The following is a 70,575-nucleotide window of genomic DNA, read 5'->3' as shown; positions in this document are numbered from 1 at the left end:
ATGTTCTGCTGGGCATTTGTGTAAATAAGTCACGGAAACCCGCTGTGAGAAGACGGCTTCCGACCTAAATGATCGCTTTGGTCCAGAAACGAGGAAACCAAAGCTATCCTTCAGGCACCAGCTCTGAAAACTCCTGAGGCTGCCCCTTACCCTCTCAGTTCATGGGACCTAGAATACATAGCGTCTGTGATTACACACAACACTTAGCTAAGAGGACAGAAAGAATTGCTGAGCTGGTAAGAGTGCAAATGTCATGTAAGGCTTTCTTGTAAGCAGTGGGGATGCAAGTTGAGGGCAGGATAGGGAGGGGAGGCACATGATTTCTATCTGCTAGTACTTGGAAGGCTGGGTAAACAGGAGGTTATATTGGTCTTGTTTTTGTCTCGGGACATAAACTTATGGGAGCCAAATTTGAGGTCTGTTACTGAAAAAGTATAGGGTTCTGTCCAGGAATCTGGTCGAGCTAGGTGTCCACATTTCATTCAATGGAGAATGAGTGGCTAAGACTCAGTTCTCATCTTCCATACCTCACGCCTTTGTGTCTTCATAAAGCATCTATCTTGATAGATAGATAGGTAGGTAGATAGATAGATAGATAGATAGATAGATAGATGGATGGATGACCTTGCAAAAAATGATATTGCCCGGAGGGTTTCTGCGCTGATTTATCACTTTGGGTTTTTTTTTCTTTTTTTCGGAGCTGGGGACCGAACCCAGGGCCTTGCGCTTGCTAGGCAAACGCTCTACCACTGAGCTAAATCCCCAATCCCGATTTATCACTTTGGACTGGAAGCTTTTGTTGCTGCTTTAAGTCCAGGTGGAAAAGGACTGCCCTGCATTAGGAAAGGATGCCCCATCTCCACCCCACCAGGAAATGTGATCCTGACTGAGCGTTTAACAAATACAATGGAATTGTTATATCTACCGCTGTTCATTGTTTCCACTGCCCCAGTTTTCTCACCCTTCCCCTCCTCGAGGCTGATTAGATCTGAAGTACTGGGTCTGAAGGACTGACTTTGACCTGAGTACCTATTACATGGAAGATAACACCAAATCTAGTTCCCTAAAAAGTCAGGAGGGAGGTGCTGGTCTGAGTCAGCTCCGAGTTCCCTACATTGTGCTATTTTGGACTTGAAGGATATCTAGATAGGATGATATCTGTATAATCCTAGTAGGTAGTCAGGAGGTCAGGAGTTCAAGGCCAACCTTAGCTTCATAGCAAGTTAGAGACCAGCCTGGGCTACTTGAGATCTTGAAATCTTGTCTTTAAAAGATGAACACACATAAATACACAAACAGGCCTGCCCCTGGGATACCAGAGGGTACTACTATTCCTTATCTTTTTTTTTTTTTTTTTTTTTGGTTTTTTTTTTCGGAGCTGGGGACCGAACCCAGGGCCTTGCGTTTCCTAGGCAAGCGCTCTACCACTGAGCTAAATCCCCAACCCCTACTATTCCTTATCTAAGGCAGAAACAGGAAGATTGCTAGGAGTTGAGGGCCGTGTGAGCTACAAAGTATGAATTCCAGGCCAGCCTGGGCTACAACTGAAGCATGAACCTTCAGAGGTGCCAAATGTTTTAGATAAACTTTTCCTTCTGTGTTTTTCTTTTAGAGCCTGGCCTCCCGTAGCACAGACTTTTAAACAACTAAAAACTATCCAGAAAATACCAAAGTTCCGTTTGTTTGGTGGGTTTTTGTTTGTGTTTTGCTTAGAAGGATTTACCCAAGGAAGCATTCATACCTGGTCGCTTCTCTGCACTGAGTGCTGTCTTTTGGTTTTGTTTTTTGTTTTTAGAATCCCTGAAATAATGTTGGCCTGCTGGGCATTAGATGGCCCTTGGGGAGAGCACCTTTTGCATTCTTACTCTTGGGCCTGGAAGGTAATGGGTGTCTACAGTTAGAAGTAAAGCAAGATCTTAGTGAATGGAACAGCTAAAACTAAGCCACCGTGAGTCAATGGATGTGTCGAAGACTGGCGTCAGCATTGAATACAGAGTGGATCGTCTTTGCTTGAGAGACTTGATTTTAATGGGGGTGGCGTGGGGGAGACTGCTGACCAGTGCCTCGGAGTTGTGGTGAGAAGGGAAGCGAGAACTCCTGGGATCTGCAGAAAGGCTTACAGGTTACATGGAATCTCGCTAGGGATTGTAGCTCAGCTGGTAGAGCATTGCGTGCATGGATCCCTGTAGCACTACACGGCCTGGGAGTGGTGGTACATGGTTTCAATCCCAGAACTCTGGAGGATCAGGTGTTCAGATCATCCTTAACTATCTAGGGAGTTTGAGACCAGCCAGGCAGGAATGAGAAGCAAGCAGCTAGATGTGATGACACATACCTTTAATCCCAGCATTGGGAGGCAGATGCAGGTGGATCTGGGAGTTTAAGGCCAACCTGATCTACACAGTGAGTTCCAGGCCAGCCAGAGCTATACATTGAGGCCATGACTCAAAAAATAAAACAAGTCACCTAGAACACATTGGCACCTCTCAATGTTCACATTTAAGACAAAGCCCAGATGGTGATGGTGAGCTCTGTCTGCAGAACTGACCAGGAGGGTCATAGACCAGAAGAGGGACTGTCTCTGCCTGTCTCTCAAGTGTACATTTTTATAAGGTTGGATTTTTGTTGGTTTTTTTTTTTTCATTCCCCTTGCATGTGTGTTTCTTTAAGGCTTTCCCAGTCTCTTTTAGGTCCCAGTTCTAGAACGTTGGGATCGAAAGTTTTGTGGTTTTGTTTGAGACAGGATCTTGCTGTGTATCAGAAGCAATGAATCCAGGCACGCTCACCCTCTCAATGACCCTCCTACCTCAGCCTCCCGGGTGTTAGGATTATAGGAAGGTACCTTTGAACTGGGCTATCTGATTTTGCTTTTAAGCAAAAGAACCTTGTTTACCAGAGCTCCAGAAATAGATACTTTGTCTCAAGACAGGGTGTGGCATTCTCTAAACATAGCTGGTGCTCCTTTGTCACTCTATCGTGTGTGGTTCATTAGATTGCTGGGTGGTCTATTAGACAGTAGCTGACTAGCGACCATCCAAGTGCTTTCTCTCCTGTTCCTCTGGTTTCTGTTTGACAGGATAGATGTTTTTTTTCCGGAGCTGGGGACCGAACCCAGGGCCTTGCGCTTCCTAGGCAAGCGCTCTGCCACTGAGCTAAATCCCCAACCCCAGATGTTTTTTTTTGAAACAGGTCTCCTGTAGCTCAGACTGGACTGGAACTCATGTTTCCTTGATTGTCTTTAAACTTGTGTCAATGCTCCTGCCTCAGCATATATTTTTTTTTTAAAGATTTATTTATTTTTATTTTATGCGCATTGGTGTTTTGACTGCATGTGTGTCTGTGTGAGAGTAGCAGATCCCCTGGGACCAGAGTCACAGACAGTTGTGAGCGGCCGTGTGGGTGCTGGGATTTAAACCCAGGACCTCTGGAAGAGCCAGTGCTCTTAACCGCTGATCCATCTCTCTAGCCCATTATTATTATTATTATTATTATTATTATTATTATTATTATTTTAAATTTTAACTGGACATTGTGGCACATCCCTTTGGTACCTGCTATCAGGATGCAGAGGCAGGCAGATCCCCTCCAGTTTAAGGTCAGCCTGGTTTACATTTGAGTTCTAGGACATCCAGGGCTACGTAGACCCTGTTTTAAAAAATTGTGTGTGTGTGTGTGTGTGTGTGTGTGTGTGTGTGTGTGTGTGTGCGCGCGCGCCTTGGTATCTATATGTATATGGGACCTTTAGAGGCCAGAAGAGGATATCAGCTCCCCCAGAACTGTAGCTACATGAAAGTTGTCACAAGACCTTTTATTGTTTTTTTTTTCTTTTTTCTTTTTTCGGAGCTGGGGACCGAACCCAGGGCCTTGCGTTTGCTAGGCAAGCGCTCTACCACTGAGCTAAATCCCCAACCCCTTATTGTTCTTTTTGAGACAGGGTTTCTCTATGTATCCCTGGGTTTCCTGGAACTCGCTGGGTAGACCAGGCTGGCCTCAAATCTACCTGCCTTGGCATGTGCCTGCTGTTTGGTTGGTTGGTTTTGTGTGTGTGGTTTTGTTTGTTTGCTTGTTTTGTCTTTTATTTTGTTGAGACAGGGTTTCTTTATGTAGCCCTGGAGGTCTTGAAATTATATGTGTAGCCCAGGCTCTCCTAGAACTTACCTACTGCAGCCTCTGAGCTCTGATATTAGGAGAGCGTGCCAGCCTTATCCTTAACTCATCTTTCTAAGTTTGTTCTTTTTCACATGTGAGGTCTGTCATGCACACACAGTACTACACGAATGTGTAACAGCGTCTTAGTGAAGATGGTAATTTGTTATTAGCCAAGATTAGCCACCCCTACTCAAAGCAGGAACGGGATAGCAGAGAGTGAGCCAGCACTTCCTGAGCTGGGACGCGTGGAAATTGTGGAAACTATCATCGACCATTTCAATGGCAAATTCTCCTGTTATGGATCTGCCTGGAGCCCAGAGCTCTGTAGTTAGAAGGCTGACTCAGAAAGTGTGAGTTGGGCGCCTTTGCCTCTTTTGCTGTGTCTGAGTCACTGAGGAAAGCCCACAAAACACTAGGTGTCAGGGACAGATGCTGTGCTGTCTGCTGGAACACTGTGGTCCTGGACATGAGATTGCAAGGAAGTCCCTGCTTGCTCACTCAGTGAAGTCATCAGCATATTTGCTGGGACTGTTCCCTTCAAGGACATGTCATATATTTCCCAGCGTTGGTTTGCATTGTGGTCCAGATGGCTTTCGTGGCCCACTTCAGCAGAGGGGTAGGGACTGATGCAGCCAACGAGAATCAAACTTTGCTGTGGGGTGGGGAAGGAGGTAGCATGGGTTGGCTTCTTGGAGTAGAAGCAGTGCTGGGCCTTACTTTCCTTCCCTGCAGCAGGAACAACACCAAGGCCCACTACTTCTTAAGGCACCAATACTGGGAGTTTATGCAAACATTGTTTCTTCCAATCCGGGAGGCAAGGATTCTTTGTTACATTGTGTCCAATACTTAAGTGACTTATACAACAGCTGATAGTGTTGTGTGACCAGACTTTTCCTCGAGAGGCAAAACACAACATGCTCATCCACTCACCCTAGACCAAAATATGGATTCGACTATAGTCCAACCCAGTGAACCAAGAGTTGTATTGTGGTATTTATAGGAGGAGTATGGGGTGAGGGGTAATTGCTCAAAGGCAGCTGCATCAGCAAAGCCCACCCCAGCATGGGTAACAGCTCACAAAGGCTGACAGACCTGGAGCACACTGTACAGGCAGCTCAACAGATTGGAGGGTGTCCTTTTCCACTGCTTCAGTGGATCTAAATCTCCAGGTGACTGGGCTGGTTCTCCTCTGCGGCGGGGCTCTGCTTTCTCCGCATGGTGGACCCTAGTGAAGGTTTTTAGTTTGTTTACCTCTCGGCTTTAAGAGTTCAATGTTTCAATATCAGTAGCAACTGTTAGCAAACAGGCACAAACCATTTGATCACTGCTCTGTGTATTTTAACATCTCTCTCTCTCTCTCTCTCTCTCTCTCTCTCTCTCTCTCTCTCTGTGTCTCTCTCTCTGTGTGTGTGTGTGTTTCTCTGTGTCTCTGTCTCTGTGTGTGTGTGTGTTTCTCTGTGTCTCTGTCTCTGTCTCTGTCTCTGTGTGTGTGTTTGTCTGTGTATGTATGTGTAGACATGAGCACCCCAGGTACTCATGTGGAAATCAGAGGACAGCTTGGGGGAGGTGGTTATTTTCTCCCTCCAAGTGGATTCCTGGGATGGAATTCAGGTTGTCAAGAGCCTATCTCACTCTGTAGCATAGCTGATCTAGAACTCTGGCCTTGAACTCACTCTGACATCAGCCTGTCTCCATCTCCCTCCCAAATGCTAAGAGCACCGTGTCTGCATGTACACCTGCAGAAGAGGGAGTCAGATGCCATTACAGATGGTCGTGAGCCACCTTATGGTTGCTGGGAATTGAACTCAGGACCTCTGGAAGAGCAGTGCTCTTAACCTTAAGCTGAGCCGTTTCTCCAGCCCAAGTGCTAGGATTAAAGGCACAAGCTATGACACCTAGCCTGTTCTTTCTGTTAGAATAGACATCTAGCTCTTTGGGGGGATTCTGTTACAAAGCTTAACTTTTGGAGATTTAAATGTGAATTCATCAGTTACATAGAATATGTTTCATCTAGTATCATCATAAGAATTCAAATCCAGGGATAATGGAGGTAGGAGGATTTTCATGAATTCAAGACTAGCTTGGACTTCAGAGTAGGAACCTGACCCAAAGAAACCAAAACCAACAAAACAAAAGAATCTAGATTAGTGCTCACTTCGGCAGCACATATACTAAAATTGGAGCGATACAGAGATTAACATGGCCCCTGGGCATGAATGACATGCAAATTCGTGAAGCATTCCATATTTAAAAAAAAAAAGAATCTAGATTAAAGGCAAGGACCAACACTTGAGTGTTGACCTCAACATATGTACCATGGGTACACTTACCCACACACACATGCATGCACACCGAAGCCCACATACACACGTGTGTGCATGTACACACACATTTAAAAAAAAAACAAATCAACATTTAAAAATACAAATAAGAGAATTTTGAGACAAGAATTGGCACAGCGCCAATTCTTCTGGCTGAGGTGAGAAGTTTGAGAGTTCAAAGCCAACCTAGGTTAAGTAAGCCCCAGTCAGAAAAATAAAAGGAGTTCCCAGATGAGTTTGACTCAGGCCTTGGGTGTGAACTCGTGATCTATGGAGGGTGAGAGATTTGTAAATGCAAGGTTATAGGGTGCTGTTGTGGGCTAAGCTTGGAGTTTTAGGATTTCATTACCCTCAAAGAGAGGTTTAAGAAGGTTAATTGATAAGAGTGTCTAGGCATAGCCCTGTCGAATGACAAAGACTGGGAAGGTTATATTCATTAGAAAGTCCATGTAAATATCAGAAATAGCTCAACAAAACCAAAACAGAACTGATAGCACATCTGAAATTGAGTAAAGAGAATTACTGTTTGAATTGTTATGTCTTCTGAGGTTTTAGCTGTAACCTGACACAGCCTAGAGTCATCCGGAAGGGGGGGTCTCAGTCCAGAGATTGATTAGACCAATTTATGGTCATGTCTGTGAGAGGTAATTAATAAAAGAGAGTCCAGCCTACCGTGGGCAGCACCATTCCCTGGGCTAGTGATCCTGGACGGTAAGAAAGCTAGCCGTGTATGAGTTTGTGCGCAAGCCATCAAGTAGTGTTCTTCCACGGTTTCTGCTTCAAGTGCCTGCTCTGAATTCTCTCAGTGATAGACTGTCACCTGGAAGTCCACGTCAAATAATCCTTCCCTTCCCTCAGCTGCTTCTGTCTGAGTGACAGTTACGGAGTCATTTACTGTGAAGGACCCCTCTGTGAACTGGTAGATATTCTTCTGAAACATTTCTTTCTTATTTATATAGCGACTCCTTTTTCTGTTGATTAGTGTTAACATGGTTTGTTTTTTCTTCCATTGTTTTTTTTTACTTTCAAACTATCACTTCATACCTGGAGCATATTTTATATAGTTCAATTTGCTATTAAAACTATGCTTTTCTGGATTTGTTCTGAGATACTCTTTTTCACTTTGTAATTAGGCTGATTGTCTGGAACCCAGTATGTAGCACAGGCTGGCCTTGCATGCACAATTCCTTCTGCCTTAGACTCTGACTGCTAGGACCGAAGGCTTGTACCACATGTCTTGTTCAAATTATGTCTTTCAATTAGAGTGTTTAGACCATTTCTCAATACGATTATTAACTATCCTTAAACACACAAAACCCATGTCTGACTGTCCTTATTCTTCTCAGAGTGAAAACTGTGTCAGAGGAGTGGCAGACTTCAGTCTGTCCTGAGCTAGTCAAATCTGGGATTTACGGATTGCCCGCCCCCTGGAGATTTCCTTGGTGACAGGTCCCAGAGGTGATAACCTTCCGGGTGAAGGGGAATCTTCCGGTTTGGTGTCTTTGTAAATCTGTACTTTTTAAGAGGCTGGTGGGGCTGGCAGATGGCTCAGTGGGCACAAGCCTGAAGAGCCTTAGAACCCACAAAATGCCAGGAAACCTGTAACTCCAGCAAACCCGTAACTTCAGTGCTGTGGGGACTGGAGACAGAGGGCTGCTGAGGCTTGCTGGTTGCTAGTCTAGCTCCATTTTCAGTCAGAGATGTAATTTCCAGTAATAAGGTGTAGAGGGATAGAGCAGTGCGCCCAGTGTGTGGGAGCTGACACTCCCTCACGCTCCAGAGGCAGCGACAGGAGAAGTTCAAGGACAGGCTTGATTTTACATTGAACGCAAAGACAGTTTGGGTAGGACTTTATTGCCAGTGTCTGGGAGGCAGAGGCAGACGGATCTCTGTGAGGCCAGCAAGTTCCAGGCCAACCAGAGCTTCATCGTGAGACCCTGTATCACAAACTCCAGCAAAACCAAGGCTAGGGATATAGCTCCGTTGGTAGAGGAGAGAGAGAGAGAGAGAGAGAGAGAGAGAGAGAGAGAGAGAGAGAGAGAGAGAGAGAGAGAACGAGAAGCGTTGGGTTTTATTCCCAGCACATAAAGTGGGCAGAGCAGCTGAGGACCGTGTCTAAGCATCAGGTAATACCATCAAAGCTCAGGGTCAAAAAAAAAAAAAAAAAAAAAAAAGGGGGGGTTGGGGATTTAGCTTAGGGGGTAGGGGGGTTGCCAGAAAGGGCAAGGCCCGGGGTTCGGTCCCCAGCTCTGAAAAAAAAAAAAAAAAAAAAAAAGCTCAGGGTCATCTTCTTCTACATTGTGAGTTGGAGGCCAGCCTGGCTACATGAGATACTGTTCCTGTGTCTGAGGGAGGGGTGGTAGTAGCTGGGGATTAACCTTGAGAAGACCTGCCCTGCATTCATCTCTCTGACCTACCCCAGGGCCTGATCAGGCCTTTCTCCTCTCTTTCTGGCCTGGAAAAGCGCACTGACATCCCGATGACCCTTTAAGATAATGAGAAACTTGTGAAGTTCCAAGGGATTTACTGATAAAGCGTTTCCGCACAGGGCTGGAAGAATGCTGCAGTCCTGAGGAGAACCTTCCCGGCCTCCCTTTCATCCCTTGCAGAGCCCTGGCTCACTCAGCTTAGCACATACTGGATGTGAGTGACCCCCCCCTTCAGTGTTTCCATCATCCAGACGAAGGTGTTCCCCAGGGAAACAGCTGGATGTCCCGGTGGGATGCCCTGTCACCCACAGACCTGACAGAGCCTCTGCCAACAGGTTCCTCAGTCCCTCGAGACACCCAGGAATCTGTGGGAATGGGTTCCTTTGTGGTCAGGTCCTGAGAAACCCAATTTTCCAGCACGCTGAATTGGATGGAGAGTACAGGGAATCAGAGACATTACGCCATGGGCCACCTGTTCAGACATCACACCATAAGCAGCTCTTTTAAAGTCTCCCTGTAACCTGTGGGAAACAGAATGAAAACATTCACTCATCCCAAAAGCTGAGGTGGGGGCTGGAAGAGAGGTAACTGGCTTGATGTCTGTCTAGTTAGCTGAAAGCTCCATCCCGGCATTGAATAAATTCGCATATGACCTCAGCACTTGCAGAGTGGAGGCCGGAGGATCAAAGCTTAAGGTTATTGTCTTAGTTAACTGTTCTATTGTTATGAAGAGGCACTGTGTTCAAGGCAACTCTTTATTTTTTTAAAAAAGCATTTAACTAGGAGCCCTGCTTGCAGATTCGGAAGTTTAATTCATCGTCTTCGTGGCGGGGAACACGGCAAGTTCACCCCTGGTGGCACACTTCCCCCAACAAGCCACGCCTCCTAATTCTTATCAAGAAGTGCCCTTCCCAGGTAGCTAAGCATGCAAATATATGAGCCCATGGGGGCCATTGTTATTCAAACAACCACAAGCAGTCCTAGGGAGTTTGAAGGCTGGGATACTGAGGCCATGTTGTGAATAAATAAAGGGCAAACTTGTGGGAACTGGAACACTGATTGATTGACAGATCCCCGTGGGGGGACTGGGATGATAGGACTTGTGGTCTGATCGCTCCCTGAAATGGGCCATCTCTCCAAGTGTAAGGAGCTCCTGTACTTTCCCTACGTAGTCAGCCTCACTGAGACGCTCGCTGCCCACTAGTCATCATCCACTGCAGCTATTCTCACGCACCTTGACATCCCCTGGGCCACAGCTTCTTCCGCTTGCCCCATCCTTCCCAGCTCCACCTCCCAGGGTGTTTCCCAGGAAGCCTTTTCTGACCTCTGAGGCAGAGGAGAACTCTCCACTGGGACTACACAGGAGTGAGGAGAGGGTGGAGGAGAGCAGGCTCACGCTTCTCTCATGGAAACCATTCACTGGACACCGAAGCTTCCTGTCGGTCTTGGAGGCTCTAGGGAGCCAGCAGGATTTTCCAGAGGAAGGGAAGGAGGGGACAGGGCTGAAAATGGTCTTAGGAAGCTTGGACTTTGTGCACAGAGACACAATGGAGAGGCCATAGGGAAAGTGATGGGAAATCCCGGGCTAGGTTAGGCATTTAGAGTTCAGGTCTGAACGGAACGTGGGAGCATGTGCTGGAATGATTGTGAGTTCAAGTCCAGCCTGGGCTTCAAAGTGAGGCCTCCCCTCCCGCACCCTCCCCCCTTTTAAATCACTGTGGAGACAGCAGAATATAGATATTTTAAAAAATAAATTTATGGGGGTTGGGGATTTGGCTCAGTGGTAGAGCGCTTGCCTAGGAAGCGCAAGGCCCTGGGTTCGGTCCCCAGCTCCGAAAAAAAGAACCAAAAATAAATAAATAAATAAATAAAAAAAAATAAATTTATGAGCTAAGATTTGGTGACATAAAGGAAGTTACAGGAAAAGTCTCAGACTTGACCAGGTCGACCTTTCTTGAAGGCTCCCATATTTCTAGCTACTCCTGTGATCCTCATATTCTCGTTTGAAAACTGAAGGTTCATGTGGTTCATGCTGGTCTGACACTTCACAGTCAGATTCTTTTCCCGACCTAGGCCTGTTTACAAGGAGAAACTGACACTTTGCTGGCCCAACCCATCTCTCCTTAATTTGTTTCTTAATCGGGCTCCAGAGTTCTTAGAAATGTCACTGACAGTAAACAATAAACAAGTTCCATTTCCCTCTGCTGCACAATGCCGGGGGTGCACCTGGCTGAGGACATCACACCAGGCAGGCAGGGGACACTGGTATCCAGCTTAAGTTCTGCTGGGTGAGGGATTCCACAGTCTGGGCTCATCTCCCAGGTCCCTTGGCCTAGAGCTGTCACTGGTTTGCCAGCCGAGGCCCTGGCCTTGTTGGGTTTGTTTTCTAACCTAGAGTCAGGGGTGTCCCTGATCACTTGGACAAGAGCAGAAGCCTGATGCGGTTGCTCAGGCCTGTAACCCCACCACTTGGGACTCAGGCAGGAGGATTGCTGTGAGTTCAAGGCTAGTCTGTGCTACAAAGTGAGATTCTGTCTCAATTCTGTTCAAAATAAGCAAGCACAGCAAACACCAAACAAACCAAGGATAAAAACAAGAAACAACAAAGAAACGAATAGAAAGAAACAAAACAAGCATGGCGTGTCTTCCCACCATCCCGGCCCTGGGAGGTGGAAGCAGGAGGGTTAGGAATTTGAGGATAACCTTGGCTCAGCACCTCTGTGTGCTTTGTGCACACATCAGCTGCATCTCTTTTGTTCCCAAGCATAAAGGAAACGTGTGTGAGGAGAGAAATACAAGAAGAAAAATACAAGCCACTCTTCACATGGCTATAGTTCCTAGAAAATTGAGACATTTCATTCCCCAGCCATCACCACCACCAACCCTTCTGGTTTAGCACGTTTCCCTTTTTCTCATTCTTCATTGTTTCTCTGATAATTTCACACATACAATTTTGATTATAGTCACCCTTCCCTACTCCTCTCAGATCTACCCTTATCTCTCTACGCATTCAACTTCATATCCTCTCTCTCTCTCTCTCTCTCTCTCTCTCTCACTGAGTACAACTGGTGCTGCCCGTGTTCTCTTGCATACGTAGCCTTCCACTAGAACATGGTTGACCTACCAGGAGCCCCGCCCTTAAAGAAAACAGACTTTCTCTCTCCTTGTAGCTATCGTTTGTCCATTAGTTCTTAATTTGGGGGTGTGATTTCATGCCCACATTCCTGCCCCAGGTCTTATGCAAGCTGTCTCAACTACTGTAAATTTGTATCTGCAGTTTCCCTGCTGTGTCCCACAACACTTTCCTGGTAGTCGGCCACTGCCTCTGTCTCACACAGCCTTTCTAACCCCTGTTTTGCAATTGTCCCCAAACCCTGGGAGGTGGTGGATGATAAGACAGACGTCCTTTCAGGGGTGAGCAGTCTACAGTCTCCTGTTATCTGAACCGTGACAAATCGTGGGTCCGTATTAATCACCATCTACTACAGAAAGAAGCTTTTCTGATGGGATTTGAGAGAGAGATGCTAATCCATGAGCATAAGGGTACAATTGGGAGTCAGTTTACTCCGATGCCCATTTACCAGAATAATAATAGTACAGTCTCCCCGGGGGCCTGGGACCTGTCTAGCCAAAGGTTCTCTGACCCAATATCAGTGCCAGATATGGGTTTTAGATTGTAGATTGATTGGTCAAGACAGGATTTCACTCTATGGCTCAGGTTGGTCTTGAGCTCATGGCAGACCTCCTGCCTCGGCCTCCCACGTGCGAGATGACATTGGTGACCACTGTGCATGATTTTATTTCTCAGTCATGTTACATTCGTATGCTGTGTTAACCCTGACTCATCACAGTTTCAGCCCCTCCCAGATGCTATGCCAGCATCTCACGGGCCTAGAAGCGCCTACAATTGTTGCAATGGAGAGGAGGCCAAGTAATGAATTCGGGAACTCCCTCAAGTGGGGGAATTGCACTGGGGTCAGCATCGTCTTATCATAAGGATGAGGACATACCGAATAACTTAGTGATTGGGAGATGCTGGCAGAAGGATCTGAAGGAGGTCAGTGCCACCCTTGTCCTTTCTTTAAGAAAGACAACCCAGCTTTCTGATGTGCATCAGTGAGATTTGTTCCCTTCTGTGCTGAAAGACTCTCGTTTATAAGAGAAGGAACTAAGGGAAGGGAATGCTGCAGAGTCCCTAGAAAGTACCCAGAGAAGAAATGGGAGCAGCGTGGGGACAGTTAGGGAGGACCATTACAATCCACAAGAGGGAGAAGAGAAAGAACCCATCCCCAGACCTTCAGTCTGTACCCTGCAGAGGCAGACAGAGGACCAAGGCCATTGAGAGAGATTGGAAAGAGATACTGTTTTCTGAGCATGTAGAAAGCAGGCCAGCAGGCCTGGTAATGTAGCTCAGTTGGGAGAGCGCTTGCCTAGCATACAGGAAGGCTTCAGCTAGGTCCAAAAACTACAATAACTGCTCAGAGTGACATACTCTTGTCATCTCATTACTCAGCCATGTGGGATATAAACACACACACACACATACATGCACACACATACACATATACACACAGACATGTAGACACACACATACATACAAACACACATATACACGCACACACCTACACGTATACACACATTCACCTAGACACACACATACACACATACATCACACATACATACACATATACACACAGACATGCAGACACACACACCATACATACATATACACACATACACATATACACGCACACACCTACACATATACACACATTCACACAGACACACACATACACACATACATACATACATACATACACACATACACACATACACACACATACACACACATATACACATACACATACACACACAAACATACACACACACACACACACACACACACACACACACACAAACGTGCTGGCTTCAAGGGCAGAGTGCCCAAACCCGGTGTTCTAGTTTTATAAGTCCTGGAGTGACTGCTAAGGGACTGGAGTGAACCAGGCATGTGACTGTCTCTCGAGAAAATGGGGGTATGTAATGCAGCTGCTAGGAATTCTGGGAAGCACTGGGAAGCACTCTCAGGGTCCTGGGTTCCCTTCCTAGAACTGTGTGTATGCGTGTGCGTGGGGGTGGAGGTAGGGGTGGGCGGTCAGACTCTTGATATTCAAACCATTCTAGTTACTCAGCTTTTAAAAATGATTGCACTGGCAGGCTGGCGAATGATTGCCTTTGATCCCGAGGTCAACATGAATATGTAGTTTTTTTTTTTTTTTTTTTTTTGGTTCTTTTTTTTTGATCCAAACCTAGGGCCTTGCCCTTCCTAGGCAAGTGCTCTACCACTGAGCTAAATCCCCAACCCGAATATGTAGATTTTACCAGTTGCTTTTCTCATTGCTGTGAGGAGAGACAAAAGCAATATATGCAAGAAGAGGTTTATTCTTGCTCATGGTTGGAGGATTGAAGGCCATGGCTGAAACCCTGTAAGCTGTGTCATCTCTAGTCAGAGAGCAGAGAGAGGATGCTTATTGGCTAGCTTTGCTACTTCAGGACCCTAGTCCCCGGAGAGGGATCCACTCACACTCAGGACAGACTCCCTCCCCTGTTAATCCTTGGGGAAACATGCTCATGGTGTCTCCATGGTGATTTCAGAGCCAGTCAAACTGATAATGAGCCTAACTATCACAGCAGGTCTGGGCGGGGTCAGGGTGAGGGTAGTGGTGGTGGGAATTGTTGAGTTTAGGGGACACTGTTTCCTTTGAGGAATAGGAAAAGTTCGAGAGATAGGTGGTGGAGGTGGTTGCTGCCGAAAAATGTGAATGTACCCAACACCACAGGGCTGTGTGCTTAAAGAGAACCGCAACACAACGAGAATGTTAGGCCTCCCATAGCAACACAAGAGTCACGGGAAAATGAAAGACGAATGTTAGAGCCCTAGCTAAGTGACTGGCGCACCTACAATACTAGCACTTGGGCAGGGGGATTGTCATAAATTCTAGCCCAGCCTGGTCTATATAGTTTGTTCCAGAACAGCCAGGGTTTAATAGAGAGACCCTGCCTTAAGCAACAGAACAAAGCAACCAAGCAAGCAGTCTCCACTCCTTTCTCCCTCATCTCTGCGTTCCCCTACTCCCAGCACACGTGCACCCTCCCTACAGGTGGAGGCCGAGGCCTGTAAACAGGAAGACTTGAGGCTCCCAACATCTGCAGGGTAGCAGCAGGTAGGACAGGGCTGAGCCTCTGGGCGGCCAATGGTCAGGAACGCACTGCTTTTGTATCTGATGCTGGCCCAGGAGCAGAGTGGATCAGGATGGTACAGCTGGCTGCCTGTCCATCTTACGGCTTCAGCAAAGATAACTGGGAGACTCCTCAAGGCCAGACCTTACCTCCTCACAGGCTGGGATTCTGTGCCACGGCTCTTTGTCCTACTTGGAAGCACAATGGGTAGGGCAGAGCAGCAATTGCCAGACTGCAGCTCAGACTTCACTGTGTGATGCAAAACGTACTCCATCTGGGCCTGTTCCTCCTCTGTGTTTCTGTCGCAGCGGGCCAAAAGCGAGAGCCTTGGTCTGGGGGAGAGATGTCGGTCTGACTCAGCTGGATCATGCCCAAGTCCGGGCGAAGTTTGCCGTTGGGTCAGGAGTCTGGCTGAGGTCAGGGTATGAGGACAGAGGGTGGAGCTCGTGCTAGGCTTTCCCCAACTCCGCAGGAACCCTACCGTGGACTCTCCTGGACCCACTCTGTGGCCTCAGGTTCCAAGTGTGGAGTTGCAGAGACCCTGGACGCACACGCGTACATACATCGGGCATGCTTAGGAGATGCGGTCCTTCCCAGACATACCTGTTCTTCCTCTTGGGGACTTCCAATGGGTCTAGCAGTGGGGGAATTTCTCTGGAAACCCCCAAGAAGCTTTGCGCCCTAAGAATGTGTCTAGTCTTCTCACAGAAAGTCAACCCAGTTTTAGTTCTCAAAACAAACCCCACAAAAGGAACCCTTTTTTCTTCTTCAGGCAGGGTCTCTTGTGGCCTAGGGTGGCCTGGAGCTCTTGGTGTAGCTAAGGATGACTGTGACGTTCTGGTCATCCTGCATCCGCCTCCCCTGGACTGGGATTAGAGGTCTGGACCACGCTAACTCGTGTATGTGGTGCCGATTGCTTTCTGTATGCAAAGCAGGCACTTCACAAACTGATGTACAGCCCTTGCTCTTCTCGTTTGGATTCTTGAAACAGGCCCAGGCTGGCCTTCAGCTCATTCAGTCTCCCTGCCTCAGCCCACGGGTTGTTTGGATAACAGCGCGTACCACCATGCCTGGATAGATCTCAGAGACTAGAACAATACCGCCGACAACACAAATGGGATTAAACAGCCAGGAGGCCAAAGTCTTGCTTCCTGGCAGGTAGGTCTCTTGTGAGAACTCAGATGACGAGAGGGTAGGCTGTGGCTTTCCTTTGATCTGTGGACACATCGCTATCAGCAGCCTACAAGACCATTCAATTCTTCCCGTACTTCCTCTGAGTCTGCCAGTGTTTGGGGAAGGATTGTGAGGATTACCTCAGGCTCTCAGTAATCTGTTCCGGAGGCTCCAGGTAGACCGCTCCTTCTGGAGCTCAGCATGTCTGTTTTTCTAAGTGTGGGCTCTTCCCTAAGGTGTTTTTACCAGTTGTGGATAATTTAACAGGAGTGGGATCCCGGACATTTTCTAAGAGCAAGCTTTGACCAAAATTGGAGAGCAGAGGTGTGGCTCAGTGGTAAAGCACTTTGCCTAGCAGGTATAGTCGGTATAAAGCCTTGGATATGAACTCCAACATTGGAAAAACAAAACAAAACAACAAGCCAACAACAACAACAACAAAATCCAAACCAAGGGGTTTAGAATGATCGTGATGATACATACTTGTTATTTGTGTGTGTGTGTGTGTGTGTGTGTGTGTGTGTGAGAGAGAGAGAGAGAGAGAGAGAGAGAGAGAGAGAGAGAGAGAGAGAGATTGATGTCTTTGGGAGCTTGATCAATCTTCCTTTTTCCCTTGATACAGGGTCTCTCATTGAGGATCCCAGTGATCCTCCTGTCTCCACCTCCCTGGCATCACTTTGGCTTCATCCTTTCTTCATTTAAATTTTTTTTTTTTTCCGGAGCTGGGGACCGAACCCAGGGCCTTGCGCTCCCTAGGTAAGCGCTCTACCACTGAGCTAAATCCCCAGCACTTTGGCTTCATCCTGCTTTTCGTGTGGATGCTGGGATTTGAACTCACACCCCCATGCTTACTCAGCCAGTGCCTATCCACCGTTGCAGCTCCCTTGTTCCCACATTTGTAATTCTAACGGTTGGGAGGTTGAGGCAGGGTGATCAGGGGTTTGAGGCCAGCCTGAGATACATAGTGATACCTAATGGCCTCCGGACCAGCCAACTTTTTAGTGTCTTTCTGTCTATCTGTCTGTCCATCCACCTACCTAACTCTCTGCCTCTAAACACTTCTTTAAAACAAGGAAAGGGCTGAGCAGAGTAGGTCACATCTGAGATCCCGTCACTTTGGAGTTTGAGGGCAGAGACAGACTGCTGAGAGTTCAATGCCAGCCTGATGTACGTACTGAGTTCTAGGACAGCCAAGGCTACATGGTGAGATCCAGCCTCAGAAAACCAAAACCAAAACCAAACACCAAAACCAAAAGTGAACCCAAGCAAAAACAGAGCCCAGATGAAATCCCGGGAATGAGTTTGATCCAGAATGCTTATCTCACAGGTGGATGAGGTGTCCAGTTTCCCACCATTGTCCAGCGTTTATCAAAGAGAACACATTTCAGCAGATGTGGTGGAATTTTATCCAGCATCACAGGTTTCTGAGAACAGTCATGTTTTCCTGTAGGACTTTCTTTCCCTCTCTTCGGTGGTTCACACACACCCTTGATATTTTAAAAGAGTATTAGTATACATTTTCAAAAGCAATATTAGAAGGTTTATATTGTGGTGGGAGCAAGCAATGCAGAATTGTCCCCTTTGTCCCCTTTGACATTTGCAAATGTGCAGGTCAGTGGGCTTGAGTGTGTTTGCTTCCTTGTGCAGCAGAGCTCTAGAATGTCTTGTCTTGCAAAACTTAAACTCTTCCTCTCGATTTTTCTGTCTTCTCTCAGACCTTGCAGTTGTCACAGGGGTGGCATGGGGACCACTATGCTCTCTGTGCACTTCCCTATCTTCTGTCTGTCTCACTGGACCTATCAGAGTTCAGCTAAGAACCTGCATGGCAGTGACCCATTTGGTATCTCGGTATTTGGAGGTGGATGGAGGAGAAGCCAAAGTTCAAGGCTAGCTTTGGCTATGTAGTAAGTGTGAGGCCGTTGTAAGCCCTAAGCCAGCCAGGTGGATGGTGTAGTAAATGCATTGCCCTCAAGCCTGACTACTCGAGTTCAATCCCTGGAATCTACCTGGTGAAGAAGACACTGATTCTAGAGAGTTGTCCTTTGACCTCTACAGTATGAACTGTGGTATTCCTTCCCAGCTTCAACAATTCATATGTACATACTACATACCTACATACACACATGCATGCATACATACATACACACCATACACACAAGCATACATGCATACATACATATATGCATATATACAACCATCCATACATGCATTCATACACATATGCATGCATGCATACCATACATACGTAAGAAAAAGGTAACTCTCAGGGATCACTCTCACTCCCCTGGACTACATCATCAGCACCTTTCTTCTCTTCTCCAACTGTTAATTAATTATTAATTTCTAAATTAATTTCTTGAGTCTCAACATGGTAGCCCAGGCTGGCCCCAGAATCTACCATGTAGTAGAATCTGGCTCCAAGTTCACGTTGTAGCTGAGAATGACATTGAGCTTCTCATCTTCCTGATTCCACATCTCCAGTGCTGGGGTCAGACATATCCCATCACACCCAGTTTATGCCGTGCTAGAGAGCAAACCCAAGGCTTCAGTCACGCCAGGCAAACACTGCCACCGGAGCCATCTCCCAGCCCTACCCATCTCCTTCAGGTTTTGTCCTGTTTTATTTTCTGAAACGGGTTCTCACTCTGTAGTCCAGGCTGAACTCATTATGTAGTCCAAGGTGGCCTTGGACTCTTGGCAATCCTCCTGCCTCAGCCTTTCAGAATGCTGGGTTTTCAAAATGATGGAATTTCAAGTATGCATCACATGGTATCTGACTGCCCTTCTTTCCTTCTCTGTTTCTTTTGTAAGAAAACACACATAAACACACACACACACACACACACACACACAAATGCAAACAAAAATAAACAACATATCAATAAGACAAAACTTAAAAAAACAAAAAGACAAAACTTAAGGGGCTAGAGAGATGGCTCAGTGGTTAAGAGTACTGACTGTCCTTCCAGAGGTCCTGAGTTCAATTCCCAGCAACCACATGATGGCTGGCAACCATCTGTAATGGGATCTGATGTCCTCTTCTGGTTGTGTGAAGACAGCAAGAGTGTACTCATAGGCATAAAATAAATAAATCTTTTTTAAAAAACATAAAAAAGATGAAAATTTAAAATGCCCAAACAAACCAAAATAAGGAAAACCATCTACAAACATAGAGAGCTTACAAATATACAGCACTGCTGTGTTCTGTCTGTTATTTTTTTGAGACAGGGTTTCTCTGTTGTAGCCCAGGCTGTCTTGGAACTTGATCTGTAGACCAGGCTGGCCTTGACCTCAGAGATCCATCTGCCTTTGCCTCCTGAGTGCTGAGACTGGAGGCAGGAGCCACCACCGCCCATCTCCACGGAGTTTATTGTGCATTGGCCAACTACTCTTGCCCTGCCTCATATACCCAGAGAGACTCTGTCGGAGGAAAAGGATTTTCCCTTTGCTCGTGGGTATCCGTTGCATTCTTGGTTATCACATACATTCCTGGAACCCATGTCTACTTTCCCCTGTCAGTGCTGGGACCCTGTGAGTCTTGAACGTGTGCAGACGCTGTGCTGCAGCCTCTGTGAGTTCGTATGTGCACCAGTCCTCTTGTGTCTGGAAGACATTGTGTCTTTGGAGCGGAATCATCATCCTTGGCCTCTTGGTCTAATCGCGTTTTCCGTACCCAAGGCAGGACTCTGATGATGATATCCCATTTAGGATCGAGTATTCCGAACTCTCCCAGGCTCTTCACGTTTTGCACGCGTGGGTCTGTGTTACTTCTCATCAATGCAAGAGGAGGGAGGGTTCTCTGATGAGACCTGAGTGAGGCAGTGATGTCGGGGTCTAGCAATTTGTCATTAAGCGTCTTTGATTTGGGTTGGGGATTTAGCTCAGTGGTAGAGCGCTTGCCTAGCAATGGCAAGGCCCTGGGTTCGGTCCCCAGCTCCGAAAAAAAAAAAAGTGTCTTTGATTCTGTTTCTTTTTTTTTTTTTTTTGATATCTGTCGCAGTTTGTTTTTAATGTTAACAATCGAATCCAGGGCCTGGCGCCTTCTAGCCAGCCACTCTAACACTGAGGCATAGACTCAGTTGTCTTTTGTTTTCTGGTTTTGTTTTTTGTTTGTTCATGTACTTGTTTTTGAAGCAGGGTCTCATATAGCCCAGACTGTCCTGACCTCCTGCTTCTTTTTCTTACAGACACTTTGTAACCCCTGGGGCTTTGTGTATACAGTCTAGCACTCTCCCAACTGAAACACTTGCTTGGCTAGACCTAGACATGGCTAGCTCAGAACTTACTATTTAGCCCAGCCCGAACTTAAGCTCTGTTCTGCTTGCATTTCTACGGTTGCACAGAAATACCTGGACTAAAGCAATTTAACTAAGGAAGGGTTTATTTGGTTTACAGTTCTAGGTTACAGTTATCGAGGAGAAGGTAAGGTAAGAATTAAAGCATCGTATCCACAGTCAAGAGCAGAGAGAGTAAATGAATGGATCATCACTTGCTCTCAGCTGGATCGATCCTGTCTTAACATTGTTCTGGTCCCTTTGTGTAGGGGATTGGTGCCACCCACAAGGGGCTGCATCTGCCCCCATGGACGAACTTGATCTAGGTAATTCCTAAGACTTTCTTTCCAGGCGATTCTGGGTTATATCAGTTTGGCAGTTAAAAACTAAGGAGGACAAACTCATAGAAACCCTCCTGTCCCAGCCTACTGAGTACCAATATTACAGACATGTGCCTCAGATTACAGGCTTCAGAGTTGTATGAATCAGAGGTGGCTTTGTTTATTAATCATTTATGAGCCATAAGATTTCTGATCAGATTAATAGCATCCAAAGTGGAAGAAGAGCCTTCCGAAGGGATATGCAGAGCTGTTGACATTTTGTGCAGTAACTTTAGGGTCTTCAAGTTTTAACTTTCCATTTTGTAATAATGTTACTGAAATGTTGCAAAAATAGGGCAAAGCATTTACAATCCCTCTTACCCAGAGTCTGCAAGTGTTAGCCTGCTACTCTTACTTTTTAATGTTGTCAGTCTTTCTGTCTATCTGTCTGTCTGTCCACCTACCTAACTCTCTACCTCTAAACATTTCTTTAAAACAAGGAAAGGGCTGAGCAGAGTAGGTCACATCTGAAATCCCATCACTTTGGAGTTTGAGGGCAGAGACAGACTGCTGAGAGTTCAATGCCAGCCTGATGTACGTACTGAGTTCTAGGACAGCCAAGGCTACATGGTGAGATCCAGCCTCAGAAAACCAAAACCAAAACCAAACACCAAAAACCAAAACCAAAAGTGAACCCAAGCAAAAACAGAGCCCAGATGAAATCCCGGAAATGAGTTTGATCCAGAATGCTTATCTCACAGGTGGATGAGGTGTCCAGTTTCCCACCATTGTTCAGTGTTTATCAAAGAGAACACATTTCAGCAGATGTGGTGGAATTTTATCCAGCATCACAGGTTTCTGAGAAGAGTCATGTCTTCCTGTAGGACTTTCTTTCCCTCTCTTCTGTGGCTCACACACACCCTTGGTATTTTAAAAGAATATTGGTATACATTTTCAAAAGCAATATTAGAAGTTTTATATTGTGGTGGGAGCAAGCAATGCAGAATTGTCCCCTTTGTCCCCTTTGACATTTGCAAATGTGCAGGTCAGTGGGCTTAAGTGTGTTTGCTTCCTTGTGCAACAGAGCTCTAGAACGTTCTTGTCTTGCAAAACTTAAACTCTTCCCTCAATTTTTCTGTCTTCTCTCAGACCTTGGCTCCTAGCCTTCTCATCACTTTGTCCTGCATGGAAGTCGGGCTGTTTGTCTCAGAGGAGCGGCTCAGCTTACTTTGCTTTGCGTGGTGTTCTGGAGCCTTATCTGATCCTTATCCTTTTGTTGACTCCGTAGTAGGCTACCATATCCATTTACCACATCTTATTTATTTATTGATCTTTCAATGAATACTTGATGTTTCCGACTCCTTCCTATTCATGTGCATTGCGCAAAGGTGCTTTGGCTATGAGTGGACAGTAGCCAGAGTAATCGCCACTCACTTGATTGCTTCGGTCAGAGTATTTTATTTCGGCCACAGGAAAACAGTGTATCTGTAATCCCAGCACTCAGAAGGTCTCCATCATCTGGAGTTCAAGGCCAACCTAGGTTACCTGAGATCTTGACTCAAAAAAACCCTAAAAATTTAAAAGTACTTGAGGCGTGACCCCCTACGTTACCCTCTGTGAATCCCTACCAACAAGGATGGCTTCATTGCTTTCCCAGGACCTTATCAAAGGAAGGTTTAACCAGGGACTTCTATTCTGTTGACTACAAAGGTAGTCGGTCAATGGTGTTACTGTTGTGTCTGAATCTACGGTTTTTCACTAGACTTCTGTGTTAGAGGCTTTTTCTAGATGACTGGAGCTTGAGGGCTCTGACCTTAGCAATGAAACAATCTATTAATAGATTCATAATTCATTAATGGAATGTGATTGAAATTAGGAAATGGACTCTGCTCAGAGGAAGGAGATCAATAGGGAATGTCCTGGAAGGTGTATCTTGTCCCCAATCTCCACTATCTCTCTGATCTCTCTGTGTGTCTGTCTGTCTGTCTGTCTGTCTCACTTTAGCTCCTTTCTGTCTTTCCTGCTCCACCACATCCTCACACTCTTTTTTTTTTTTTTTCTTTTTTTTTTTTTTTTTTTTTTTTTTTGGTTTTTTTTTTTGGAGCTGGGGACCCGAACCCAGCGCCTTGCGCCTTCCTAGGCAAGCTCTACCACTGAGCTAAATCCCCAACCCCTCATCCTCACACTCTTGATGTTCTGTGTCCTATTATGGCCGTAGCATTAAATCTACCCTCCCACAGCCTAAAAATGCTACAACCACAAGCCAAAACCAGCCCTTCTCCCTCTGTTAGGTGTTTTGTCACAGGGATGCAAAGTGACAAGCACAGTCACTGTATCCTCAGTCGGCGGCTTCACACTCACACACACTTGAATTGCACTCAGAGACTCAAAGACAGAAAGGAATCCTTGAGAGCAGAGACTTGTCTATGCAGGTCATAGAACTGGTGAGTGGTTGCAGTGGGAAGAGGATGATAGGCCCCCCAAGGGATCATAGGTTCCCTCATTTGCAAGGCTGGTTGGAGACCAGCTGCTTTGATTTTCAGATGTTGTCCTTGGGATCTGGATGCCATGGGGATGTTAGTAGGATGCGTGCTTGACATCTTTCTAGCCTGCTGCTGCTCATCCCCAAGGCGAACCTCTCTTTAACCCTTCCAGCTAGCACCGAATGTCTGGTCATGGGCGCCACACAATGGCCTCAGCTCCCTGGGGCTGGCGATGTGGATCAACAGGTAAAAGCACTTGCCTCACAAGACCGATGGCCTCAGATCAATCCCTGAAATCTGGGGTGGAAGGAGAGAATGTCCTTCCCTCTGAAGAACGTTGCTCTCTGACCTCCATGTGCAGAAGAGAAGTCCTTGCGTCTTTGTAAGTAGCTGCTATCTTAGCTATGGTCTTATTGTTTGGGGAAGTGATATGCTGAGATAGCGTCTCTCTGTAGCCCAGGCTGACCCCAGTCTCATGGCGATCCTTCTGAGTGGTAGGATTATAGGTGTAAGTTGACCAAGCCTGATGTGGGACTAAAGATGCCACCGAGCTTTAGCCTCACCTCCCCATTGCTAGGATTGCAAACATGCCCCACTGTGCCCAGTTTCTGCAGTGCTTGGAGAGAACACCCGGGCCTTGCCTTAGCTAGGCGAGCATTTTACCAACCGAGCCAGATGTTCTGTATTTTACGTCTCGTGTTTTATCTGCTGATTTCTTTCCACTCTCTTCACAAGTCACCATGCAGAATCAAACAGGCTCGCCCTTATCTCCAGCTAGTCCAGACTGTCCCATTCTCTCATCTGAGTACTATGCATTAACACAGCCCAGCTGGAGAAGGTTTTCGAACATCTAGTTAGCATTGCTTTCCAAAACCTGCATTCATTATTTTTTTTTTTTCTTTTCACAATCCAGCTCTATTTTTAGGCTGTTTTCCACTGAGAGAAGTAAGAGGGGAAGAGAAGGGGAAGGGTGCCAGCCCGGTCGGTCTGTCAGCTGGGAGTTGCTTCACAACACGTGTTTGCACCACAGGCGCTGACAGGCAGGTCGGCCTTGCGACACAGCGCCCTCCCCTACTTTCTCAACGCTGATCCCTGTGAGCGGCAGTGGGGCTCACTTTTCCACACTCAGCAGAAGATGGGCTGTTTTGCAGTCTGTGTTCTCCTCAGGCCTGGGTTCAGTCTAGGGTAGGGAGGCTCTGACTGCCCCCATCAGTGAGTCTGTGTACTCAGACACGAGGAGTGAGTGTGTGTGTGTGTGTGTGTGCGAGTGTGCGTGTGCGTGCGCACGTGCGTACATGGGTGTGGAGGCCTGAAGGTAACTTTCCCGAATTGGTTCTCTTCTTCCAGCATAGATTCAGGGCCATTTCTTTAACCTGCTGGCTGAGCCATCTTACCAGCCTGGTACCATAGTTTCTTCTCCGCCCTTCCACTCCTGCTGGGCGAGCTTCGGCAATGGGCTATGACTGGATCGTAACAGCAAACTATATCTCAGCTTGCAAGATTTAGAGGGTCTGTGAAATTGCTTACCCTTCCCTTCCTCCTCCCCACTCCTTCCCCCTCCTCTCCTTCCTCCTCTTCCCCCTCCTTTTCCCTTTCTTCCTCCTCTTCCTCCTCCCTCTCCTTTTCCTCCTTCCCCTCCCCCTCTTCCTCCTCCTCTTCTTCCTTCCCTTCCTCCTCCTCCTCCACCTCCTCCTCCTCCTTTTCCCTTCCCTTTTCCTCTTCTTTTAGAAGTCAAAGTCCCATTGTAGCTTAGGATGGCCAGAGACTTATAGTGATCCTCCTGCCTCTGCCTCTCAAACTCTGGGGTTACAAGCATAAGCCACCACATCTGCCTTAAATCAGCTTCCCTTGTAACCGAATTTTTCTTGTCGTTGTTGTTGTTTTGAGACAGTGCGGCCTCAAATTCGCTCTGTAGTCACTGCCTTGCTTACGTCTCTGTTGCCGTGAAGAGACGTCGGGACCACGGCAGCTCTTATAAAGGAAAACGTTTAATTCAGGCTGGCTCACACTTGAGAGGTTTAGTCCGTCATGAACACGGTGGGAAGCCAGGAGGCAAGCAGGCAGACATGGCGCTGGAGAAGTAGATGAGTACATCTGGGTCTGAAGGCTGCTGGGAGAGAGAGACACTGGGCTGGACTTAGTCTTTGAGAATCTTTAAGTCTACCCTCAGGGGCACACTTCCTCCAACAAGGCCACACCTCCTGACCCTTCTCTAGTAGTGCCATTCCCCATGACTGAAAAGTCAAAGGCATGCATTGATGGTGGCTATTCTTGTTTTTTTTTTTTTTTTTTTTTTTTTCTTTTCTTTTTTTTTTTTTTTCCCGGAGCTGGGGACAGAACCCAGGGGCTTGCGCTTGCTAGGCAAGTGCTCTACCACTGAGCTAAATCCCCAACCCCAATGGTGGCTATTCTTATTTAAACCACCAGTCCTTGGCCTCCTGACCCTGTACTTCCCAAGTAAGGGAATTACAGCTGTGTGCCCGCAGCTGGATGTTTTCTTTAACCTAGAGTCAGCTTGGCCTCGAACTCACCATTCTTCCGATGCAGTGACGTGCTGGGATCCCAGGCTAGTTTCAAACTTACTGTGTAGGTAAGGATGGCTCTGGACTCCCGATCTTTCTTCTCTCACCTCCCCGTGCTGAGATTACAAGTAAGCGCACAGTTTCTGCTTTATAAGGTGCTGGGGATTACTTTGTGCACTGAGCCACCCCTCCAGCCTTGTGAGCCACCATGTTCCAGCGTGCATCCCCTAGAGTCTTCTGCAGCTGTGTCTTTTTTAAAGTTTGCTCTCGAAGAGCAAAGACTATAGAGACACTAATCATCTCCAAAGATCTACCTCAAACTTAGACTCAACCATCACCCCCTCCCCCATCCCTGCCACCACCAAGGATACCCAGCCTCTGCTCTGTCCCAGTGTTGAGTGTCAAAACCTTTACTGTGGAGGTGCAACACATGCATGCTCACCCCAGACACGGAATGTCCCCATGATAGATCAAAGTACGGATACTGCTTACCAAAGTCCAGCTTGGCGAACAAATGAACTCTATTGGGTTACAGGAATATGGGTGAGGGTTACCTACAGAAACAGAAACAACTCAAAGACCGTTGTACCACCGAAGCCTACCCCGGCTTTGGTGACAACTCCCAAAGCTGGGAACCTGGAGCGCACTGCACAGCCTGCAGGCCGCTCCACAGGCCGGAGGACGTCTTTCCAGGTGCCTCAGGTGACCTAAATCACTTCCAGGAAGTTCGGCTGGTTTCTGCTTCTTCCAGGAAGCTGGTCTGGTTCTGGAGTCTTCTTTTGCCCCGTTTCTCCTCTCAGAGTCTTTTTTTGCCACTCAGCCTGACCGTCTGAGGGTGGTCTTAGCAGCTAGGCTTTGCTTACTGAGGGTAAGGGGTGGGGTGGTGGGCAATGGGGGTTGCGCTAGGCATCTGATTCAGGGAGTTCTTGAAGCTCCTTTTTTGTTGCTTATCTCCCAGCTTATGCTTATGCAAAGCATAAGCTTATGCTTATGTTTCAGCTTGCTCCCCTGAAAGATTGAAGGTTTTGATCTTGTTGGATCAAACTGTTACACAACACCTGGTTTTCCCCAGTGTAGCATCAACATCATTGCAAATTTCATCCATCCATGTACATACACTGCACATCCATGCATGTACATACATGAACATCCATCCATGTACATACACTGCACATCCATGCATGTACATCCATACATGCACATATATTGTACATCTATACATGTACATACATGTCATTTGCAAAAGGCAATGCTGAGTTCAACACATGCAGTCACCATCCCATGAGTTCTGTGTTGTTTGTTTGTTTGTTTGTTTGAGGCAGGATCTAGGTAGCCCCGGCTGAATAACCTTGAACTCCTGATGGCCCTGTTTTCGTTCTGGAGTGCCCACAATACAGATGTGTGCCACCAGCCCTTGCACCATGGAATTCTTTACTGTCACTCTATCAACTCCAACCTCTTGGCCATCAGGATCTGCGCAAGCTAAGTACTTTCTCCCTAGGATTTAAACAAAAGGACTTATCACTCATTAACATGAACATTTTTTAGCTATTAGCCAGACGTGGCAGTGTGTGCCTTTGATCTTAGAATAAAACATCAAAATGAAAGCTATTGGGACCTGTAGAATATTGTGTTTTGGAGAAGCATGACTACTCTGCGTCGTGTGTGTGTGTTTTGTGTGTGTGTGTGTGTGTGTGTGTAGTCATGTAGTATAACACTTCTTGGTTGTTTGTTTTTAAAGACAGGCTTTCTCCATGTCATCTGGGCTATTGTGGAGCTCACTTTGTAGACCTGGCTCTGAAACTCAGAGATCTGCCTGCCTCTGCCTCCTGAGTGCTTAGCCAACCTTTATTAACACAATTACTCTGTGTCTTGATGGGGTTAAGACACTGACAGAGAGAGGATCTTAAAACCTTCCCAGAGTAATGTGAAGTGTTGCACACAAGACGCCGACAGAAAGCTTTCGCTGCATGGGCAAGGCCTGCCTGTTATGATAGAACATGTATGTAATCCCAACAAGTCAGGAAGCTGGGGCAGTGTCTTGAATTCAATGCCAGTCCGTGTTGTATCTCATGAAAGCTAATTTCAAAACGTAAATCAATACCCAGGGCTTGGGGGGTATAGCTCAGTTGGTAGAGTGTTTATTTATTGTGCGTGAAGTCTTGGGGTTCAGTGCCAATAAGCTAGATATGAAGGCATGTGCCCGTAATCCTCATACTTAGGAGGTAGAGGCAGTAGAACCAGGACTCCTGTGTCAGGGCTGGAGAGATGGCTCAGTGGTTAAGAGCACTGGCTGCTCTTTCTGAGGGCCTGGGTTCAATTCCTAGTACCTCCACATGTGAATAATTTTTTTTTTTTTGAGAGAGAGAGAGAGAGAGAGAGAGAGAGAGAGAGAGAGAGAGAGAGAGAGAGTTCAGTGTCATCTTCAGGGAATATAAAAAGTTCCAGGCCAACTCCGTCTATGTGAGGTCTTCTCTAAAAACATCAACTAAGTAAATTAATAACGGTACAGCCGAGAGTGGCAGGAGGAAGTGTAGACCTGTGACCCAGCGCTTGGGAAGCCAAAATGGGAGAACTGAGAGTTTCATGTTTGCTTGGGCTATGGAGGCTATAGTCTCACAAAACAAAACAAAACAAAAAAAAATGTAGGCTGGAGTGTTGGCTCAATGGTTAAGAGCACTTGTTCTTGCAGAAGAAGACTTGGGCTTAATTTCCCGAGACCACAGGGTGGCTCACACCCATCCGCAACTTTAATTCATATATATATATATATATATATATATATATATATATATATATATATGATTATATATAAGAGCACACATAAATACCCACATATATATTCTTTACTATTTAAACCATATAATTTAAATTTTTCTTTTCTCGGTTTGCTACACTTATTTAAGATGCTCTTCATGAGATTTAACCAGGGAACAAAGTCTGTGATGGGTGTTTCTGAGACTTCCTTTGTCAATGCAATTAATCTGAGTCTCTTCACTCTCTTCAGGCAGATTCTTCAGACAAGGGCAAAAAGTAGCCTCCTTCTTTACCTAAACACCACAGAAACAGTCCTCTAGGCCACATATTGAAATTCTTCACTGAAACCTCTCGGGCCAGGTCCACACAATTCAAATTACTCTCAGTAACAAAGTCTTCCATGTTCCTACCAGGATAGCCCCATTTAAAGCATTCCACTGCTTTCCAAATCCAAAGTCCCCAAGTCTATATTCTTCCAAGCAAAAGCATGGTCAGACCTTCATAACAATAACCCCAGTTCCTGGTACCAACTTCTGTCTTAGTTAGGGGTTCACTGCTGTGAACAGACACCATGACCAAGGCAAATCTTATAAAGGACAACATTTAATTGGGGCTGGCTTCCAGGTTCAGAGGTTCAGTCCGTTATCATCAAGGCGGGAGCATGGCAGCATCCAGGCAGGCATGGTGCAGGAGGATATGAGAGTTCTACATCTTCAACTGAAGGCTACTAGCAGAAGACTGGCTTCCAGGCAGCCAGGGTGAGGGTCTTAAGACCATGCCCACAGTGGCGCATCTACTCCAACAGGGCCACACCTTCTAATAGTGCTACTCCCTGGGCCAAGCATATACAAAGCATCACAATAGTCCTGGGCTTTCCTAGAACTGGTTGTATGGACCAGGCTGGCCTAGAACTCAGAGATCTACTTGCCTCTGCCTCCCAAGGGCTAGGATGACAGACCTGCGCCCCCAGGTGCTGCTAGAAAATCTGATGCTCCTAGTTCCTGCCTCTTCCAGTGCTGGCCTACAGCAGTGGTTCCAAATGCCTGGCTGCGTCCACGTTTTGAAAGAAAATACAATCTATGAGCTGGTTTTGGGAACCTCCCACGTCATCTGGACAGCTTCTCTCAAATCTCTATTTCCATTTTTATACAGGTCACAAATGTTTTGTGACTAAAAGCCACCTTTGGATGGGGGTGCCGACATAGAGGTTTGTTTTTGCCAATTATTTGAGGTCTTGCTTCTCTCTCTCATGCGTGGAATCTTTCAAGAAAGCGACTAATGACACTTTGGGTCTAATTAGCAACGTGAGACTACTCACAGCCTGTCACAGCTTGTTCCCTCCATCCCTCGTTCCCCGGGGAGCAGGCGTAGGCACCAGCATGGTTTAAGTGTTTAAGTCTTAGTAGCTGTTGTAAGAGTAAGGCAATGGAGTCACATGCTGCTGTTGTTGATAACCACGTCTTGGCAGCACTGGGGTTTGGGTGACCCTGACCAGAGAATGGGTACAAAGGTTATGGCAAAAAAAAAAAAAAAAAAAAAAAAAAAAAAAAGAAGAAGAAGAAAACCACTTCCATATCCTTTTTGCTAAGGTTAGACCAGGCTCGCTGAATTCACCCATAGAACCAGTGGGTGTTTGGTGGGGCATTTCACCTAGGGCAGCTTAACTGTCCCAGGTGACATTGAGTAAGAGTCCAGTCTTCCTCAGCACTCTTGGTAGGGGTAGATGTATAATGTGACCACGTGGGAGGGGACAGCGATCTGCTGCTGTGTCAAATACATGATCACCTTTACACACAACCATACTCACACACACACACACACACACACACACACACACACACATGCACACATGCACACATGGGTGGGGATCTCCCTCCATTGGTAGAGTGCTTGCCTAGTGTGCGTGAAACTGTGTGTTCCACCCTCAGCATCAAATAAACCAGGGATGAGGACTCACGCTTGTAACCTCTTGGTGAGATATGGGTTACGTGAGACCCTGTTTTCTAAAACAAAACCAATCACCCACACACAAACCTTCTTCCTAACTGCCTTCCTTCCTCCTTGGTCTTTGACTTGATTCCTTGACCTTTCTAATCTCCAATCTTCCCTTCGCCCCTTCCTGTAGACAAGGGGTCGAGGGCTGTGGAATGCGGACTAGATTGTTCAGTACTCTCTTTTTGGCTTCAGCAGGGTCTAGATTGTGACTCAGAATCTAAGGGAAGTTGTCAATCAGTCCTACTGATTGGAGTCACCTGGCTCTAAGTCACCCGACTTGAAGAATGTTCAAATTCTTGGCAGTGTCCTTTAAAAGGTTGAGTCCATAATATCCACCGTGGGGACCCGGGAGTTCGTGAAGCCCTAGGGGGCCACATCTGAGATAAAGATAAGGGTATTTTAGCAGAACTAGGGGAGGAATCGGAAGGATGTCTAAACAGCAAACCTAAGGAGGCGATTTTTGGATGTAGTTGTAGCAAGGCTGTTCCTAAGGATCGTCGTGTTGGAGCAATTTTACCTTCCACAAGAACTTCATTTACCTGTGTTTGCATGCTGACAGCTTCAAAAGACCCAGTAAAGCAGTGTGAATTCAGCTGTGCGTCTCACATTCTATCTGTACCTAGATATTTGGAACCCTAAGCAGGGTCACGGTGACTTCCTTTTGCCTGTCTGGTGGCAGAAGTGACTGGAGGACTTAGTCCTTGTGGATTCCAGGGAAGGGAAAATGCCCCACCTGAGAATGCTTAACTACCTCCTGCCTTGAGGGCTGACCTTAAATCAAGAGATTTAAACATATGATATAAGATAAATAAAGATCGGTCTCCACTGGTGCCACTCCCACCGTGTACCCCCTGAATGGCTCCCAGCAATCTGTTCCTAAGCTTTGAGGTGAAGGAATGATATCTGGCCGTTTGCCTGGCTTGTAGGTGCGTGCAAACTCAAGTGGACACCCGGGAGCATGGCGCAGGCCTGTAATACCAGGCTGAGAAAAGGGAGCAAGTTTGAGGCCGGCCTGGGCTACATAAGAAAACTGCAAGCAAAGCAAACATAAACAGAAAACCTAGGGGAAACTTGACAGGTGCACTATGGTTACTGGGGGAGCGGTGAAAAGTGGGAGTGTCCTGGCAGGGATGCACACTCGCCCTCTAACCTCCCCGTACACCCCCAAACCCCACCTGTCAGCCTGCAAACACCAATGAGGGAAACCCTTCTGGGGACACAACTACTAGATGTTTTCCTTGTCGAGTCAGTCCACTCTAATTTCAGGAGTGGAGCGGGACTATCGCTTGGGCTTTCTAGGGTGTCACCTCTGGCATTTGCTCTCACTGCAGAAAAACAAGTTTAAATGCAATGCACCGGGTTTCTGAACAGCTGCTCTTGCGTAGAAATCGGAAGGTCAGCAAAGCTGTCCTGGGGTTGGGGGCAGGTAATGGGGAGGGTGGTACGGGAGAGTAGGGTGCGGGAATGTCGGTTAGAGCTGGGAGGTTCCCAAGGGCTACTAGCCAGGTGAGCTCCGGGTCTCCTAGGCTCGCCAGGCTTCTGGGGAAGGCAAGGCGGAGGCCCCAGGCGGGGCAGGCTGGGTTGGGAGCAGAGCAGCTGCGCCCGCCGCCAGGGAGCCGGCGCCCTCCCAGCAGAGCATGCAGGACGTGCGCGACGTGTGGCAGCCTCTGCGCAGACTTTTCCACTGCAGTGTGGGGTTCCGCGAGCGCCTCCAATCACAGCCCAGCTTCATCGCGACGTGTGCAGCTCGCCGCTAGGCAGGGCAGCGCTTCTGAGCGGAGGCTTCTGTCGCTAAAGCCACATTGAAAGTGTCCGGTCTCCACGGCCTCCCGTGCAGCGGTCCCCACCGAAAGATCCCTAGATCGTCGCTGAATTAAATGACCTCTGGCAGCTCACCGACTGCCTCTTAGGCAGATATCTCCAGCCTATGCCAAGTGCAAAAATCGGGAAAGGAAGCGAGGGCATGTGCACATCAAACAAAATAGAGCCGGGTGTGCTGGGGGCAGGCGCGTGGGGGCCGAGTGGGTGACAGGAATTTAGGATCTACTGTCCCTTGATACGTTGGAGCTCATAGTCCAGTAACGGAGGCGGGAATGGGCTCTACTTTTTATTACTACTTGAAGGGTCTGTGGAATCCCCTCTTTCCCTTTCTGCTGCACCTCATTCATTCACTCATTTATTTATATATTCATTTATTTATTGCCCTCTTGGAGCACCTAGCACTGTGAGGGGTTGCAACGTTGCCCAAGCGTGATTCCAGGGGATTCAAGAAAAATATGTGCCTGTGCCCGGAGATGGCAGTGCCAGCAGGGGACAGACATAGTTGGAGATAATGCACCGGCATCACCAGGAAGCTGCTCTGACCAGGGTCTTGGCCTGTGCCAGCCCCCAAATCATGTAACTCTGGTGCACGGTGCCGGGGGCCCCACTGCTTGAAGAACTGAATCGGGAAGATGCTTTTGCATAGCACCGGCTGTGTGTGAGTGTGTGTGAAGGGGTGGCGGACCACATTGTGTCAACGGACCACATGGGACACTTATCAGATCGCTGCTCCCTCCCAAGCACCAATGTGAAAAGTGGCTGGAATTATTGGGGAACTCCGTGCCTTGCTGGCGCCAGTAGGGACCAGGCGTAGGTAGGGAAGGAAAAGGAGGATGAGAGAGCCTGGCTGAGACGCAGGAGTAGAGCGCGCTGCCCTCATCTACCCGCAGGGGGCGGCAGCAGGCTGTCTCTCGGCCTTGCCCACCCTTCTCTCCACGTGAAAGGGGGCTGGGACGCAAAGAATGCGGCCCGCCCCGAGGCTGACGCGCCGCGCTACCGGTCAGATCTTAAAAGGCCGGGCAGTGCGTGTGGCATCCCGACAGAACAGGAGAGGAGCAAGTGGCAGCGCCGGGTGTTGGGAGCGTGGCTGTCACTGCGCTGGAGCATCCCTGAGCTTCTGAACAGAGCCGGGTAGTCAGCAGTGCAGCAGCCGCAAGTCCACGCCGAGCCGAGCTCAATCTGTCTCGTGTCTCCGCTCCGGCGATCCTCCGAGACTCCGCACAAAGCACATTTTCCAAAGCAGCGCAAGGGAGCGCCCAGCCGCGTGCAGGCGGACGCACCCTTCCTGTCCTTTGTTCCGGGGGGATCTGCAGCTGCTCTTCTCCCCCAACTCGGAGTCTTCCCTCCAGGGGTGGCAGGGGTCGCCGAATACAGCAACGAAGATGCCTTTGGAACTGACCCAGAGCCGGGTGCAGAAGATCTGGGTGCCTGTCGATCACCGACCCTCGTTGCCCAGATGTGAGTGCAAGTAGCTCCATGGGGGGCCTGGGTTGTAGACCGCGCCGCGTGCCGAGCCCGGCCATTGTGTGTGCAGCGGCTTTGTGCCGGTTCCCCTTTGCGGGAAGAGCACTCGTGCCGGTCGGCCGGGCGAGGCGGGGGTGGCGGCGGGCTTGTGTCTCCCAGGCTGGGCTGAAGGGGCGCTGTGGCTCCGGAAACCTCCTGTGTGCCCGGCCGGCCTGAGCTCGCGGGGCCAGCGCCTCCCAGAGGCTGGAGAGACCTGGCTGCTCCGGAGTCATCCCCGGCCGACTGCAGCAGGGGCGCGGCCGCCAACACCAACGCCCCTTTTTTTCCTTTGGGTCTCCTCAGGTTCACGGTCTCTTCTCTCTCTCCCTCGGATCTCTCTGCACCTCTGTATATTTTCATCTTTGCCCTCCCTCCGGTGACTGCAGGTTCTTGGTTGCAGGGATGGTTTATGGGTTGGTGACTGCACACTTGGTGTTGTTTCAGAGACGCACTCGTTTGCCCGGAGCACCGAATTTACTGGCAGTTTCTCTTAGTGCCCCACCTGTTGCTGTCTGTGAATGATTTGGGAAGGTTTCATTCACTTCCATCCCTAGCTAGGAAGAGGTGCCACTGGGAAGAGCGGATGGAATTGCTCTAAGGCAACGCTTCCCTTCCAGGCAGCACGCCCAGGACCCGTGGAGGCAGACAGGCGTGAGCTGCCCAGTGGACACGTCGCTCACACCACGTTTGTAGCTTGAGAATCCACTGGCAAAACTGGGAGGTGGTTTCCTATCACCCTGGGAAACTGGAGCACCAGGCTGCAGGGTAGGCTTCTCCGCTGTCGTGTTCCTCAGGATGGCCATCAAAGGACATGACAACTCTTTTGGAGCTTTGTGGGTCTGAGTCACTGGTTTCCCTGCCAACCTGACCCCAGCCTCCCTGTATAGTGCAATCTGAGAGACCTCTAGCCGGTCTTTGCTTTGGTGGAACTCGTCCCCAAGACGTCTCCTTTTTTAAAATTAAGAATTTTTTTTTTCTTTGCCCAAGTAAGTCAGGGGCAAGGCTTCTTCCCCAAGCCCTGTCAGACACATTTACACACTGGGGCCATCTTTATGAAAATGTCCCAGGGAAAAAAACCAAGCCTGTGGCACATCTATAATCTCACTACACATTAGCTGGGACACTGAGGTAAAAGAATCATGAACCTTAAAAAAAAAAAAATCATGAACCTGGACTACACAATGAGACCCTGTCCAAAATAAGTAAGAAAATAAATAATAATTAGTAAACAAACCAGGGAAAGTTGGTCATGGCCAAATTTAGACAGCCTGCCACTTCTGGACTTTTTAATCAGGCAGATTATAGCATTTTCTAATTTTTAAAGTGAAATTGTAAGGGCTGTTTTTTTTTCTATGTATGTGTAAAGCCGGGTGGTTGGGAGTATACATTCTTCCCTTGTTCAGGTCTGGCAGCCTTTGCCAGAACCCAAAATACTAAAGGGCACCACAGTGTAGCCGGTCCTCCTGCAGGCCTCAGAGCCCGGTCATTAGATCCCATGAGCTTGCACGTCTGTCACGGAGTTGAGATTTGCAAAGATTGCTGCCGGAACCATTTAGTTTGAAGCCTACGTACCTAAAGGTGACAGATTAAGGTGACCAACTCACTCACTCCTGGAATTCTTGTGTGTGGTACTGATGTATAGCCTCCGACATTCCTTAACATACAGATATCTGCAGCCAGGGTTTCAAAAGCATATCCGTATTTTAAACGGTATTTTCCCTAATTAAATTGTTTCTTACTGCAACAGAGAAAATAGGTTACTCCTTTTCTAATGACACTGGGAATCTTGTGGATGGACTGACTTTCTTTCTTTCTTTCTTTCTCTCTTTCTTTCTTTCTTTCTCTCTTTCTTTCTCTCTTTCTCTCTCTCTCTCTTTCTTTCTTTCTCTCTTTCTCTTTCTCTTTCTCTCTTTCTCTCTCTCTCTTTCTTTCTTTCTTTCTTTCTTTCTTTGTTCCCTTCTTCCTTTCTTTCTTCCTTTCTTTCTGAGACATGGTCTCCTGTGGCCCTGACTGGCCTGGGCTCAACTCAGATGGGATTAAAGAAAGGTGTATGCTCCCACACACACCCATTTTGGAGATTTTCATTCACTTAAATCTTTTAACTGTTTTTCCAGAGCTGATTTGACGTGAACTCACTATGATGTGTAGATGACAGTGAACTTCTGGTCCTCCTGCCGTCTCTCCCCAAACGCTGGAATTATAAGCGTGCATCCACATGCCTGGATTACTTGGTGATGGGCATTGAACCCAGAACTTTGTGAATGCTGGCCAAGAATGCTCCCAGCTGCAGCGGTTCCAGCCCCATTACCGTTTTACATATGGTCTCCCACGTCAGAGGCTGACAGCCAGCTCCTGTGGCTTGTTACTAGAGGGCGTAGGTAGAGAAGATTGTCCAGATAAAGCTAAAAAAATAATCATAACAACAAACAAATCCCAAAGGCCAGGCATAGTGGTGCACACTTTAACCCTAGCACTCAAGAGCGAGGGGTGGGCAGGTAGATCGGAGTTCAAGGCTAGCCTGGTCTCCATAGCCTGTCTTGAAATAATAGTAATAATAATAGTAGTAGTAGTAATAATAATGATAATGATGATGATAATAATGACTGTGCTAGATGATATGTTTGTCTGGAGAGCATACAAATTGAGTGTCCAGTTTCTTTAGCAACATTGTGATAAATGTGTCTTGCAAAACTGGGAAGTTTAAGCCACAATTTAGAGAGATGCTACTGTATTTGCAAATGAGCTTCACAGAACTGGCTCTCCTGTTGCCTGCGTTGAAAATCTATAGCCTGCTTCTTAGTTGGGTGTTGTTACCAGTTTCCTCAGAGTTCCAGGTGGATTATGTTTTTGTATATTTAATATATCTGAGCTGTGAGCCATCCCAGCCCTGGCCAGTGTGATGGGTGGCTTGGGGTACAGTAGACTGTAGGTCCAAAGGTCCTATCCTTTACAGAGCAAGGGGGATATTCAAACTGCCTGGTGCGGAGTTGCCTTAAAGAGCAGCTACGAAAAGAAAATCATCTTAAAAAGTATTTACTTGTTATTAGGGGTAGGGGAGGGTGGCGCACACCATGGAGTATCTGTGGAGGTTAGAGGACAGCTCTGTGGGGATGGCTCTATATTATCCTTTAAGTGGGCTCTAGCGTTTGAACTTAAATCCTCTGGCTTGTGAGGCAAGCACTGTTACCCACAAAGCCATCTTACCAGCTTTTGCCTTTTTCCTATTTCCTCGGTAACATGGGAACGAGATGCAAATCTGTGATTAGGACTGAGCAATAGAATGTACGTGAAGGTGGGCATGGTATCCTTGTCTAACTTGTCCAATACCCAGCCAGGCATATCTAGAGCAGTCATCCATGAGAGCCCTGGGGCGGTTCATTGTCAACCGTCAGTGTCTTAAACACAGGAAAAGGAGAGGAAGACAGGAAGAGATGAAGGTGTCCCAGATCCAAGGGGGTGGTGAGGCCTGGCTTTGAACTTTGTCTTAGGCTCTTGGCCTTGTGTGCTGAGCACCTCCGTTACCTCCCACAGTTGTCATGGAGTCAATAAGATACCCCGTCACAGTGTGCGGCAGGGATAAGGGGTCATGAAGGTCAGGGCCATTCATTGGGCATCAGATTCGTCAGGTATTAGGAGACAAAAAGTTCATGTGTATGTACACTAACCACGAAGGAGAGGGCCTTTAAAAGATGGATCTGTTAGCTGTCTTCTTCCTGCCCCACACATCCCAAGCCCACCCTACCGAGGCAAGCATCATCCTTAGAGGGAACCGCAGGCGGACCTAATGATGCTTTCATCGAGCGAACAACCACGTGGCGTGCGTTGCCTTCTGTTGCTGGCTGGTATTTATTGTGTTCCGAGGGCCAGGTTCCTGAGGAAAGGCCCAATCTCAGTTCTCAGCAGGGATGACGGACCTCCTTCAGGGTCCACAGCTGTCTGACGTAAACGTGTTCCTCCATGTTTCTTCCTTGAACTTGTAGCTTAGCTGAAGTGTAACCCATATGCTTGCACAAAAGGATGAAGATGACTTAGCACCCTTTTCTAATGTTGACGTTTTGCAAAGCATGCAAAGAACCAAGCATGGGTGAGGTGTGGGGATCTTCCACAGCAGAGCACATTTTCAAGAAAAGAAGCTGCGGGCATCAGGTGGTGGGATGATTGGAGTCAGCGGTCTCCATGCCTCCACTTGGCCACATGTCGTTGATCATTTAATCTAGGAAGAAGGGTTGAAGTTAGAACCCAGGTGTGTGTCTGCCTCGTAGATTAGCTTCAGTAGACAAGCACTGTTGAAGTTGGGGGTTTAACCGTAATTCTTCTTCACTCCTCAGCCATGCTCTCCTAGCTCACCAGCTGGTCTGGTGTCCTTTGTGTATGTTTGCCTGAGGGTGCTGGCACGGGCAGCAAGACTGCATTAAGAACTAAGACTGCGGGGTTGGGGATTTAGCTCAGTGGTAGAGCGCTTGCCTAGCAAGTGCAAGGCCCTGGGTTCGGGCCCCAGCTCCAAAAAAAAAAAAAAGAACTAAGACTGCGGGGTTGGGGATTTAGCTCAGTGGTAGAGCGCTTGCCTAGGAAGCGCAAGGCCCTGGGTTTGGCTAAGACGGCAGGACCAGTCTGTGGGCAAGCAGGTCTGAGTTCAGTGGTTCAATAACGCTGACCTCAAGTTTGTCCAAGTCTTTCCCGTCTCACCAGTGTGTGATCAGATAAGCCTAGTGACATGTAGGGTGCTGCTGGCTCAGCTCTTGGGACCTGGTGGCCTTCTGTAACTCTTAAGGAACCAAGCTATGGAAACAGTACTTTCAGCTTGAATCTCCCAAGGGCCTGGCGGTCTTTAGACAATGGCTTCTTCCCCCACATATTGGCTGTTTTTCTCAATATGTGATAAAACCTACTTCTGGGAGGAGGTGTTTATTTTCACTAGTTTGAGGGTCTAGCCTGGTGTGGCAGAAACGTTGGGCTGCTGATGTTTGCATCTGCAGTTGGGAAGGAAGCAGAGACACTTGAAGGTTGGTGCTCAACTCCCTTGCTTTTTATCCGGCTTCCCACACGTGTGGAGTGGAGCCACCCACAGTGTGGGTCTTCCCACTCCAGCTAACGCCATGTGGAAACATTCTCGTAGATACCCCCCACCCTCAGTGATTCTAAGTTGACAAGTGGAGCTTAATAGTCCTTACACACATCACGGCAACATCCAGTGTGTTCCTTATGTTAATTTAAGTTGATACCTAAATGTTGCTGCTAAAAAAAGAAAGAAAGAAAGAAAGAAAATACCTGGTTAAAAAAACAAACAAACAAGGGGTTGGGTATTTAGCTCAGTGGTAGAGCACTTGCCTAGCAAGCACAAGGCCCTGGGTTCGGTCCCCAGCTCCGGGGGGGGGGGGGACGGACGACCAAATATTTATGTAAAAGGGAAAGAGGGGTTATGTTTGTCTCTGAAAATTCTGTGTTGTTTGAACTCAGTATACTGAGTTGGTTGGGGGAAAGTTGGAATTCCTAGGAAGGTTAGGGATGGGATCCAGGGAGAGGTCGGAGGTGAGGGTGAGGGGTCATGGTTGGTGTCCCTTTGTCAGTGGTAAAAAAATGTCTATGAAGATAAGAACCTGAGGGCAGGTGGCAGCAGGTTGTGAGCTCAGGGAGACCCCTTGAGCAAGGTCGTGAGTTTTAAAAGGGTCTGTGATAGGGATGCTAGGTTATCTGCAAGGGTTTGCTCATCTTACCGTGCTGGGATGTCTGGGTGAGGGGAAGCTCCACTTGGCTTGGCCACTGCTCTGAGCTCCTCGGCTTTGAGCACAGGGGGAGAATGAATGGCTTCTGCTTTGTCAACTAAGGGAGTGATCCAGGTTTATTGGCGCCTGAAATCCAGCAGAACTCTGCTGAGTCTACGGTATTGTCCCCCCCCCCTTCCAAAGTGTCTACCACCAGGGGGATTATCCCTATGACTACTAGATAGACATAATCCCCGATCTGTTGGTCGACTTCTGCCTCTGCATCCCTGACACAATTCCAACAGAAACAGTCCATGCACACAAGCATAATATGGGTGCCTGTCTGGGGGCTTCCAGTAGAAATGGCTCAGTGTGGTTGTTAGGGAGGAAGAAGGGACCATTGGCTAGAGGGGCAGGAGCTCTAGGAACCTGTCCTTTCTAGGGCCTCTAGAATGCATCCGTGGGCAATGTCCCGAAGGGCTGGTTTGTCATCTGCATTCTCTTGTCTAGAAAGCCTCGCACTCCTCCCACCCAGGTCCCCATTATCAGAGAGAACACATACATACCTCTGCTTATCAGACATGCTTCTACTCAGATCCTAGGCTGCAGATCTAAAGCAAAGGATCCGTGTTGGGTACCCCCCCTTCGGACCAGGCTTCCCGTGAACCTCTATCTAAATCTGATATCTGTACGGCTGGTACGACTGACTCTCGTCTCTTTCCCTGCAGGCTGTGAAGCCTGTCTGAGACAAGGGAAGGCCAGCTGGGCTCGAGTTGGCAGGCGGCCTCTTTGGCCTGTGAGCTCCCTTGTCACCAGGATGCAGGAGTCGCCTGAGAGTCTCGGGGGCAAAGAGACGGCCAAGGGAATGTTGGAATGCTGGTTTGTCTAGCGGGGTTCCTCTGGCTGCTCTCTAAAAACCTACGTCCCTGGTGTTTTGTCTCATTGTGATTCTAAGGCTATATGGGGCACTCATTCATCACAGGCAACAGCATCTCTGGGAGCCTGCCTGGGACTTAGTGACCAGCTTACTTAGGACCCTCTGACTGGCTATTACCTTGGCAGACTCATGTGTCCCTCTGAACTTGGCATCCATCAAATCCTGGCAGCAGAATAGAGGGGTGGTGGGCAGGAAGGTCGTGAGAGGCAGAGGCATGGTGCCCAGCCAGGGGGCCCAGCATTCGGGTCCATGACCTACTTTTACTCGATAAGCCCTATTTAATTTTTTTTTTTTTTTAAAGAAAGTCTCAGCGTAGCTTAGAAAATGTCTTCCCTCTTGGTTTTCTGGGTCTCACTCATATCTGTTTCCTACCTGTTTGGGAAACCATCTCTCCTCCATGCTGATTTATCCTTCCTGGCATTAGGGTCCCATCTTTGTACCCCCATGAGTTGCTCTTCCACCATTTTGCTAGCGATTGGAATCCCTGTCTGGAGCTCAGCCCCTCCCTATCTGATTTCACCTTTGCCTTCGGAACTACCGTTAACCTGTTGCCAATATTGCCTGAAAAGTGAGACTGAAATACGAGGCCAAGGGTCGTTAGGTGAGGATGGGGTGAGGTAGTCTCGTTGGGTCATCAGATAGCAGGGGCTTTGGGATGTGCAATGACGTCATAACTTTAGAGCGATTCTTTTGTGCTGCTTTGAGATGGTTGTCCATTGCTGCCCAGGCTGGCCTGGACCTAACTCTGTGTAGCCCAAGCTGGTTTGGAACTCAACTAAGTAGCAGAGGATTGCCTCGAACACTGAGTGATCCTCCCGTGTCTGTCTCCTAAGGACCGGGATTACCGACATGTGCCACCATACCCAATTTTGGTCCTATACTTCAAAATAATGCCTTTGGGCATAGGACTCACGCCATCAGTTTTGCTGTTTGATTGATGGATGGCCCCTTTCTTAATTTTTTCCAGCCTGTGGGCCGAAGCTGACCAACTCCCCAACGGTGATTGTGATGGTGGGGCTCCCAGCCCGGGGTAAGACTTACATCTCCAAGAAGCTGACTCGCTACCTCAACTGGATAGGCGTTCCAACGAAAGGTAAGCCAGGTCTGAAGGCTAGGAGTTGGTACCCTGAGGCAGGGCCACTCCCAGCAATTGTCCTGGGTTATGGAGTCCGATCCTGCTTCCCAGTTATCTTAGTTCACCTTCCCTTTCATTAGGCTCCCTGTGGTGACCTCATTCTCCGTGGAGCTTTTTCTTTGAGAGTCCCTTGGTGTGTAACTACAGCCTTCCTTTAGTAGCTATCCTCAGTAGGAATTAGCATTGCCCGCTGTGCTGAGAAACTTTGATGTTTTTAAATACTGGTGCTGACTCCAGATCTACATATGATAAACAGTAACTATTAAATGGGGCCTTATCACCATGGTGGTACCAGCAGGAACACAGCTAATTTAGACATGGTAGGATAACTTAGAATCGCTAGATCAACAAGTAGCCAAGGCTGGCTGATCTTGTCAGTGAGACCCAGTTATGTGTGGATACCATAGGCACCAGTCATCTTTATTTATTCTATCATTTATTTCTTTTGTTTATATATGTAATATATATATATATATATATAAATATATATATAAATATATTATGTTTTCCCTGCAAATACGTACGTGTACTACACGTGTGTGTGTCATGCCCCAGATGGCCAGAAGAGGGAGTCAGATCCCTTGAAACCAGAGTTACCGATGTGCTGGGAACTAAACCCTGGTTCTGTGCAGGAGCAGCAAGTGCTCCTAACTGCTGAGCTAACTCTCCAGCCCATTTATTTATATTTATGATTTTGAGACAGTTATTTCATAGCTTGAATGAAGTATACAGCTAGCGAACTTCTGATCCCCCTGTCTACGTCTCTGTGCTGGGATTGCAGGGATGCGTTACCATGCCCGACTTTGGGTGCTGGGATCCAGCCCAGTGTTCCATTCATGCTAGACAATCACTTTTAACAACTGAGCTACATTGTAATTTATTTCGCACTATTCCTACATTGTAACGTTTTTGTTTTTTTTTTGCTAGACTGGCTGTCTTCACAGCTTGTTTCTAATTGATGACTTTGGGAGGCTTGGGCTGGTATCTGGTTCCCGAAAGACAGCTTCTGGTATAGCAAACAGGATGGGTGCTGTCCTTGGTCTTGTCCTGTTTCCCAGACAGTGACCCAGGGGTGACAAGCCTGGACTAGGGATTCCACACTGTCTCCATATGAAATTCCTTATCCAGATAGCTATTAGCTGGTTTTCTCTTGGTTGGGAAGCTTCTTGTTCCTGATGGTCCTTGTCTCTCCTGTCCAGTGTTCAATGTGGGAGAATATCGACGGGAGGCTGTGAAGCAATACAGCTCCTACAACTTCTTCCGCCCTGACAATGAGGAGGCCATGAGAGTCCGAAAGTAAGTGAGGTGCCTTGGGTGTGTGTGTGTGTATGAATCTGTACCTGAGGAGAACCTTGCATTTTCCTTTAAAAAGTTATCTTATGTGTATGGGTCTTTTGCCTCTGTGTATGTTAGTGCCTGGTGCCTGGGGTAGCCAGGTTGTGATCTAGGTGCATGCTGGGAATCAGACCAAGTCCTGGAAGAGCAATAAGTGCTCTTTTTTTTTTTTTTTTGATTTATTTACTTTATATATGAGTACACTGTTGCTATCTTTAGACCCACCAGAAGAGGGGATCAGGACCCATTAAAGATGGTTGTGAGCCACCATGTGGTTGCTAGGATTTGAACTCAGGACCTCTGGAAGAGCATTAACCACTGAGCCGTCTCTCCAGCCCAACAAGTGCTCTTAAACTGCTCAGCCATCTCTCCGGTCCTTAAAGAGGGTCTGTTGATGAATCTGGAACTAGTTTGGCTGCTCAGTGAGCCCTGGGGACCTGCCTTTCTCTAGACCCCCAGTGCCTGGCATTTAGGCGAGTGCTAGAGGTGCAAACTCATGCCCTCATGTATTTGTGGCCAGGTGCACTACGAAAACAGGACCAACTCTGAAGGCCTTTTCTTAGAGGTAGGGTCTATCACTCATCTAGAACTAAATAAGTCAGTTAAATTGGCCTGCTGCCAGTAAAGCCCAGGCTTCTGCCTGTCTGTCTCCCTGGCACTAGAATTAGAATTATATACATGCTGCTGCTGCTGCTGCTTCCTCCTCCTCCTCCTCCTCCTCCTCCTCCTCCTCCTCCTACTCTTCCTCCTCCTCTTCCCCCTCTTCTTCCTCCTCTTCCTCTTCCCCTGCTTTCTTTTCCTCTTCTTCCTCCTTTTTCCTTCTTTTCCTCTTCTGCTTTTCTTCCTCTATGTAGGTTCTGAGGATCCAACTCAGGTTGTCGTACTTGAAAGGCAAACAGTTTCACTATGGACTGAACTATCTTCCCACCCTGTGGCTTCCTTTGTTTTGAAGCTGGGTCTGTCACTCATCTAGAACTAGGGATTCTCTTTGTAAAAGAAGAGAAGGCCAGCCTGTATGCTGGTGGCCATCAGACCGAGCTAGTTTTAGGACAAGTCTCTTGGCCTCTCTGCGACTGGCTGCTTTGATCTCCCAGAAGTACAAACCGAGACACCCTGAGATACTTCAGCAGCTGATACAGGCCAGGAGTGAACAAAGTCCTTTTCATTGGAAGTCATCAGTTTGCATTTGCAAAAGAGTTCCTAAACTGCAGGTGACAGGGCAGGGCGTGCTCCCCAGCTCTGCGTGGGAAGAGGTCCTGATGCCAGGCACAGCCCCAGCCCAGTCCAATGTGACTCTCTGGGTCTGCTTTGGCATTTATTTTTATTTTATTTTACCAGCACTACTATTAGTTTGGTTTAGTTTTAAGTGCTATTTATTGAATAACCTCCCTGGCTGACAGACGCTACCATACATAGCAAGATTGGCCTCATCCTCAGATCTACCTGCCTTAGCCTCCTATATGGTGTTTGCCATCCTGCTGCCTAGTCCCAGGTCGTGTAGCTGAGGCCGGCCTTGAGCTTTCTGTGTAGCTGAGGTAGAACCTCTGATCCTCTGTCTCTCCCCACAACCCACAGCCCGGGACCCCAGTACGATAATGATATATGGTACCACAAAGCTTAAGTTTTGTACAGTGCTGAGGACTGAGCCTGTGGCTTTATGCATACTGGGCAAGCAGTCAGTCAAGTGAGCTGTATCCCTTCCCTCGGTTGGTACCAGTTCTTAAAAAAAGCTCCGGGGGTTGGGGATTTAGCTCAGTGGTAGAGCGCTTGCCTAGCAAGCGCAAGGCCCTGGGTTCGGTCCCCAGCTCCGAAAAAAAGAAAAAATAAATAAACTCCCTGGTTTAACTTTTGAGCCAAGCACGGTGCACAGTTTCTATAATCCAAGAATTCTGAAGGCGAAGGCAGGAAGGCTGCAAGTTCTAGACCAACCTCAGCCTCAGAGTCGGTTCAAGGCCAGCCTGGATGACTTATACTCAAACTAAAATGGGAAAGGGGGGGCTGCTGTTTAGCGGTAGAGCACTCACTCGATCAGCGTGTTCGAGGCCTTGGTTTTAATTCTCAATACCACAAAGGAAAGACAGAACAAAATAAATAAATATATATATATATATATATATATATATATATATATATATATTTGAAAGGGAAGGGGGAACATGGTAACTCACCCCTGCAATCTCAACCAAGGAGAGACTAAGGTGAGAGGCCTGATGGGAATTTGAGGCCAGGTCAGGCTAGAGTCCAAAGCCAATCTGGATGGCATAGCTGGATCCTGTGTGGGGGAAAAAAAAAGATTCAGAAAAGCAAATAGGAGTGTTTCTCTGGGAAATTGATTCCATTGTATAGCCAGGGATGCTGGCTGCCTCCCTCAGCTGTGTGGAAGTAGGTGTCTATACTGGTCCTTGGGTTGGAGGCTCCTGGACGCAGTGAGGCCTGGCCAGCACTGAGCGTCTTGGAACTGGAACCCTCAGTGTGTGTCATGGGTTTGGGGGTAGGGGTGGGAATGTGGCTGCTTAGCTGGGCCTGCTCTGACCAGCCCCTTCCTTCTCGTGTGTTTACAGACAGTGTGCCTTAGCTGCCCTGAGAGACGTCAAAAGCTACCTGACAAAGGAAGGAGGACAGATTGCAGTAAGTCTGGGGGTGCGGGTGTGGGGGGCGTCACAGCCATCTCTGTCCTCATTGGCCCAAGCAACTGAGAGTAAATTAGAGTGAGGACGGGGACAAATGCCTCTCTTCGCTTAAGTCCTGAGGGGACAAGTGGCCCAAAGCAGCTTAGTGTACGTATCTTGGGATGGATGTTGGGACATAACTGTCACTCACTTGTACGGTGGGCATCTGGGCACCACTTCTGTGTTGCTGCCAGCCACTGTAGCCAGTGGCCATTCCTCAGTCCCCCACTGTATTTCACTGCTTGCTAGTTCCTCCCCTCCCCTGCTGTGCCTAAAAACTGTAGGCAGAAGGAGAGAAGGGGAGTCTGGGATCACCCTGGAGAGAGGTTAGGGGACAGGGCACACTCAGTTTGGAAGGAGGGAATATAGGAGTTATTTCTAGAAACAACAGACTGAATTTCTTGTGGTTTGGGTAACTGTCATTACCAGGTTTGATTGATTGATTGATTGACAGATCCTTCTTCCTCTTTATCAGGTTTTTGATGCCACCAATACGACTAGAGAAAGAAGGCACATGATCCTTCATTTTGCCAAAGAAAATGACTTCAAGGTGAGCCAACCCCCCCCCAGCAAGATGACAGAGGACAAAACCTTGGGAGTAACTGATTGCTGCCTGGCTCTGGGGTCAGCTTCTGGGCTGCCCTGAGTTGTTGTTACCCGGGTCTCACTCTGTAGCGCAGGTTTGAGTGGAACTCACTGTGTGGCCCAGGTTGACTTCAGACTTGAGGCAATCCCTTTGCTAAGTGTTGGGATCTCGGGTGTGAGCCCCGACTAGTTGCCTGTTTTGCCGTCTTAAAACAAGGTCTCCCTTTGGGGTGGGATCCCTAGGAACTATGGAGCCCTCCTTCCCTGGGGGGAGGGGGAGGGCTGCGGCCATTGCAAAGTTGGTGTTTAATGAAGTAATACTTTCCCCAGTCAGCACCTTTTCTTGTTCTTTCCTTATTAATGTTTTGGTTAGCAAACAGACAAGTGCTTCTAGCTCTAAAGCACAAAAAGTGTGCATGGGGATATTTTCATACATGTGAACCATTATACTTTCTTTGTTTCTGTTTGCTCTTCCCATTTTCTCTTGACCCCCACTCCCACCCTCCACTTACTGGTCCTCATCGGCTCCCAAGAAGTCCCTCTGCTTTTGAAACAGGCAAGACTCCTGGTACATGTATTCCATTAACCTGTTCCCCACTATTGCCTTTAGTCTTCCTGATCTGTCATCACACAAACACAGACACACACACACACACACACACACACACACACACACACACACACATATTTAAATTTAGATTTTGCATATAAGAGGAAGCATGCAGTGTCTGTCTGATTCTAGCTTGCTTTCCATGCCCTAGTCATATCCTCTTCCTGCTGGTTTCCTTACTTGTATCACGGTGAACTCAAAGCTGGCCTCTGGACTGTGTTTACCTTCCTGTCTTGCTTCCTTCCCCCCCAGGCATTTTTCATTGAGTCCGTCTGTGACGACCCTACAGTTGTGGCCTCCAATATCATGGTAAGACAATTAGGAAACCCTGTTTGTATATGACCCCTTATACTATGAGGTCATTTGCAGTCCTGATGGGAGCTCAGGTCAGGGACCAGACAGTAACTAAAACCATAGAAGCAGGTGACCTGCCCTGTGTGTGGTTGAGTGTAGATACTGGGGCAGCAGAAGTACATGGGGATATTAATTTAGCACAGTCTGTGACCTGGACCCGCTCTTAAGTGACATCCAGGCCCTTTGCAAGGTCATAGAGGGCAAGTAGCAGTACACAGTCTTGGCTGGGATGTGGTAGATAACGGAGACAGGCAGGGAGTAGCAGTTTAACCTGGCGTCCGAAGCTTGAACACAGTGAGGCTGGAGTAGCCAGGGATGATTGGCAGCTCTTCAGTTTTGCCTCCCTAGTCCTTGGTAAGTAAGAATGCTTTGTGTAAACCAAGTCCTTCAAGGCTCAGCATGCCAAGGCAAAGGTCCCAAATTTGGGAAGAACGGGTGTAATACGTGCCCCCGACCACTCAACTACAATGTGCCAAGGGAAACTTGTCCAGATAAGGTCAGTGGCAACGCAGTTTGATTAAACCTCCATTTTATTACTTGATAGCAGTTGATCACAAACAGAAACGAGAATTATAGACAGGTTGGTTTTTGTTTTGCTTTGTTTTAATTTTTTTGTGTGTATACATGGTAGGGTGGGCACCACAGTGTGGAGTCAGTCCTACCACATGAGTTCTGAATATCAACTCAGGTCATCGGGAGTGGCAAACCTCGACCTTCCAAGCCTTCCTCACCATCCCATTCAGACTCTTTTTTTTTTTTTTTTTTTTGAGCTGGGGACGAACCCAGGCCTTTGCGCTTCCCCTAGGCAAGCGCTCTACCACTGAGCTAAATCCCAACCCACCGTTCAGACTCTTAAGGCAACCATGTGGCTCTGGGATGGAGTGCTTGTCCACTGTGTACGAAGCCGTGGGTTCAATCCCCTGCACTACATAAAGTGGGTGTGGGAGTAAAGACTTGGAATCTCAGTTCTTGGGAGGCGGAGGCAGGGAGACCGGAAGTTCCAGACCATCCGTGGCTGTGTACTGAGATGTATGAGAGCCTGTCTCAAAACAAAACAGAACAAGAAAAAAAAAAGTGGGAACCTCTACCATCCATCTCTAGGCGTTCCCATCTTCCTGTCTGCCTTATAGTTGTGGGAGAAAAGGATTAACAAAATCCTCAGGGCAGACATGATGGCGTCTGCCAAATAATTTCAGCGTGTGTTGGTCAGAGAGATGTAGGAAGTTTTAACATTTAAGGTTACCTTGCTCCACATGGCAGCCTCTAGCCCAGCCAAGACTAGATAGCAAGACTTGGCCTCAAAGACCCAAGTCAGTTTCCCTAACATCTACCTGGGTTTTTTTTTTTTTTTTTCCCATTATTGTCCAATTGTAGGAGGGAGACGCCTTGTCCCAGAAGTGCGGCTCTGAAAGGTGTAGTCACCAGGTCTAGTTAGATGTCATCATACAGACGAGCACAGGCGGATACTGCTTCTGTTTGGAGCAGATAAAGAAGTCCTACCCAAGACCAGGGGCCATTACTAAGCAACACTTAGTGTGCCTTTCCAAGTGCCAGCATTCGTGTGCTTCTGTAGGGCTCTGCTGAAGTGAGGGTCAGGCTCACTCAGTTATTGGACTGACCCCCGCTTGGTGTATGGTCCAGATGGGGTCCTTGTGGGTCCTAATGTCTGTCCTTCATGAGCATCCTCCCGGTGTCATGAACGAGGCCAAAAGGCCATGAGTCAAACTTCCCGACACCCGTTCTCATCTTCCTCTTCTACGCTCGGTGGGATGATCTTTTTTTCCAAGCCTTTTTGGACTTTTCCCCCCTTTGAGAGCTCCAATCCTGCTTAATGTAAGCAGAAAGCCTCCCAGGGTGGTTCATTCGCTGCTCTTTGTGGTGCTACAGGAAGTGAAAATCTCCAGCCCGGATTACAAAGACTGCAACTCCGCAGAAGCCATGGACGACTTCATGAAGAGGATCAACTGCTATGAAGCCAGCTACCAGCCTCTTGACCCTGATAAATGTGACAGGTGAGTCCCAGAAGATGCCACCCTGGATCGTCCAAGCGAGGCCTCAAAACGCCCTCTAAAACAGCTCCCAAATATATTTGTCTACGAACTCTTCAGATTGGCTCTCGATGGCTGCCAAGGGAGAGACCCTCTCCTTTGGCAACATGGTGGCCGCTGGCCCCAGGGTCGGTCTCACACCCATACATAAAGGGCTGCACTAATTAGACTCAAGGGGTTATTAAGTGTAAGACTCATGAAATGAGGGAGATTAGGGAGCAGTTAGAGGGAGATGGTGGTGGATGGGTAGGTTATTTTGAGGGGTGGCTTAGCAGTTTTAAGGGCTCATACTTCTCTTCCGGATGATTGCAGTTCAGTTCCCAGCAATCATAGCCGGCAGCTCACAGCTAATCAATCATAATTCCGAGCTACTGCTGGATGTGTGTCTGCGCACTTACGTGCACATATCCACACAGGCACACGCACGCACACACACACACACACACACACACACACACACACACACAAAATTAAAAATTATAAGCATGTCTTTAAGAAGTATAAATGTGTCAGAGTGTCTTTCTCAGTTAATGTCTGCCTTGAAAAAAGTTTACTAGGATTTTTCTTTTGTTTGTTTGATTGACGGGTCTCCCTATAGCCCTGGCTGGGCTGGAACTAGTCATACTAGAGTCACAGATCTGATGGCCTCTGCCTGTATGGGGATTAAAGGTGCGAGCCACCATGCCTAGCTAACCGCCCCTCCTCAATTTATACATTTATTCACTTGTTTGGGTTTGGGTTTTTTGTCCGTCTGTGTGTGTGCATGCATACTTAAGCACCACGGCAAACATGGGGAAGCCAGAGGAGAACTTTTGGGAGCCCCTTTTTTCTCTGTCTACGTTGTGAGCCCAGGGGATCTAACCCAGGTCGTCGGAGTTGGTGGCAAACACCCACTCTTGAGCCATCTCGCTCCCTGTAGCTCACTTTTTCAGACAGTGTTCACTGAACCCGGAGCTCGCTGAGTTGGCTGGGCTGACTGGCCAGTGAGCCCCAGTTGTCTCCCCTTCCCCGCCTACACTGCACCCTGCCTAAAGGAGATATATTTGAATTTTATGTTTGTATTACTGAGTGAGCCATCTCTCCAGCCGTCCTATCTGGTTACAGCCTGGTTGAGGGAATTGTTGTCTTGGGTTTATTCTCTGACTCCTACAGAAGATCCACAACAGTTACTGCTAGGGGCCCCCAGGAAGCAAATACATTCTAGAAGCTGGCCGGGCCCGGGGTGTGAGGTATGCCGTCTGCAGGGCTACGGAGGGCTGAATGGTGGTTTCTTTGCAGGGACCTGTCCTTCATCAAAGTGATTGACGTTGGCCGGAGGTTCTTGGTGAACAGAGTGCAGGACCACATCCAGAGCCGAATCGTGTATTACCTGATGAACATCCACGTGCAGCCCCGGACCATCTACCTGTGTCGGCACGGCGAGAATGAGTACAACGTGCAGGGCAAGATTGGGGGCGACTCAGGCCTGTCCAGCAGAGGCAAGAAGGTAGAGGAGGGGAGACTGGACTAGGGACTGACCGGAGGGAAGGGGTGATTGGTTCCCACCTTGTTGTAGAGTTGAGCGTCCTTGTGTGTTGTGCGGTTTTTTGTTTTTTTGGTTTTTTTTTTTTTGTTTTTTTTTTGCTGTTTTTGACTTACCTATGCTGTGTGCATTTGCACGTGGGGTTGGTCTGCGTACCTGTGTGTGAGTGTGGACTAGAAGTGGGAAGATGGGAGTCAGGCCTCTTGGACTCTGATAAGGTTTGAGTGGCCTTGGCTGTTGCCAAGCAGTGACGTAATGAAAGGAACTGGAGTTTATTTATGTGACCTCTGCCTCCTGCGTTCCCTCAGTTCGCCAATGCCCTGAGCAAGTTCGTTGAAGAGCAGAATCTGAAGGACCTCCGCGTGTGGACCAGTCAGCTGAAAAGCACCATCCAGACCGCGGAGGCCCTGAGGCTCCCCTACGAGCAGTGGAAGGCGCTCAACGAGATTGATGCTGTGAGTCCGTGTGGCTGAGGGGAGGCCTGGTAGGGAGTAGAGAGTTCTCTCCTGGGTCCTCTGGAGCCCTGGTGGCATCTTGAGACCCCCTTTATGTGAGGCGGACCTGCAGGGAAGTTTACTGGAGTGAATGTCGGTCTTCCTGACAGGGTGTGTGTGAGGAACTAACCTATGAGGAGATCAGAGACACCTACCCTGAGGAGTATGCACTGCGTGAGCAAGACAAATACTACTACCGCTATCCCACGGGCGAGGTGAGCATGGGTCCCGACCTCCTGTCTGCTGGTCTTTTCTTTATAATGGTCAGGATCTGGGGCATGTGTGTATGGAGTTGGCTGAGAGAAGGCTTTGGGGGGTCCCAGTGGGATCAGGTAAATCCCTACAAGATCTACACCCCATCCTGTCTTCCACCAGTTCTGCAAACTCATCTCTACTACTTCTGTGGTCTCTAAATCTCACTAAAGAGAACCTTGTAAAAACCCTGAGGGAAGTGCGCTGCATTTCCCACACTTGAGAACAATGTATCTATCTGTCTCTTTGACATGGATGTAGGGGAGAGGATAGCTGGTGATTCATTCCAGACCGAAGCTTTTCCCTGCCCAGCAGGTGACACGGTAGACAGGCTGGCCTTGATGTCAGAGGGCTTGCACCAGGGCTAGGCTGATGTTGGTAGAGGGAATGGCTGAGAGGGCAGCTACTCTTGTTGGAATGGTGTATATTGAGCCATGTCGTACTCTGGGAGTTCAGCCAGGTGACTGTGTTGACACCTAGTGGGTGTCCTTTGTCATAGTTCCCATTCCTGGTGAGCCACCATGATGTCTTGTGGTCTCACTCTGGCCTTCCTTGCTTTTGATTGATCCCACCTCAACCTCCCCAGTGTGGTTATAACACATGAGCACCGCCATACCTGGCTACACGCTTGTTGCTTGAAATGGGATCTTAACGTGCAATACAGGGTTGTAATAGGGGCTGCCTTGAGTTGATAGCAATCCTCTTGGGATTACAGACACGCCCCACGTGTATGTCAAAAAAGGAGACTGTAGATTCGTTGTCAGCCGGTCCAACGTTTCCTCTCGCTCCTAACCCTGGTGACCACCATTCACCGTCTCTAGGTTTGCCTGTTCTGGGCGATGCACAAAAGGAATCTTTCAGTGTAAAAATGGTGATACTCAGTGTCTTCCCCTTGACAGACAAACGTTTGAGGTTCTCTCACGCTGTGACATGTGCCAGGACTTTGTTCCTTTTAAGGGTTGCCTGAGTAATAGTCTGTGGTAGCGTTTGATCCTTCTCTAGCACTCGAAGAGAAAGAATTCAGGGAGATAGGATTGCAGCTTTCCTCTTGTTCCTAGGAGTATTTCATCCAACTCAGAGCTGAATGCTCACAAGGATGGATGTGTGTGTGTGTGTGTGTGTGTGTGTGTGTGTGTGTGTGGGGTGTATGGGTGTGGGATAGGGGGGTGTGGGGTGCTGTGAGCCGGTCTGTGAGGCTGCAGGTGATTGCCTGGCTCTTCTTTGTCTGTCCTCTCCTAACTGTTTCATTCCTGTGTTGCCCAGTCCTACCAGGATCTTGTCCAGCGCCTGGAGCCTGTGATCATGGAATTAGAGCGCCAAGAGAACGTATTGGTCATCTGTCACCAGGCTGTCCTGCGCTGCCTACTAGCCTACTTCCTTGACAAGAGTGCAGGTATTGATGGCAGCTGAGCCAGGAAGGAGGGAAGGAAGAAGGAAGTGGGCCCTTGAGTTTAAGTGGCAGGGGACCCATCGTTTCTCACTTCGCGTTGCTTCTGAGTATGGGTCCACCTCACAGCCTGCTGAGGGCTCTGTACCTGCTCCCTGCAAACAGTGTGATGTCTGGTGGGATTCGTCACTTCTCAAACCAGCCTGGAGAACCCTCAGGCAGGCCTCCATGTGACCAGGGGCCTCTCTGGGTTGGGAATGAGGCTCTCGTGCCTGGGGATGGCCCTAGCTAGCTTCTCGCTTTGCTTCGTCTCTTGTCTAACTATGCTAACATGGGTTGGGAATGAGGCTCTCGTGCCTGGGGATGGCCCTAGCTAGCTTCTTGCTTTGCTTCCAGTCTCTTGTCTAACTATGCTAACATGGGTTGGGAATGAGGCTCTTGTGCCTGGGGATGCCCCTAGCTAGCTTCTCGCTTTGCTTCCAGTCTCTTGTCTAACTATGATAACATGTCTCCTTTCAGAGGAGATGCCATACCTGAAATGCCCGCTTCACACTGTCCTGAAACTGACGCCCGTGGCGTATGGTGAGTAAGCAGCCCCTGCTGGGCCCAGAACCCGGGATCTCCTGGTGGCTGGCAGAGGAGGGTGATTGTCTTAACAGAGGCTGTCTTCTTCTCCTTCACCTTCAGGGTGCCGTGTGGAGTCCATTTACTTGAATGTAGAATCAGTGAGCACGCATCGGGAGAGGTCAGAGGTGAGTTAGAGTCCGGTGCACTGGCTGGGACCCTTGGGAAGCCCTGGGATCGGCTTTCTTCTGTCTGGAGGGGTCTCACTGAATTTCTTTGGCACCCACTGTGCCAGCTCCACATCTCTCTGTTCCTAGCCCATCTTTCCTGTGGCATCGTGAAATCTATTCATTTTCTCTGTCTGTAATCTCCATCTGTCTGTCTCTCATTCTCTCTATCCTCATACCTTCTTGACCGGGAAGAATAACTTAAGCAAGCGGTTACTCCCCTTCTGCCAATCATAGCCCCAGCACAATAGCTGTTACCACTTCAGGCAGCAAATGCTGTACCCTTCTCGAAAGCACCAGAAGCCTGACTTGGATTGGATCAGCCAGCCAAGCAACATCACCCGCATGCCCTTAAGTTCATAGTTAGCAAAGGTCTGAAATAAGAAGAGGGCCAGAGAAAGGGCCTCCTACAGCACAGCCAAGGGAAGATCAGGACACTCAGTCCCTGGCTGCTCTTGTCTTCCACCTCAGGGAGGCCTGAGGCTTTGGGGGAGGGAGTGTATGTTCGTGTTGAATCCCCTCACTGGGCAGGTGGCGGATCTGTCCAGGCCTGTGTTGTGAAAGTGGGTTTAAATTTGCTTTATGCAGGCTGTCAAAATACAACACTTTGCCAGTGTAGTCAGACCTTCCTCTTACACCGAACTTGACTTTCTGTCTGTGGAGTCCGCAAAACAGGTGACTTACCCATCCCCAAGGAGCTTGGCCGGGAGACTTTGGTAGGAAGGGTACCTGGATGGGGTGTCAGCCTGTTTTCTGTCCCGCTTGCGCTGTGGACTACACGAGAAGAGGACTGTGTCCCCTGGGCTGCCTCGCCCTGTCTCCTGGCCCCGCCCCTCTGAACCAGAGCACCTGCTCACTTAGCTGAATGAAGAGAGCCTAACCAACCCTGGGTTTAGACATGAGACGGGCTCCGAGGACCTCAGAATACTTACTCGCCAGCCCTGGGGCTGAAGATGTCCTGGGCTATGAGGTGCTGGGCCGTGGTTGGACCCCAGGAGCTTACTCTCCTGTCTCATCTCGGAAAGCAGACATCTAGTCCTGGTAGACAGACTGCTGCCTGTTTTCCGTGTCTTTGGCCTTCTAGACTGAGGCTGGGTACTGTCTGGGCAAGCACAGCGCTGTGCGTGCCACAGAGCAGGTGGAAGGGAGTCGGCCCTGACACCTTTCCCCTCCCATTCCTGAGGTCTCAGAGCTAACAGTCTCTCCTGGGTGGGCCCTCAGTGGGTGGGGTGACTGGGAGTTAAGATTTTTTTTCTCTGACCCCCTTCTCTGCTGTGGTTGTAATTATTTTTTTTTCTTCCCCTGCTTTGCACATAGCGAGAAGTTGTGTGCCCGCAGGAGCTCAGGGTCAAGGCCACTCGCCTGGGTGTCCCTCTGGTTGTACCCTTACAAATGTCAAGAGGAATGGTGTGTGTGTGTGTGTGGCTTCTCTACCTCCCTCCCCACTCCTCGTAACTGTCGCCTTCTCTCTTTTGTCTTTGTCTGCTTAGGATGCAAAGAAGGGACCTAACCCTCTCATGAGACGCAATAGTGTCACCCCACTAGCCAGCCCCGAGCCCACCAAAAAGCCTCGCATCAACAGCTTTGAGGAGCATGTGGCTTCCACTTCTGCTGCCCTGCCAAGCTGCCTGCCCCCGGAAGTGCCCACGCAGCTGCCCGGACAAGTCAGTGATCCTGCTTTAATTACTGCCTACGGGGGGAGTGCAGAGGGGAGATGATCGCCGTATCTGGGGCTCTGTGCCGTGCCATGTTTGCAAGTGGGGATGAGTGCCTGGGTTCAGGTGGGCTGCGTGTGTGAGGCGCGGCAGGCGAGGTTTGTGGCCGTCTGGTGTCTGTATGTCTGTCAGGCAGAACACACAGTGCTCGCTCTCTCTCTCTCTCTCTCTCTCTCTCTCTCTCTCTCTCTCTCTCTGAAATCCTCCCTTGCCAATAGTGGCTCCGAGGCTGTGCTCTTTGTTCTTTATTGAGCAGAGTCAGGCAGAGTAAATGAAATTGTAAAACGCACCCCTCGTCCTACGCGCAATTGCGAGTACGTAGAACAGCCTACACTCGCTAGCAATTCCCAATTCCGGAGTCTGTACGTTCCATGGCGCTGATGTCTTTCTTCTCCCTTGCTGTCACCTCTGACAGAAAAAGGCTGAGGTCACACAGAAGAGCCTACGTCAGCTCCCCAGAGCCAGCACAGTCCCGTCCTCCTTAGAAACAGTCCAGAGCTGAGGGGCAGCTGAGTTTAAAGCTCTTTGCGTGCAACTGACGTTCAGATCCCCAGAACGAACCCATGCAGCAAGCTGAGTGCAGACACACGTGGCTCTCACGTGTGGTGGGATGGGAGGCAGAAACAGGTGGACTTCTGGGAAGAAGCTCACAGGCTAGCTAACCTGGTCTACATAGGCCAGCTAGCCTGCTCTACATAGGCCAGCTAGCCTGCTCTACATAGGCCAGCTAGCTAGCCTGGTCTACATGGTGAAATCCCCACACACAACAAGAGACCTCCTTTTAAAGAAAAGGGGGAAGGCTCCTGTAGGAGACATCTGAGGCTGTCCTTTATGGTCAGTCATGGGTACTTGTGTTACCTGCACCCCTGTACACGAGTGCTTGTGTGCGTGCTACACATACACACACATACAGAGTCAGGCACCCAAGACAACATCTTTTCACACAGTGGTTAGATTATCAGGAGTAGAAATAAACAGAACTCAGCGAGACCCCCTGTTTCACTAGACTGAAAGAGCAAAGGCTGAAGGGCTTGGCTGTTGAGCATTAAAGTTGGTTTTCAGGAAGCCAGTCCTTCAACGATAGACCTTGCCCCATGTCTGGATGAGCTTCAACTCAATGCTAGGCCAATTCTCGCTGCGTCTGCTGTCCCTGAGCTTCCAGTCAACTTCCCAAGGGTTAGAATGAGGTCTAGAGAGAACCTTGTTGTCTCCAACGCTCATTTAACTACTCCAGGCCTCAGTTTCCTAATCTGTGGAATTGGGGAGTAATATACCCTACAAAAAGTGGCTCAGACAGGGTGATGGGTGCTGTGTGTATAATTTGGGGTCTGGTACAAAGTAAGCCTTAGGGATTGTAGCTCTGACCTAACATGAGTATAGGTTTGTTTTTTTCCCCATTCGGCCACTAGTTGGTATATATTTATAGTTCAGGCTGTCTCTTATGCAGTCTTTAACTTATGGTCGCTCTAGCTCTGCCTTCAGAGTGTAGGATTATTTTGTTTTGTGGAGGACAGGGTCTCATGGTGCATAGAGACTGACCTCAGACTCACTGTGTGTACTTGAGGAGAACTTTGAACTCGTAGTTCTCCTCCCTCCTCCTGCCTGGCCTGTGGATTTTAATGTCCAGGGCCAGTCTCTTTAGGTTTGGAAATGGACACAAGGCCGGTGGGAAGACTCTAGTAGCCCTTTCTTTAAGTCTGAGAGTTTTCTAATTACAGCCAAGCAGATGGCTTCTCCATCCCACTCTATCCTGGTGCATTGTGGGAGTCTTCTGTTGGGAGCCTCAAGGGGATTAACCTGGGCCAGGGGCAGGTGACATCCAGACCTACACTGATCTAGTCATGGCGGTCACTGTCACTGGCAAGAGCTCAGTCTTGTCCTCCCCCGCCCCCCACCTCTGACTTTGTTAGGACAGCCCTTTAGATTCTCCAAGTCCTCAGGAGCAGATGTCTGGGATCTATTGGCCGGGTCAGACATGGGAGGTGTGTGGGGCTTGACTCATCAGCTGCCATCTTGCCTCCTGACTGACTTTCTCTCTTTCCTTACCTTGTCTTTCTGCAGCCTTTGCTAGGGAAAGCCTGTCTGTAAGTATTTCTTGATAATTCCATTGCTTGCACTCCACACGCTTGCTTGTTGGCCCTTTTGGTCTCCTGCCTGTTGACGTACTTAAGAGGAAGATAGTCTGGGTAAAGTCTAGTCTGAGGCTGCCCATGGAGAAAGGAGATGGGAAGAGAGAATTCCCAAAGTTTATAGAGAGGAGATGCAGAGAGGGAAAACTTTCAGCATGCTCCAATGCCATCAACCACAGGGTGCTACTCCCCACTCCCTCTGGGGGTGCTACACTGTCTTCATCGGCCATAGGCAGGGCTTGGCATAATGCCAGATTTCCCTGGTCGGGTCACATTTTGATGCTGACTTTTAGTGTTTGCTGTCATTGCTTTGTCCCTCTTCCCCCAGAGGAGCATCCTTTTGTTCTGAAAACAGTATTTATTATCCAGAACCAAGTAACCCAGATGGGGACCTATTTTGATGTTCATGGAGCTGTCCTGGTCTGTCGGACCTGCCAAGGGACAGCCATGTAAGAACTGTAGCTGGAGATCCCATCCACTGTATCCTCAGACCTGACTGTAGCTGTAACAAGTCTGGCATTTAGGAGAGCTGTGTAACTCACAGAGAATGGGATTGGTTGGTCATCCTCTGTATCTCTGTCCCCTAACTTGTCCTGTTTAACAAGAAAAGTCAAATGACCTGCACACCCAAAAACCGGTAGGCAGTAGGAGAGCGAGGCCTCAAACAGACCTTGAAGGCTGGTTTCTTCCCCGCAAGCTTATTGGGAAAAGCCCAGGTACTATCTTCCTGTTTCCAGTTCTTGAAGCCTAAAGGGATGCCGAGAGCAGCTGCTGGTCTCTGGGTTAGCAGCTGCAGGTTCCCTGGCTGCCTGCCACTTCCTAAGGAGAAGGGTGGGCGTGGCTGTTGACCTCTCCCTCAGAAAGGGACAGTGTGCTCGCCATCTCGAGACTGCGGTGGACTGCTTGAGGGCCAAGGGTTCTTCTTGCAGTCTTTGGGTTTGAAACCTTGTGGTTTTGCATCTGCATGTATCCCTTAGAAGGCAATTCTCTCCTGCTGGGAAAAGGCCATTCACATCCGCTACCACCACCCTACGCTTAGACTCACCTTGGAAATGGACAAGCCGAACTTTGCCATTTCTGAGTTGAATCTGATAGTGCTTTTGGCTAGAGTGCCTTTTTAGTTAAGCCAGGATTCATCCCATAGACATCCTCCCCCCAACACACACAGACACACACAGACACACACACACATACACACACACACACACACACACACACACACACACACACACACACTGACTATGGTTAGATTCTAATCTGGAGATCTAGCATGTAGCCCCAGCCTGAGAGTATGACCTCATGATGTCCTAGACCTAGATCGATGAAATCAATCCCGATCATGTGACCAGAATTAATCAGTGACAGTTTTATTGAAACAGTACTGTCTTAGTCCTACCTACTTACTCTATAGCCCAGGCCGCCAATTCAGCAATCCTCTTGTCTCTCCCTTCTGAGCACTTGGGTTCTAGGTATGCACACACTGCCTTATTTGGCTCCCAGAATTAATTTTAAAAGCCAGGTCAAACCAACTTTGCCACGTTAGGCATGTTGAGGCAACTTTAAGACTTGAGCTCCTCCCCATCTGTAAGTGGTGGTTGTAAACTCTATAGGGAGCATCGGTCATGAAAATATGCATATAACTCATGGCCAATATCTGACACCTAGGAGAGGCCCGATGAGTGAAGGCTGGTGTATTACCCACCGCTTCTGGCCTCTCCAGCGTTAAGTATGCGCGTAGATGGTCCTTTGTTCCCTCCGCTCTGTGCCGCTGGATTTTTATCTCAGAGCAGCTGGAGTACTCAGTCCTGAGGTTGATAAGCCCCCAAGGCCTGGTGCCCATCACCTTGGTCTCCGATAAAATCGTGTGATGCGCAGACACTGCTGTCTTCCTGGGAATTTTGTGCTGCTTGGGACCAAGGGACCACCTGCCGTTTCCAGTGCGTTTTTCATCTTGAAAGTTACAGGCGCACAATAAAGCGAGAATACCACTCAGGCTGGCAGTGTAGCTTACTGGGTGCAGGGGATCTCCTGGCGTGTAAGAGGTCCTGAGTTTGATCCCCCAGCACCGCATAGAGCAGGCAAGGTGGAATGCGTCTACAGCCCCAGCACTCAGGAGGAGGCAGGAGCATCAAGGTCATCTACACATAGACATAGAGTTTGAGGACAGCCTGGGCTAAATGAGACTCTCATCTCAAAACTAGACAGAAGATACTAAATTCGGTTTGTTTTCTCCTTTTCCAACCTGTCTGCTTTTGTCTTTTCCTTCCCCCACTATGCTTGAAAGACGAACTGTCTGTCACATTTTTTCAAAGTTTTCTCCTTACTAACCTGGGAAAGGTAACTGAGCCGGTGCATGCCCCTCTGTTTCCTCCTGCGTCTGAGTCCTCGCGTCTCAGTTTGTGATTAAGGGCGTCTTAGTTTGTGTACGGTTGCCCCTTGTGGAGTACGTGGCCCATGTGTCAGTCTTTCAAGCAGTGTCATTGATGTGGGGTCCTTTCCCATGTGTGTCTGTCTGTCTCTGTGTGTCCTGAGCCACAGGCCCTCTGAGGAAATAAGGTGGCTGTGACGCTCCGCCCCGTGTGGCTCTTGTCCTGTTTGAATGTACGAGGCCTTTGCCTGTGGTGTGGCAGGGGAAGTTGTCACCCTTCCCCCTTTGTGACCCTACAACATGGCTGGGCTGCTCAATGTGCATGACCTAGGGCATTACCAGAAGGACTCCTATTTAACACAGGACACTGTCGCCTGGGTCCCCCAAGTCTCATTCAGTTGTGAGTGGTGATTCTAGGACAGCCTAGCACTGGTCACTTCTCTAGACATCTACAGTTAAGTTCCTCTATTCTGTGGCCCGGGAGTAGTCATTGTACTCCTGCCTACCTGAACCCCATCTTTCCATGATCCTGCCCCTGGAAGGACAGTTTTAGGAGGGGAGGGGCCCAGACATAATACTTTTGTTAGACATTTCTTTTTTGAAGGATCTTTAGGGAGAGATGCTTGCTGGCCAATGGCCATATTCAAGGCAAGTGACTTAATATTTTAAAGGGAACTAGATACCAGCTAATGCATTGTGAAACTTCTTTGTAGGGGCCACATGGGTCAAGACCCAGCAGACTTTAGTGACAACCTCTTCTGGGCCTCTTGTGTGGCCAGCCATCCCACTCACCTCTTGCATTCTGTGGAGCTCTGTATCCACACTTGAGACTCCAGCGTAGCTAAGTGCAGGGCCCTGTTAGCGGTTTCCGGAGAGGAACCATGGCACTCCAGACAGTCCCAGCTGGTTTTGACCTGGCTGTGACCAATGTGAGGGAGCTCTGTGTGGCATGGAGAGTAGCCCCCAGTTCCTACAGGGGAGGGTGCATGACTTTCCTATTTGTGCCTCATGGTCCCTTGTCCTTTGTCTGACCCCTGGAACAGCGGGCTCCCCACGTCACATGCCTGTCCCTCTCCATGGCCTTCCGGGCTGGAATCTAGCCCAGCGCTGAGCAGAATCCTGGCCTCTTTCTCTAGCTTCTTCTGTAGCCGGGGGTATTCTCTGTCGTGTCTGTCGCATCATCCTCTGCTAGGGGTGTGTTCTTTTGGGGAGTTGCGGGGGTCGTCTTGTGGCATGGCTTTGAGCCTTCTGCTTAAAAAATGCAACCAGCAGCAGATTCTGACGCTCCTTTCTGCTCTCTCCTGAAAACAGAACATGAGAAGCCCCCGGAGCGGTGCCGAATCTTCCCAGAAGCACTGATGCTGAAGTAGGGGTTCCCTTCCGTTTCCACAGCCTGCCTTGTGGCTGCTCATCTACCTGAGGCCAAGGACTTCCGGACTGGGGGAGAATGGAGGTCTGCTGGTTGAAGAGTAGCAGCCCTCACCTCTGAGGTGTTGGGGTGGCAAAGACAGCTTGGAAGTTGTACAGATCCCAGCTTCCTGTGGCAAAGCAGCAGACCTCCCTACGCTCTGTTCTCTTGCGACCGACTTCCAGGGGCTGTCTGACCTCACAGATGCTTCCAAAGTTTGGGGAGGACTTTAGTACTAGAGGAGGTGAGATCAGACCCCTAAGTTGGGGCCGTGGACACCGCCTCGCTGTTTTGTTTTTTCTTTGGATCCTGGCCTGGCATGTTGATAGCTGGAAGACAGGAGTGGCAGAGAATCCCGAGACTCGGGGTGAGTTAGACGCCACCTGCCAGAGGCTCAGGGACGATCACACATCCTCATGAGCTTTTTGCATCTTGGCCTAGGAAGAGGCCTCAGAGACAAGGGACTTGGGCACATGCTGCATTGGACATGGGGGATTCTCCTTCGGAGGAGTCCTTGAGCTGTGGCCTGCTAGCCGAGCAATGACTTGCCCTGGCTCCTCCACATGTCCACATACCTTCTGGGTCCCAAGTATCTATCCGTGGAAGGAAGGATTTTGCTGGAAAAGTTAACCAGGGTCCCCTCTTCCCAGGGGCCCTTCGGCCTTTCTGTTCTTCACCTTGGGACCCGGAGGCACCTGAGTAGATCCTGTGGCTGGCTGTTTGTTTGCACTCTTTCTCCCTTCCTTCGTTTCCCTCCCTCCCTCCCTCCCTCTCTCCTTCCTCCTTCCCTCCCTCCCTCCCCACACCTCACTTCAGGAACTTAGAAGGAAGTGTGCTGGCCCTTGGAGGCTTGCAGCTGCTGAGTGGGAGACGTTCGGGTGTCGGCGAGATGAGAGTCTCAGAGCCTTCAGCTCCACTCTCATTGTTTAAGAAGGGACAGTGACTCAAGGAAGGAAGGTTCGTTTCAGGACACCCACTCACAGAGCTGTCCCCTTATTTTGGCCAAGTCTCTGTGGCTGTATGCCTCATACCACCATGCTGGGCATCTCAAGGAGTTCCCAAGAGTAGAGAATTGTCCCTGTCAGCTTTGCGGTGTCGGCGACATTTTTTGCATGGGTTGAAAGTAGCGCCTGCCTGTTTCTCCCCTGGGGGGAGGGCAGGACATGCTAAGCCTGGAAGGAACCATTGGGAAACTCAGCAGTGTTCGCCCAAATGACCCTTCATGAGATACTGCACAGCCGGGATGGAAGGCCACCTTTTTCTTTTTGCTTCCTTCCTGTGAGCCTTAGGGACCCTATCTTCCCCAGCTCGGGGGACAGGGCCTGGGGTGACACAAGTCATGCTTCATACACTTTAAAGTCACTTTGTGTTCCACAGCTAACCACTCGAGCATTCAGCCCAGCCCACTACCCTTTAAATCTGTGGTTCACCAGGATATATATAGACACACACGTATATATTCCTCTGAAGACTTGGACTGTTTTCTCTTGGTGGCTTGGGTCTTGACAAGGATATATGCAGTGCAGACTTGGGCTGAGGTGTGCAGGCGGATAATACTTTTGGACCTGGGGGCCTGCAGTTTTGTTTTGTGGGCTGGGGGGAGAGAAGCAGGATCGGAACTGTGTAGCCCAAACTCATGACCTATCCTCCTGTCTCAGCCTCCCAAATGTTAGCCGTTCAGGTTTCAGCATGAGCCGCCATGCCGGGTACTGGCTGTGTGCCTGAAGGTGGTTCCTTAGATCCCTCCTCCTGACCACACCCACTCTGTAGTTTCAGCTCTAACAACCTAGAGACAGTGAAGGCTGAGACAAGGGTGGTCATGTGTGACCAGCTTAAGTCAGGACCTCAAGACAAGGCTTTGCCCAATGTGGTTTCGCATTCTGTGGACACCGAAGAATAAGATCAGGCCCAGGAGAAGTGAGTGGAACATGGCTTCCTCTGAAAGCCAGTGACTTGATGGATGGGGTGGATAGCACCCACACAACTTCCACTCTCTTACCCAAAACAACAAGATAAAATGGGGACCAATGCTTTTAACTTTGCATATTTGTTTTTTGGGGTAAGTTTCTCCCTTTTCCTTCAACAATGGGCAATACCCTTGATTTATGGGGAGAAGAAAAACTGTTGGAACCACACCAATGATATCTTCATTTGTAATACTTGAAATTTATTTTTTTATTATTTTGATAGCAGATGTGCTATTTATTTATTTAATATGTATAAGGGAGCCTAAAACTAGAAAGCTGTATAGATTGGGTTTAATTGTTCATTGGTTTGGGGCCTTCTTTCAATGTGTGACTGATGACTTCTTCATGTTCCGTGTAATTGTCTCTGTCAAAGACCTGCGAAGAAGCTACACAAGCTTTTAAACAGGATGCGCCTTTCAGAAATTTGTATATTTTGCAGTTGCAAGAACAATAAAAACCTGGTTGAGATAATACTGGCGGAATTTGCCTCTGAGTCTTTTGTGGGCACAAGTGTCAGTTTTCTTTTGAAGCATTCATTTCATGTGTGTGTCAGTGTGTTTGTGTTCGGTCTGCGTTTGTGTGTCAGTATGTGTATGACAGTGTGTGTGTGTTTGTGTGTCAGTGTGTATGTGTGTCTGTATGTGTGTGTTTGTGTCAGTGTGTGTATGTGTGTGTGTGTTTGTGTGTCAGTGTGTGTGTGTTGTTGGTATGTATGTGTGTATGTGTGTGTGTGTCTGTGTGTGTGTGTCAGTGTGTGTGTGTGTGTGTGTATCTGTGTGTTTGTGTGTCAGTGTGTGTGTGTCAGTGTGTGTGTCAGTGTGTATCTGTGTGTTTGTGTGTGTGTGTGTCTGTGTGTGTGTGTCTGTGTGTGTCTGTGTGTGTGTGTGTCTGTGTGTGTGTGTGTGTGTGTCTGTGTGTGTGTGTGTGTGTGTGTGTGTGTGTGTGTGTGTGTGTGTGTGTGTGTGTGTGTGTGTGTGTGTGTGTGTGTGTGTGTGTGTGTGTGTGTGTGTGTGTGTGTGTGTGTGTGTGTGTGTGTCTGTGTGTGTTTGTGTGTGTGTGTGTGTGTGTGTCAGTGTGTGTGTGTGTGTGTGTGTGTGTGTGTGTGTGTGTGTGTGTGTGTGTGTGTGTGTGGTGTGTGTGTGTGTGTGTGTGTGTGTGTGTGTGTGTGTGTGTGTGTGTGTGTGTGTGTGTGTGTGTGTGTGTGTGTGTGTGTGTCAGTGTGTGTGTGTGTGTGAGTGCACACACATGTAGGGTCAGAGGGCAGTTTGGCAGGAGGCCATCTCTTCCAGCCTCCCGGAGATCGAGCCCAGGCCACCAGGCTTGTCAGTGCCTTTCTTGAGTCATTTTCCTAGACCATGGGGTTTTTCATTGAGGTTTATGGTAGCGCCCCTCTCAGCTCCTTGCAGAACCAACCCTGTATTATCTTCCTTCAAACAAGAAACAACCGTCTATCAGGTTTGTATATTTGGCAAATAATAAAATGTAATAGACTTTTGTTGGTTTTCCTTTTCGTTTTCTTTTTTATTCTTAGTTTTTCAAGACAGGGTTCCTCTGTGTAGCCTTGGCTGTCCTGGAACTTACTCTATATATAGACCAGGCTGGCCTTGAACTCAGAGGTCTGCCTGCCTTTTTTTTTTTTTTTTCCCCTGAACAGGATAATTCAATATATATAGCCCAGGCTGATGTCAAACTTGTCATCTTCCTGTCTCGGCCTCCCAAGTGCTGGGTTATAGGCATACAGTACACAGTACCACACCCAGCCTAGACAACATTCACAACAAAGACTTGTTTCTGTAGGTGCGGGTGTGAGTGTGCCCCTGTGTATACATAGAGGACAGGACAACTACGTGTGTCTATCAGTTTCCCTGAGGCAAAGTCTCACTGCTGAATGAGCTAGGTTAGCTCGTAGTCCACAACCGGAGTATTCCCATCACCCTCCCTCTTACCCCTAACCCCCATCTCACCATAGGAGCAGTGAGGTCCAGCTTTCTGTGCATTGTGGGAATCTGAACTCAGGTTGTTAGACTAACACAGCAAGTCAGCCTCCTCGACTCCCTGGAGATTGGATTTAGGGACTCACGAATGCTAAGTGCAGTGCCCTGATGTTTCCCACAAGCTCGTTGATCTGCGTAGTGGAAGAAACCCAACTCCTACCACATTACCCTCTGGCTTCCACACATGCTGTATCAGCAAGCCTGCCACACCCCTTCTATCCCCCAAATAAATGAGTTTTCAAACTTCAGCAACTGCTTTGTTCTGATTGAGAGCCAAAAGTTAAGGGTTTGGTGTTTGTTTGTTTTGCCCAAGAGTCAAGGGTCTTCATTCTTACAGACTGAAGAGAGTTGGAGAGTGGATGATGGGGTATATCCAGTTTGAATCTTACATGCCCCAGAAGTTGCCCTGATGTCCAAACCCCTTTCAGGAGAGAACAGTCTTCTGGTACCTCCATGTTGAAGTGACTTTTGGGATAGTGTCTGGAGACTGAAGTGGGACAGAGACGCCATAGACTTTCGTGAGGTGTTGAATGTGGGGGATAGGATTTTGCAATCGGGTTTCATCTTTCAGGTTACCTTCTAAGAGAATGAGAAACCTACTGGGGGTATGGGTAGAGCACTTGGCTTTGCTTCTGCAAGGCTCTGAGTCTGATCTTTAAATTGCTTCTTCCCCAAATGAAATGAAGTTTGACATAAAAAGGAAGGAAGGAAAGAAGGAAGGAAGGAAAGAAAGAGTGATGGAATATGCCTGTGTAAGGTAGGTGGAGTGGTATGAAAGCCTGAAAGAGGTAGGGACTGAGGGATGCTGGGAGAATCTGGTGTCCAGAGTCTGCTTTGAACACCTAACACCTGTAATCACAGCACCTGGGAGTCCAAGGCAGGAGGATGATAAATTCAAGGCTGGTTTATATAGTAAGAATCTGTCAAAAATACCATGAATTAACAACAACCCCTCCCTCAGAGGTATGGATAAAGAAAACGTGGTTTGTAGACACAGTGAAATTTTATTTTCAGTCATAAAGACCAAAGTTAGCAGGAACATGGACGCAGCTAAATAGAATCTTGTTAGGTGAATTCAGTCAGCCCCAGATGTTGCTGATTCTCTAGCTTGTGATGTGGGAGGGTCCCAGCCTACTGGAGGTAGTTTAAACAGCAAGCTGAGGGAGCTATGAGAAGTAAGTCAGTAAGCGACATCCCTCCACGGTCTCTGCTTCAGTTCCTGCCCCCAGGTTCCTGCTCCCAATTTCTGTTGGGATTTGTAAACTATAAACAATAACCGGAAGTAAACCCTTCCCTCCCCAAGTTGCTTCTGGTCATAGCATTTTCTCATAGCAATAGAAAGCAAAGGAAGACACAGTCCACCATGGCACGGTGACACAGAGGCAAGAGAGCTTTGCTCAGGAGCTGGTCTCATGGCGTCCAGAGTCAAGAGGGAGAAAGTGTCAGATGCTCGCTTGGTTTTATTTAGTTTTACTCAGCCACTTTCTCCATTTTACTCTAGGATCCCTTGCACGGGGAAGGGTTCCTCCAACAAATAAAACAAATCTTCCCACATAACAAAGATAATCCATAACAGTCGTGCCCAGAGGATCACCTTCCGGTGCGTCTAGATTCCATCAACTTGACAATACTAACCATCAGGCTGTCTACGGAAGCAAAGAAAATTAACGAGAAGGTGAGAGCTTTAAAACGGGGGACGGTTTAGGCGGGGTAAAGGGGAAAATATGCTCAAAGTATATTACATATTTACACGAGAATGTCATTTCACATGTACGACTATGAATACATGCCAACTAAAATATTAAACAAACAACAGTCTGATAAAAACAAAACAACCCACAAAACGTAGGGTGATGTGTGTTCTATGATACATCTACGATCGGTTGTTTCCTGCTACTTTAAATAGTTGACCAAGTTTTCCAGTATGGTTCGTTAAATAATTTCAAGGAAAGGTACCGAGCTGTGTTTGGAGAGGCAGAGGTGGGGCTGAGAGTCAAATGAAGCATCATTCTTGCCTGAGGTTTCTCTGAGCATGGGGAAGCACTTGGTCGGAGCCATCTAGGCGACTCAGTTCCCAGTAAGATAGACACGGGCAATTGAGTCTTCTTTAGGCCATTTCCTTCCAATGAGCGTCTCTAGGCAGCCACATGCTTACCCCACACTCTGACTCCTTCTGACTCACTGAAGCCTGTACATCTTACTCTGCCTGCCAAAGCTCCTGGCCACAGACACCAGTCTCTGCCTCTGGGAGTGAGAGCGTTCACTGTTCATTGGCCCCTGCTGATGTATGCCTTGTCCTTTTGAACAATGTGTTTCACCCCAGAGCTAATGGGGCCGTGCTTGGGGCCAGCCCTGACTATGCCAGTTCTCGCTGATCAGCCTTTTTGACCTCTCTGCTGGGATCCCAGCCAGACGGGATTATGTCGGAGTAGATGCCACAGCTCATCGGTTTGAGTTCAGTCGTTTTTCAATCAGAGTTGCCTAAGCAAGATCTCTCTCAGCCTGGGCGGTCGTGATTTACGATGCATTCATTTAAGTGCGTTTGCGTGCGTGGTGTCACACGCATGTGTGCAGAGGTCAGAGGATCACACTGGGTGCCCTGCTGTGTCATTCTGGTTTATTTCCTTGAGCCAGAGTTTCTCAGAGAACCTGGAGGTAGGGTAACAGACACCAGGCCGCAGTCTGCCTCCCACTCTTACCCTGTGCAATGTTGTAACATCCACTTGGTTACAACCTTTGTATGTGGGCTGAGGATTTGAACTCAGGTCCTCAGGTGTGAGTAGCAAGCGCCTTTACCCACTGAGCCACCTTCTCAATCTCTGTTTTATAACGTGACCATCCAAAGTGTTCTGAGTCAGGGGAGGGGTTGCAGCATTCTGTGCGGTTCTGAGAGAGATTGGTTCAGAACCACACCGTCCACAATGAGCACTACAGATATGGGGGAGTGTGTCCACCTACATGAGGCATCCAGAGTGATCAAGTTCATACAACAGAATGGTGAGGGCCAGGAACCTTATGTGTGTATGTGTCTGAGTGTATTAAGAGCCTGAGAAGATCAGAAGAAGGTTAGATTCTGTCTTAGTCAGGTTTTCTATTCCTGCACAAACATCATGACCAAGAAGCAAGTTGGGGAGGAAAGGGTTTATTCAGCTTACACTTCCACATTGCTGTTCATCACCAAAGGAAGCCAGGACTGGAACTCATGCAGGTCAGGAGGCAGGAGCTGATGCAGAGGCCATGGAGGAATGTTACTCACTGGCTTGCTTCCCCTGGCTTGCTCAGCTTGCTTTCTTATAGAACCCAGGACCACCAGCCCAGGGATGGCCCCACCCACCATGGTCTGGGCCCTCCCCCTTGATCACTAATTGAGAAAAATGCCTCACAGCTGGGTCTCAGGGAGGCATTTCCTCAAACTGGGGCTCCTTTCTCTGTGATAACTCCGGCTGTGTCAAGTTGACACACAAAACCAGCCAGTACAGATCCTAAGGAACTGGGGTTAGAGATGGTTGTTAACCGCCATATGGATGTTACTTCTGAGTGGTTAGAGGCCACAGCTCATTGGTTTGAGTTCAGTTGTTTTTAATCAGACTTCTACAACACAGTTGCCTAGCAAGGTCTTGGCCTGGGAGGTTGAGATCAAACCTGGGTCCTCTGGAAGAAGCAGCCAGTGCTTTTATGGTTCTTTTTTTTTTTTTTTTTTTTTTTTTTTTTTCGGAGCTGGGGACCGAACCCAGGGCCTTGCACTTCCTAGGCAAGCGCTCTACCACTGAGCTAAATCCCCAACCCCGCAGCCAGTGCTTTTAAACCACTGGGGCCATCTCTCCCACCCCATAGTGTGTACTTCGGGGTAGGTTAAGAAGAGAGATTTCAAGTGAACATCTTAACAGACATACAAAACTCCAAACAAACAGGATATTCTACAAAACTCCCCCCCACAAAAACCCAAGGAAGTTTGTGGACTAGACGTATATGTTTAACACCTTAGTCAGGCCAATGGTACTTGAAGGTAAGCAGGCAGGTAGACTTTCCTTATGTAACCCAGGCCTCAAACTTGTGATCCTCCTGCCTCAGCCTAAGTGTTGGGGTTGTTGGCATACACAACACCACCCTGATTTTATATATATGTATATATATATATATTCGGTGTAGAGAGAGGGCAACACTCTGGGCTGGAGAGGAAGCTTACTTGGTAACATGCTGGTTGTGCAGCAGGGAAGACTGGGGCTTGAACCCCCCAATGTCCATATAAGAAGCCTAGAAGAGCTCTATATAGATCTATGTCCCAGCACTTGTAGGCAGACACAGATGGATGCCCAGAACTCAACACCAGTCAGCCTAGCTGAGCCTGCGGGCTCCAGGTTCAGTAATAGATTCTGTATTAAAAATTAGGTGGTAGGGGTTGGGGATTTGGCTCAGTGGTAGAGCGCTTGCCTAGGAAGCGCAAGGTCCTGGGTTCGATCCCCAGCCCCGAAAAAAAGAAAAAAAAATTAGGTGGGGGCTGGAGAGATGGCTCAGCGGTTAAGAGCACTGACTGCTCTTTCAGAGGTCCTGAGTTCAAATCCCGGCAACCACATGGTGACTCAGAGCCATTTGTAATGAGATCTGATGCCCTCTTCTGGTGTGTCTGAAGGCAGCTACAGTGTACTCATAGACATATAATAAATAAATAAATAAATAAATAAATAAATCTTTGAAAAAAAGATTAGATGGAGACGGAGGAAGACACCTGATGGCAACTTTCGTCCCCTCCTCCACAGCATGCACACATCTATATCACACACACACACACACACACACACACACACACACACACATTTGCTAAACACCCACCAGATTCTCTGTGAAATGAATGTAAGTTACACAGTGTACCCAGGGCGGGATCTAATGGTGAAAGACGAGCTTCTTGCCCACGGGGCACAGCTTCCACGAGAGGATTGTATCTCTGTGTGGACATGGTTCCTTATAAGGCCAGTGTGCTTCTTTTCGCATAGCTCGGTTCCCTCCTCCTCCTCTGGTGTCTGTTTCCTTAGCACGCACAACTCGAAGGCAGGTCAGAGATGCTCTCCTGGCAGATAGGAAGCTGAACCATTTTCCCAGTCCCTCGAGACAGTCTCTCTAGATTTCTGAGGTTCTCCCTGAACTCTAGGAATCCCCCTGCCTCAACATTCCTAGTATGTGAAACTACA

The 70,575-nt window shown here is 48.3% G+C and overlaps 1 protein-coding gene and 1 non-coding gene across 7 annotated transcripts; both read left to right on the top strand.

The window, feature by feature from the left end:
• Window positions 1-6,296: 6,296 nt before the first annotated feature.
• LOC116884118 lies at window positions 6,297-6,400 on the top strand. Its single transcript, XR_004385849.1, has one exon. It is a non-coding gene; the product is annotated as a U6 spliceosomal RNA (small nuclear RNA).
• A 27,065-nt stretch (window positions 6,401-33,465) lies between these two features.
• Window positions 33,466-63,871, top strand: Pfkfb3 (6-phosphofructo-2-kinase/fructose-2,6-biphosphatase 3). 6 transcript variants are annotated; one of them, XM_032884558.1, is made up of 18 exons: window positions 33,466-33,942; window positions 41,594-41,719; window positions 42,961-43,057; window positions 45,658-45,724; window positions 46,241-46,315; window positions 47,213-47,269; window positions 49,202-49,326; window positions 50,641-50,848; window positions 51,193-51,339; window positions 51,489-51,593; window positions 52,894-53,023; window positions 53,537-53,599; window positions 53,705-53,769; window positions 54,397-54,483; window positions 55,299-55,472; window positions 57,585-57,607; window positions 59,937-59,989; window positions 61,332-63,871. In XM_032884558.1, the coding sequence occupies exons 1-17, from the start codon at window positions 33,867-33,869 to the stop codon at window positions 59,977-59,979; spliced, it is 1,668 nt and encodes a 555-aa protein (XP_032740449.1). In that variant the 5' UTR covers window positions 33,466-33,866; the 3' UTR covers window positions 59,980-59,989; window positions 61,332-63,871. The 6 variants fall into 6 exon arrangements, with proteins under 6 accessions (XP_032740449.1, XP_032740453.1, XP_032740452.1 ...); XM_032884562.1 differs by lacking the exon at window positions 54,397-54,483; XM_032884561.1 differs by lacking the exon at window positions 59,937-59,989.
• Window positions 63,872-70,575: the final 6,704 nt, after the last annotated feature.

The sequence above is a fragment of the Rattus rattus genome, chromosome 14 (assembly GCF_011064425.1).
Source record: "Rattus rattus isolate New Zealand chromosome 14, Rrattus_CSIRO_v1, whole genome shotgun sequence".
Classification (NCBI taxonomy): Eukaryota; Metazoa; Chordata; class Mammalia; order Rodentia; family Muridae; genus Rattus; species Rattus rattus.
This window is presented reverse-complemented; position numbering and strand designations above follow the sequence as displayed.

Coding starts and splice junctions, on each gene's coding strand:
- Pfkfb3 (XM_032884558.1), top strand. CDS start 33,867: ATGCCTTTGGAACTGACCCAGAGCCGGGTGCAGAAGATCTGGGTGCCT. Junction 49,327..50,640: donor GACCCTGATAAATGTGACAG/GTGAGTCCCAGA, acceptor GTTTCTTTGCAG/GGACCTGTCCTTCATCAAAG. Junction 53,600..53,704: donor ACTGACGCCCGTGGCGTATG/GTGAGTAAGCAG, acceptor CTTCACCTTCAG/GGTGCCGTGTGGAGTCCATT.